At 39.7% G+C, this 67166-nt stretch overlaps 10 protein-coding genes and 2 pseudogenes across 11 annotated transcripts in view; 5 read left to right on the plus strand and 7 right to left on the minus strand.

Moving 5' to 3' along the window:
* The first annotated feature begins 790 nt into the window (after positions 1–790).
* LOC116737451 (extracellular calcium-sensing receptor-like) lies at positions 791–4648 on the plus strand. Its single transcript, XM_032590596.1, has 6 exons — positions 791–982; positions 1096–1381; positions 1482–2300; positions 2391–2612; positions 2709–2832; positions 3023–4648. The coding sequence occupies exons 1-6, from the start codon at positions 819–821 to the stop codon at positions 3919–3921; spliced, it is 2514 nt and encodes an 837-aa protein (XP_032446487.1). The 5' UTR covers positions 791–818; the 3' UTR covers positions 3922–4648.
* Positions 4649–6169: 1521 nt separating this feature from the next.
* On the plus strand, positions 6170–9620 carry LOC116737439 (extracellular calcium-sensing receptor-like). Its single transcript, XM_032590584.1, has 6 exons — positions 6170–6370; positions 6465–6750; positions 6838–7656; positions 7747–7968; positions 8069–8192; positions 8338–9620. The coding sequence occupies exons 1-6, from the start codon at positions 6171–6173 to the stop codon at positions 9306–9308; spliced, it is 2622 nt and encodes an 873-aa protein (XP_032446475.1). The 5' UTR covers position 6170; the 3' UTR covers positions 9309–9620.
* Positions 9621–10875: 1255 nt separating this feature from the next.
* On the minus strand, positions 10876–16810 carry LOC116737437 (extracellular calcium-sensing receptor-like). The gene is made up of 8 exons (XM_032590581.1): positions 16552–16810; positions 16130–16454; positions 15663–15950; positions 14848–15399; positions 14547–14768; positions 13802–13925; positions 12127–12599; positions 10876–12039 (listed from the first exon to the last, which is right to left on the minus strand). The coding sequence occupies exons 1-8, from the start codon at positions 16773–16775 to the stop codon at positions 11617–11619; spliced, it is 2631 nt and encodes an 876-aa protein (XP_032446472.1). The 5' UTR covers positions 16776–16810; the 3' UTR covers positions 10876–11616.
* A 1288-nt stretch (positions 16811–18098) lies between these two features.
* On the plus strand, positions 18099–23177 carry LOC116737253 (extracellular calcium-sensing receptor-like). The gene is made up of 9 exons (XM_032590300.1): positions 18099–18434; positions 18961–19249; positions 19318–19404; positions 19603–19794; positions 20607–21140; positions 21233–21457; positions 21791–21793; positions 21828–21951; positions 22040–23177. The coding sequence occupies exons 1-9, from the start codon at positions 18175–18177 to the stop codon at positions 22939–22941; spliced, it is 2616 nt and encodes an 871-aa protein (XP_032446191.1). The 5' UTR covers positions 18099–18174; the 3' UTR covers positions 22942–23177.
* Positions 23178–23596: 419 nt separating this feature from the next.
* On the minus strand, positions 23597–29576 carry olfcu1 (olfactory receptor C family, u1). The gene is made up of 11 exons (XM_032590397.1): positions 29192–29576; positions 28744–29119; positions 28499–28651; positions 28215–28415; positions 27525–28070; positions 27302–27432; positions 26876–26972; positions 26656–26779; positions 24839–25311; positions 24645–24725; positions 23597–24531 (listed from the first exon to the last, which is right to left on the minus strand). Exons 1-11 carry the CDS (start codon positions 29545–29547, stop codon positions 24178–24180), a joined length of 2892 nt encoding a protein of 963 aa, XP_032446288.1. The 5' UTR covers positions 29548–29576; the 3' UTR covers positions 23597–24177.
* Positions 29577–30285: 709 nt separating this feature from the next.
* Positions 30286–34263, minus strand: LOC116708127 (extracellular calcium-sensing receptor-like). The gene is made up of 8 exons (XM_032545916.1): positions 34020–34263; positions 33366–33660; positions 32970–33259; positions 32528–32823; positions 31965–32164; positions 31624–31845; positions 31391–31514; positions 30286–31310 (listed from the first exon to the last, which is right to left on the minus strand). The coding sequence occupies exons 1-8, from the start codon at positions 34256–34258 to the stop codon at positions 30412–30414; spliced, it is 2565 nt and encodes an 854-aa protein (XP_032401807.1). The 5' UTR covers positions 34259–34263; the 3' UTR covers positions 30286–30411.
* LOC116708123 (extracellular calcium-sensing receptor-like) lies at positions 30286–39496 on the minus strand. The gene is made up of 9 exons (XM_032545914.1): positions 39112–39496; positions 38431–38725; positions 38038–38327; positions 37593–37888; positions 37108–37307; positions 36789–37010; positions 36580–36703; positions 35623–36501; positions 30286–30431 (listed from the first exon to the last, which is right to left on the minus strand). Exons 1-9 carry the CDS (start codon positions 39411–39413, stop codon positions 30412–30414), a joined length of 2628 nt encoding a protein of 875 aa, XP_032401805.1. The 5' UTR covers positions 39414–39496; the 3' UTR covers positions 30286–30411.
* Positions 39497–44076: 4580 nt separating this feature from the next.
* LOC116708124 (extracellular calcium-sensing receptor-like) lies at positions 44077–48117 on the minus strand. Of its 2 annotated transcripts, none has more exons than XM_032545915.1 (8): positions 47801–48114; positions 47125–47419; positions 46731–47020; positions 46288–46583; positions 45851–46050; positions 45533–45754; positions 45324–45447; positions 44077–45244 (listed from the first exon to the last, which is right to left on the minus strand). In XM_032545915.1, exons 1-8 carry the CDS (start codon positions 48100–48102, stop codon positions 44346–44348), a joined length of 2628 nt encoding a protein of 875 aa, XP_032401806.1. In that variant the 5' UTR covers positions 48103–48114; the 3' UTR covers positions 44077–44345. The 2 variants fall into 2 exon arrangements, 1 of the variants encoding a protein (XP_032401806.1); XR_004336609.1 differs by having other exon boundaries at positions 45128–45244; positions 45544–45754; positions 47801–48117.
* A 757-nt stretch (positions 48118–48874) lies between these two features.
* On the minus strand, positions 48875–52928 carry LOC116708125 (extracellular calcium-sensing receptor-like; annotated as a pseudogene).
* A 2729-nt stretch (positions 52929–55657) lies between these two features.
* On the minus strand, positions 55658–59577 carry LOC116708128 (extracellular calcium-sensing receptor-like). Its single transcript, XM_032545917.1, has 8 exons — positions 59513–59577; positions 58766–59060; positions 58377–58666; positions 57922–58217; positions 57249–57454; positions 56874–57095; positions 56653–56776; positions 55658–56556 (listed from the first exon to the last, which is right to left on the minus strand). The coding sequence occupies exons 1-8, from the start codon at positions 59560–59562 to the stop codon at positions 55658–55660; spliced, it is 2382 nt and encodes a 793-aa protein (XP_032401808.1). The 5' UTR covers positions 59563–59577.
* A 2636-nt stretch (positions 59578–62213) lies between these two features.
* On the plus strand, positions 62214–65703 carry LOC116707993 (extracellular calcium-sensing receptor-like; annotated as a pseudogene).
* Positions 65704–66651: 948 nt separating this feature from the next.
* Positions 66652–67166, plus strand: part of LOC116707994 (extracellular calcium-sensing receptor-like) — a 4202-nt gene continuing 3687 nt past the window's right edge. The window contains exons 1-2 of the mRNA XM_032545730.1: positions 66652–66663; positions 66965–67166. The exon at positions 66965–67166 is cut by the window's right edge and continues 158 nt beyond it. Coding sequence (XP_032401621.1) covers positions 66652–66663; positions 66965–67166 — 214 coding nt within the window. The remainder of the gene's footprint in view (positions 66664–66964) is intronic.

Raw genomic sequence — 67166 nt, forward strand, 5'->3', positions numbered from 1 at the left:
GGCTTCGGGCCTACTACTCGGTCCCTGAAAAGAAAGGGATCATATGATATAAGGACAATTTAAATTATTCCAAAAAAAATAAATGATTTATGTCATGTTTATGAGAGAGTCAGTCTCATGCACACCCTGTCAAATAAAGCGTTACCGTCCATTTGAACCAACCCACATTATCGGTCCGACATGCGTTGCACATTTTTTTTAAAAATGCCTACCTCAGTTGGTGAAAAATATGAAAATATATCAAATTTCTTAAGTGAATTTTAGTTATCAAACATAACAACTTATAGAATAATAGCAAATTTACAACATACTCAGGACAACATGTTCAACTAACATTTTCTCTGACTGCATATTGCATTTGAAGAGTGCATTGAATGAATTTAAAAAATAGCATAACAGATCTACTGGGACATATTTTATTTAAGAGAGTGAGCTATTTATAACATGAATGCTATTAAACTAAAGTCTGACTATGCACCTTTTCTGTTTCTCGTTTTCTTAAACTCCTTGATTATTAGCAGATTATGATTTTTGTTTAAATTACAGACCTATGACATTGCTTAATCAAACATGAGGGATGTTCCTGTCAGGAAAGCTTGATTTCAGAGATGATCGTCCAACTATCGGTTCAGAAATCGCCTCCCTGTTCTGCTACCCACCAATCTGTGACTGCTTTGCCTTGTGGGACACAAATTAACCCTCAATGACGACACATTTTCCTACATCCATCAGACCTTAAGAACTACGCGTCGATCCAAGCCTGACAATGCAGCACAAACATGCAAAAAAGGGCTCTTGTGTATCTATGTGTTCTCTGCATGAACACAGGGTTTGGCTGTGAGCTCTTAGGTAATTTTGACATGCCAAGTTTGTTTAAAGAAGGTGAGATAATGATAGGGGGAATTTTCCCAGTTTTCAACAAGGATGTCAGCAACATTGCTACATTTGACGGGGAACCTCCTCCTCCTGTGATGTGTGCTCTGTAAGTCTGACTATTTCTGTTTGTTCATTCCTACATTATGAGATGATGACTGTCTTTGCAGTAGCATCCCATCCTTTTTGTAGCGTGTAAAAAATGGCCAAATATCTTTGCAGGTTTGACCTTCGGGCTTTTCGATGGGCACAAATGATGATATTTGCAATAGAAGAGATCAACACAGATCCTGCTCTCCTGCCTAACATCTCTCTGGGTTATAGGATTCTCAATTCCTGTTCGTCTCCTACAAATACTTTACGAGCTGCACTAACGCTGGCAAGTAGTCAAAATGAAAAAGAAACAGCTTCTGGCTGTTCCCCAGCTGTATCTGCGGTAATAGCGGAGGCAGGATCTTCCCAGTCCCTGGCGGTCGCTGGAATTATTGGACCTTTTCAAGTCCCAGTCGTAAGAGATAAAACAGTTTCTGATTCTGTCCTCTATCGATGGAAATCACATTGGCTTTCTAATACTGCACTAAAACTTATGTTTTGGGTCCTTTTCCTAGGTGAGTTACTTCTCAACATGTGCCTGTCTCAGTAACAGAGCTAAATATCCAACTTTCTTCCGAACAATTCCCAGCGACTACTTCCAGGCCAAAGCCTTGGCAGCTCTGGTCAAGCACTTTGGTTGGGAGTGGATTGGCGCCATACAGTCAGACAACGACTATGGACGAAACGGGGTTCTGGCTTTTAAAGAGGAAGTGAAAAAGTTTGGGATTTGCATTGCTTTTGTTGGGACAGTTCTGCGAACGTACCCTCAGGAAAAGATCCTGAAAGTTGTAGAAATGGTCAAACAATCAACTGTCAAAGTCATCCTGGCTTTTACGCCTGAGGGTGACTTTTCTCCTTTGATGAGAGAGATAGTGAAGCACAATATCACTGGAATACAGTGGCTTGCCAGTGAAGCATGGATAACAGCACCTCAACCTTCAACCCCTGAAATGTACCGAGCTTTCGGCGGAGCGTTGGGATTTGTCGTTCAGAAGATGAGCATCCCAAATCTATATCCATTTCTTATGAATATTAACCCTTACAGAGATCCAAGTGAGCCTTTTGTGAAGGAGTTTTGGGAGACAATGGTTGGCTGTAAACCTTCTTTAAATGTATCGGACACTGGTGCAGCTAAAATATGCACAGGCAATGAGACGTTGATGGATCACACCCAGGATATGTTCTTCAATGTCTCACAGCTCAGAGTGACCTACAATGTGTACAAAGCTGTTTATGCTATTGCACATGCTCTTCACCAGCTGGTGTTCTGCCGACCAGCAGGAGAAAAAAATGTGAAGCCATGTTTGAATGCATCTGAAATTCATCCAAAAGAGGTGAGCAATTCTGCAAAAGAACTCCAGCAGGGCTTCCTGTTGCTAGAAAATAATTAAAAGTTTTAACATGACATTTTTTCTTCTACTAAGGTTACCCATCACCTGCAAAGAGTAAACTTCAGGAACCAGTTTGGAGACGATGTGTTTTTTGACCAGAACGGCAATCCGCCTGCTTCGTACGACGTCATTAACTGGCAGCTCAGAAACGGGCAGGTTGAGCATGTGACCCTGGGTCACTTTACATCCACTAAAAACGGAGAGTACAGACTAAGCATAGAGGAAGATAAAATAGTGTGGAGGGCAGGACAGATGGTAAAAAAATAAATAAAATGAAATTATAAATGCTTTTCACCGTTGAATAAATTGAAGAAAAAACATGTCTGAGATGATATTTTTTCCCCCCTTCAGGTCCCAACATCAGTGTGCTCAAACGCTTGTCCAGCAGGAACCAGGAAGGCTCAGATTAAGGGGCAACCAGTGTGTTGTTTTGATTGCATCCCATGTGCAGAAGGATCTATCGCCAACTCAACAGGTAGACAGACATGATTTAAGTTTATATCTACTGGTAAAGCCAAAAAATACAGCTGAGTATTGTGTGTTTTGTGCTAAACTATCTAATTTATTCCTTTTCTGAGAAATAATGAACACAATAATATTGACTTTCCCCCTCATTTTAAAAGCCTGTGAAATATCACAAAATCTTTTTTTTTTTTCATTTACAGGTGCAACAGAGTGCACAACCTGTCCACAGGAATACTGGTCCAATGAGAGAAAAGATGGATGCATTCCAAAGACGGTCGAGTTTCTGGCGTATCATGAGCCCATGGGAGTGGCGCTCACAGTCGTGGCCTTGCTAGGCGCCTCCCTGTCTCTGCTCACGATGATCGTTTTTATCCACTACAGAGAAACTCCTGTAATAAAAGCCAGCAACTCCGAGCTGAGCTTCTTCTTGCTGCTTTCTCTCTTCCTGTGCTTTCTCTGCCCTCTCACCTTCATCGGTAGGCCCACAGTCTGGACCTGCATGCTGCGCCACACCGCTTTCGGAGTGACATTTGCACTTTGCATTTCCTGCATTCTGGGAAAAACCATTGTGGTTGTAACTGCCTTTAAAGCCACACATCCCAGTAATAAAGTTGCAGTAAAGTTCGGTCCCACACAGCAAAGGATCATCGTTTGCTCCTGCACTTTAATCCAAGTAGCGATTTGCATATTGTGGCTGAAGTTAAATCCCCCCTTGCCAGATCGGGTTTTTAAATACAGCAACAAGAAGATCGTGTTGGAATGCAACACGGGGTCAGAGGTCGCTTTCTATGTGGTTTTGGGTTACATAGGCTTTCTAGCAGTGGTGTGTTTGGTTCTTGCATTTTTAGCGAGAAAACTGCCCGATAATTTTAACGAAGCCAAGTTTATCACATTCAGCATGCTGATATTCTGCGCCGTCTGGATCACTTTTATCCCAGCGTATGTCAGCTCTCCTGGAAAGTTCACAGTAGCTGTGGAGATATTTGCAATCCTGTCATCGGCATTTGGTTTATTAATAAGTATTTTTGCACCTAAATGTTACATAATCTTAATAAAGCCAGAGAAAAACACAAGGAAACATGTCATGGGGAAAAGATAATCAACTTTTAAGATTAAATTAGTTATTTTGAAAACATAACGTACACTGGCTCTATAGAGTCTAAAATAGCAGAATAAATAATGTTCATAGTGTATAAAAACATAATGATAAATGCTTACGTGAGTGGTTAATTGTGACACACTCTTTTGTAAATTAAATCAGATTGTTAATTATGTGTTAAAATTGACTAAACCCAATTTTACCTTTATGTAAAATCATATTGTCTGTATCTTCTTCCTGTAAGGTAACATTGCTTCTAACTGCACCACTGATGCAGAAACATAAATGTGACACTGTTTCTTTTTTAAAACAGCTAAATAAGACTTACTTTTTTCTATCTAACTCACTTTAACTTAAAACACATGATAAATTACAACTGATTTTAAAAAAAATATTACTTTACAAAATCTTGCTAAGTATAAACAAACTATTTCTCCACCAGAAAGAAAGATTTGTTGGATTTCTCATCCGTGTTGGTTATCTATTGGTGTGTTGCTTTGGGACGTTGAATACAGAAGTGATGTCAAAATGCCTCAAAATCAAGAATTTGTGTTCATCTCTTGCAAATACAGACTTTAATTCCGTAGTTATCGTCCCCAAAACACTTATTTTTTGTTTGTCACACGGTGGTTCTGTGAGGTTCCTCAATGACTGTTAAGATGTTAATTAAAAAATAAAATAAAAATCTTATCAACTCTTTGTTATAGTGATCACCGTGTAAAGTGTCTGAAAGTGAAAATAAAAATTTGCGTGATGTAAGATGATGATGTGTCTTTGTTCTGACTCAAAGCTAAAATAACCTCATTGTGTGAATTCTCCACTTTAATGAAAAAAGTATCTTCTCAGTGCATCATTTGACACATTAGACAAAGTAATGTAGTAGTACTTTTAGGAGGAAAATTTTTTTACTTGTTTTCTACGGTGGCCGACAGGTGCAAATGCGCAGCAAAAGAGAAACATGCAAACAAAAAAAAAAACACGCGCACAAATTAAATGCGGCAAGCAAAAAGAGAGACGCAAACACCCCCGAATGAAATGCAGCAAACAAAAAGTGTTGAAAACGGAAGTGCTCCAGACCACTAGGGGGAGTCAAAGAAAATAGTATTCATTTCTATGGGACCAGATGCAAGATTCAGAGAAAGAAATTTGAAAGAAAGTAAAGGTATCTCTCTGAATCTTGCATCTGGAAAGTGTGATTATTGTGAGAAGTCTGAAACAATAGAGCATGTTATTTTAGAGTGTTGTAAGTATGAAGAAGAGAGAAGATGCATGCTGAGAGAGTGTGTAGGTATTAAAGAAAGGTTTAATTTAATAGAATTTTTGAGGAGAGATTTCGGGAGTAGACATATTCAAATAATTATTCGGTATCTTAAAAAAACAAAGCTATTTCATAGGATATGAGTAGAGCAAGTTGGGTGTGAGTGTGTAAAGAATATCAAAGAGGGGTATATAAAGCTATAAGCAAGTTGGATAATATAAGCAGGTGTGTATGTGTGGGGGTATGTTTAATCAGGAGTTAATGGAGGGAAAAGGTAGAAAGTGAAAGTTTATAGACCATCTCGAACCACACTCCATACTGGTAAGTGGCGGTAATGCTACTGTAAGTTTGTTGCCAACCGCCAATAAATACCAAGAAGAAGAAGAAGAATCTTGCATCTGGTCCCATAGAAATGAATACTATTTTCTTTGACTCCCCCTAGTGGTCTGGAGCACTTCCGTTTTCAACACTTTTTGTTTGCTGCATTTCATTCGGGGGTGTTTGCGTCTCTCTTTTTGTTTGCTGCATTTCATTCGGGGGTGTTTGCGTCTCTCTTTTTGCTTGCCGCATTTAATTTGTGCGCGTGTTTTTTTTTTTGTTTGCATGTTTCTCTTTTGCTGCGCATTTGCACCTGTCGGCCACCGTAGTTTTCAGTTGTTTTTACAGCGGATTATGGTCACATTGTCACTGATTATAGATTAACATAAATATTTAAAGACTACCTGGATAAACAGGAATTATGGATTTTGATGTCTTGCTTTCTAAGAGTAGAGCATTTAGTCATTAAAACAACGACCAAAGTCCTAATTAATAATATTTTATGTGACTAAGTTTGAACACAGGTGGACTGATGTGTGGTTTAAGTCCTCTGGTTGCTTCTTCCTGTGCAGACTTTGCTCGACTAAAAACGTCCTAAGGGATTTCTTCTCATATCCAACTCAGCAGTTATAAGAGCTCAGCCCTCGTCTCCGTTTGCCAATGCAGCACAAACATGCAGAAAGCGACTCTTGTCATTTTGTGTGCTTTCTGCATCGGACAAGTTTATGACTGTGAGGTGACGGGAAAGTTCGACATGCCATACATGTTTAAGCGAGGTGACATAATGATCGGGGGGATTTTTCCAGTTTTCAACAAAGAAATAACAAACACCGATTCATTTAAGATGGAGCCTCTTGACGTAATGTGTGAAGGGTAACAGTTATTTGCTTCTCCATGTTAACTTTACACATGTTGTGTGCTTTAATCTTGTCCTGGACCCTTCCTGATTTTTTTTTTGTTTGTCTAGATTTGATCTGCGTGCTTTTCGATGGACACAAGTGATGATATTTGCAATTGACGAGATCAACAAAGATCCTGCTCTCCTTCCAAACATTTCTCTTGGCTACCGGATCCTTGACTCGTGTGCCTCTCCTACTAACACCGTGCGTGCTGCTTTAACACTGGGAAGTGAACCAGACGGCATGGAGGCGACTTCCCCTTGTCCTCCAGCAATATCTGCCCTTATCGCAGAGTCAGGATCATCTCAGTCCTTAGCTGTTGCTGAAACTCTTGGACCATTTCAAGTGCCAGTGGTATGAGATAAAACAACACAGTTTATTATCTGATTTGTGAAATTTTTTGTGTGATTGAAAATAAGGTTGTTTTTGTTGTTGTTGTAGGTGAGTTACTTCTCAACATGTGCCTGTCTCAGTAACAGAGCTAAATATCCAACTTTCTTCCGAACAATTCCCAGCGACTACTTCCAGGCCAAAGCCTTGGCAGCTCTGGTCAAGCACTTTGGTTGGGAGTGGATTGGCGCCATACAGTCAGACAACGACTATGGACGAAACGGGGTTCTTGCGTTCGCCGAGGAGGTTAAAAAACTAAAGATTTGCATCGCCTTCATCGGTACGGTTCTTCGAACTTATCCGCTGGATAAAATTCTGAAAGTTGTAGAAATGATCAAACAGTCAACCGTCAAAGTCATTCTGGCTTTTGTTCCTGAGGGTGACTTTTACCCTTTGATGAGAGAGATAGTGAAGCAGAACATCACAGGAATTCAGTGGATTGCCAGTGAAGCATGGATAACAGCTGCACGGCCCTCCACGCCGGAAATGTACCGAGCTTTCGGCGGAGCGTTGGGATTTGTCGTTCAGAAGATGAACATCCCAAATCTATATCCATTTCTTATGAATATTAACCCTTACAGAGATCCAAGTGAGCCTTTTGTGAAGGATTTTTGGGAGATAATGGTTGGCTGTAAACCTTCTTCAAATGTATCGGACACTGGTGCAGCTAAAATATGCGCAGGCAATGAGACGTTGATAGATCACACCCAGGATATGTTCTTCAATGTCTCACAGCTCAGAGTGACCTACAATGTGTACAAAGCTGTTTATGCTATTGCACATGCTCTTCACCAGCTGGTGTTCTGCCGACCAGCAGGAGAAAAAAATGTGAAGCCATGTTTGAATGTATCTGAAATTCATCCAAAAGAGGTGAGCAATTCTGCAAAAGAACTCCAGCAGGGCTTCCTGTTGCTAGGAAATAATTAAAAGTTTTAACATGACATTTTTTCTTCTACTAAGGTTACCCATCACCTGCAAAGAGTAAACTTCAGGAACCAGTTTGGAGACGATGTGTTTTTTGACAAGAACGGCAATCCGCCTGCTTCCTACGACGTCATTAACTGGCAGCTCAGAAACGGGCAGGTTGAGCATGTGACCCTGGGTCACTTTACATCCACTAAAAACGGAGAGTACAGACTAAGCATAGAGGAAGACAAAATAGTGTGGAGGGCAGGAAGAAGTGTAACTTTTTTTTTTTTTAGCATAAGTCTCTCAGAAATGATTTATACCAGATTTATTATATGTTGTTACATGATTTTTCTTTTTTTTTTTCCCACTTCAGGTTCCCACATCACTGTGCTCTAATGTTTGTCCAACAGGGACGAGGAGAGCTCAAATCAGAGGGAAACCAGTCTGTTGCTTTGATTGCGTTCCATGTGCAGAAGGAACAATAGCCAACTTTACAGGTAGACGTGAGTTAAAAGAAACACATTTACTTACATAGTACTTCATAGGTACAAAGTCTAATATGTGTTTTTGGTTTATTTTGCTTGCTAAAAATGTATTCCATTATATCTGAAACTTGTGTTTCTTTTTTTCCCCCCTTAACAGGTGCACTGGACTGCACAGCCTGTCCACAGGAATACTGGTCCAATGATAAACGAAACGAGTGCATTCCAAAGACGGTCGAGTTTCTGGCGTATCATGAGCCCATGGGAGTGGCGCTCACAGTCGTGGCCTTGCTAGGCGCCTCCCTGTCTCTGCTCACGATGATCGTTTTTATCCACTACAGAGAAACTCCTGTAATAAAAGCCAGCAACTCCGAGTTGAGCTTCTTCTTGCTGCTTTCTCTCTTCCTGTGCTTTCTCTGCCCTCTCACCTTCATCGGTAGGCCCACAGTCTGGACCTGCATGCTGCGCCACACCGCTTTCGGAGTGACATTCGCACTTTGCATTTCCTGTGTCCTAGGGAAGACCATCGTTGTCGTGACGGCGTTCAAAGTCACACACCCCAACAACAAGCCAGCAGTAGGGCAGTTTGGTCCGATCCAGCAAAGAATTATTGTTTGTTCCTGCACTTTGATTCAAGTAATTATCTGCACATTGTGGCTGAAGCTAAATCCACCGTTTCCTGACAGGATTTTCAAATACAGCAATAAGAAGATCGTGCTGGAATGCAACACGGGGTCAGAGGTCGCTTTCTATGCAGTACTGGGATACATCGGGATTCTTTCAGTGATATGTCTAATCCTTGCATTTCTAGCAAGAAAACTGCCCGATAACTTTAACGAAGCCAAATGTATCACATTCAGCATGCTGATATTCTGCGCCGTCTGGATCACTTTTATCCCAGCGTATGTCAGCTCTCCTGGAAAGTTCACAGTAGCTGTGGAGATATTTGCAATCCTGTCATCGGCATTTGGTTTATTAGTAAGCAATTTTGCACCGAAATGTTACATAATCTTGGTGAAGCCAGAGAAAAACACAAAAAAGTATGTTATGAGATTAAATGCTAGTAGAAAATATAGTTTGGAAAGAAAATATCAAATTCACAATGTGTTCACAATTCCAGTGTATGAGTAAGGCGTTCCAAAGTGTTTTGGATGAAGACTGAACATTAATACACATGGAGGCACTTGCTGTAAATAAATCGCTGCATAGTGACTATAGTGCATAGTTATTATGGTGTCAAAAATATACAAATGTTCTATATTGAGTAGCAATGTGTACAGTACAGTCGTACAAACGTATAAAAACAGCTAATTTTCACGTGTTTAATATTTTATTGTTTATTGTAAAAAAAAAATCTATTTTTCATCATATCTCACTGCTCTGATAATAATGTATAATTTATTAACTGTCAATGATTTATTTCACAATAAAGATAAAATATCACATGATGTGTCTTAATGTTTTTAAAAAAAACTAAATTCACTTGGTAATAAAAAAAGGAAATAAAAATTTTTAAATTTAGAAACAGAATCAACTTGTTTTCCAAGTTTGTGAACAAAAATAAGACATTTGACTTTTGTACCAGTCTTGCTCTCAATGAGGATATTTTCCCTACAAATATAAATATAAAGAATTATTTGGAAATAACAATGTACTTTTTTTTTAAAATATGTGCATGCACAGTGTTTTTACAAAAGAGCATAATGTTTAACTGCTGACTTTTAGAATATTTCTACTATGAGGTGAAAGAGACCTTGTCAATAATTTAATGGTTACCTCTTTCATACTTTCTGGTTGTCCCACTATTTTACAACACGAATATGAACCTTGAACTGAATACTCCAAACCTGAAAGAAAAGGTCATTTTTGTAGATCTTTGTCAGGCAGCGCTGTAACTTTTAAATAATCTGTTTCATATTCAATTACATCAGAATCTCGGCAAAACTCAGGAGAAGGCAGCAATTTAATATTTAGCCCGTCTGAAATCTATTTACTTGTTCATGGTGTTTCTTCCTCATTGAGTGTAGAATTAAACAGTTTAGCCTCCTTAACAAAGAAGGTAATTATTTATACATAAAGGCTTCCTGGTTTAAGTCAGAGCTCTGTACTTCAAAGCAGAAAAACAAGGAAGTTTGAGAGAACATGTTACTCTACACACCTAGACGAGTCCATAACGTGGAAAAGTAGTCTACTTCCGTCTAAAAAGACCCTTCACCAAACTGGAACATCATATTTTTCATCAATTAGAGATGAATAATGTGTCTTTTTTTATATTTTTTAAAACTGTCACTATGTCATGACAATAGGAGGCAGGTAATCTGTGAAAAAATTGACCTCCTTGATTGAGCCGCCTACTTGTGGTTCTAATATGACATATGCCACTCCTGGTCCGAAACAACCAATCAGAGCCAGGAGGGTTTTAACACTGTCAATCACCCTCTTGTGTGCGCTGCTCACATCCTCTCCCTTTCTCTTTGCTGCGCTACAGCTAGTTTTCCACTCCTAGTCTGCCATGAAGGTTCAGGCTAGTTAGCTTATCCACATACGAGAGTGGATTAACAGCTTTCCTGAAACGGTAAGTTGTTTCTCTGCCGTTCGCACATTTAGGGGCTTGTGCAACTTATGTGAATTACTGAAGAAGAAAAAAACACAAGTCAGATATTTAATTATATGTTGTTTAATAAATGAAGGTGAAAAAATCCACATAGTCTTTCGCTCATATGTCTATTTAAAAATAAAAATCCTCTGGATATGACGCTGAGGCTCAATCTCTCCTTGTCAGGGCTTGTTCTGAGTGGAACAGCTTCATAGTCTCGGGCTCAGTTTCAGGGTGCTGCCAGTCTTCTTATAGTCCGTGTTTTCTGCCTTAACACACCTGATTTCAATTGATGGCTGATTAACAGTCTTTATTTTTATTTTATTAACTGCAGTTACATGGATTAGGTTTGTTAAAGCTGGAAATCATTTAAAACACATGGGGCAGTGTTCCCCGAGGATCAGAACTGGGGGCCACTGGTCCAGTATCAATACTTCCATGAAAAAACATAATAAAATATTTAAAAAAGATTGTCAAGGATGCACTCACTTTTGTGAGATACTGTAGAACAGTGATTTATAGTTCATGTCCAAATTTTAATTTTAGAAGTTAGACATAAATGAGCTGTACTTTTAGTAACAAAATTACCCAAAGTCACATGACTAAGTAAAAAATAAATGTGAAAATTCTGCAACAGGAATTTGTCCATAAGTTGAAAGTTCTCCATGGAAAACTTGTTCTTGGTCTGATCTTGTTTCTTTCCTGGAATGTTCCATCTTCGACTGGATAAAGATTGTTTGATGACAGTCATGCCATTTGCAGATTTTGCGATTCTTCAGACAAATGTTTTGTAGAGTCTAAAAATGACGATACATTTTTGAAATGTGTTGCAGTTGTTTCGTTCTACCTTTGCATTAGAAATTTTTTACTGTTCTTTTCAGGTTTAAGCAAAATTATGTAGCACTTTGGGGCAAAAATGCAAAGGAGAAGTCCAGAGGCTGAAGCTAAAATAGCAAAAACATGGACAGCTACAATGTATTTTCCACCAGTGCTCATGTAAACTGGGATAAAAGTAACCCAAACAGCAAAGAAAATGAGGATGCTGAAGGTGATGAACTTCGCCTCATTAAAATTATCAGGCAGCTTTCTTGCCATAAAGGCCAACACGAGGCACATGCAAGCCAGGACTCCAATGTATCCAAGAACAAGCCAGAAGCCAACTTCTGAACCAGTCACACATTCGACGACGATTGTAGAGCTATGGTAGTCCTTATTGTGATTGGCATGAGGCGGACTGGTAAGCAACCAAATAAAACAGACAATAACCTTAAAAAAATGATAGAAAGACATAAAGGTAGTAGTTTTTGCAGACTAAGATGAAAAATGATTGCTCTATTAGAAATGTTTTAGTACCTGGACAGTGGTTCCCAAGAGCACACTGGCTCTCTGTTGTTTGGTTCCAAACCATTTCATGACAGGACTTCCTGGTAATCTCGACCTAAACGCCATTAGAACCACCACTGTCTTGGCTAGAAGGCATGAAAGGCAGAGTGCAAAACTGATCCCAAAGGCTGGATACCTGATCCGACATAGCCACTCTGAAGGCTTACCGAGGAACAGCAGGCCGACAAGGAAGCATATGGTGAGAAACACCAAAAGGAGGAAGCTCAACTCCATGTTATTTGCTCGAACGAGTGCTGTGTCCTTATATGTGTAGAATATGGCAATGATCACCAGGGAAACGCCAGCTCCCAGAACAGAGGCAGCGCACAGCAGCACCCCCATGAACTCATGGTAAGACAGATACTCCACTCTTTTAGGGATGCAGAGATCTCTGGCTTTGTTGGGCCATGTGTCCCCAGAGCAACGCGAGCAATCTAAAGAATCTGAATATGGAGAGAGAAGAGAAACCTTACACAAGGTGACCCTGAGAATAACTGTGCTTTTGCTCCCATTACTCTATTGCACATCTGCCTGTCGCTTCATAGAAATTCACATTACCTTGGAAAATAATCTGGCATCGCCGTACTATGCATTTGCCATGTATGCACAATTAATTCACCAATAAACCATGCTGCCACTGATTGTTTTTTCTTTTTTTTTTGATAGACTGAAAGCTGCCATCACATAAGCCCTGATGTTCTGGATTGTACATTTGTACCACTACTCAAGAATTAACACTAATGCAACTCAAATACCGCACCAATCAATCATTTCTGTATGCCACATCATACTAGTCCGGCTACACCGTCTAAGATTCAGTCACCTCAGCATGACAATTGCTCGAAATGTCCAGCATTTGAGGTTGAGCTACTTTCTAATTATTTGTGGCTAATAATTATCTGACCACTTCAGGATATTACTCGTCCTTTGACATTTTATTTTCAGTCAGTTGATCCCTGAAGATTAAAAAAAAAAAACTGAGGGGTTGATGCTAAAAAATACCTACACATTAATTAATTAGAACTCATTCTTGAAAGATGACAGGATTTTATTTAACAACATCGGCTTAATTTCTTCACGCTTATCGCTGTGTAATACGTGTTTTTGTAATAAGAAAAAATAATAATAAAGGAAAAATCTGACAGGGAGCTTCAATTTGAAAATCTGAATGAAGTTTCCTTCCCCTTCTTTCTCTGCTCTGTCTCCAAACATCACCCTATTCCACTAACAACAATATATCAATAACATTGGAGATTGGGCTTGTTTAACTTTAGGCAAATTGAATTAGCTGCTATTACTAGTTGCTTTTGTATGAAAAAGGCTATTATTGTCAAGTAACAGTTACAGCGTTTACAAAATCCATTCATATTCTTTCATCCTTTTAGCACACTTTATCATTGCAGGTATGCAGCAGGGTAAGTTCCTGACTCTATAGGGGATGACAGCCAAGAAGTGGGCTACACAGAAAACAGTAATGGGACAATTAGGGATGACTAGATGACATCCATAGATGCTAACTCCACCCTCAGCCTTATTTTAGTTTGATACCCAAGTAAATTAACTAATGTAACCAAATTTAAGGATAGTCAAGTAAGTTTATGATTAAACAAAGTGGTGAAAAAGTGTAGCAAAAGACAGGACATACCGGTTGTATTACTAAATTCTCCTTCGGCACAGGGCACACAGTCATAACAGCAGATAGGTTCCCCTTTTCTCCTGGCAATACGAGAACCTGGAGGACAGCTGCTGCTGCACACAGACCGGAGAGCCTGAGAGGCAAAGTTCAGGCACTCAGAAAGATGACTAAACAGGCAGCTTTCTTCTCTAATGTACACATATTTGATCAAAAATATAGAAAGCGTTTATAAAATGTAAGCAACATATTTGTAAAAACTGAATACACAACTATATCTTTGAAAAGTACTGAGATTTGACATGGATTCAAGTAGTTAAACCTACATATTCATAACAAATTAATGTCAAGATTTTTTTTTCCCAGATTTTTATTCATTATTAAACATTCACACATTCTTCAGTGCAATATTTATTTAATTAAAAGTGTTTTATAAAGGTAATTGATTGCTCCAGTTTTCAACAAAAAAGTAAAAAAAAACAAACAAAACAAAAAAACCATTAAAAATCTTGGCTTTTAAATACTTACATTTTATAATAATAATATCAATATCATTTCAGAATATTTGAAGGATGGCAATTTTCTAACAAACCACAACTGGTCATTTTCCAATAGACGTTTAAAAGTAGACTGTAAGAATAATTTAGCAAAGCATGCCGCACATAAATAACAGTAATTTAAATGATGTGTCAATCAGCAGGGCACAGAAGAGTCTGAGCGGTGAACACGGCCTCAGGCCTGTTTGTGGAGAACGCACCTGCTTTCCAACCGGCCACATGATCACTGAGTCGTTTATGACCAAGCTGCTTCCGGCGGGAAATGAGGCGTCATAAAAACCAACTTTTACCAAATGTAGAGAGCCGTCAGGCCCCGTCTGCCAGTTCATCAGATCATAATAAGCAATCGGGTCACCATTCTTATCAAAGTTGACTTCCTCCCCCAGTGTGGAAAAATTTGCAAGCTTCATGTAGTGAAGGAGCTAAGGGAATAAAAGCATAGGGTGTCAAACTTCTGTGTGTGAAATATTACTACAAATGACAAATTGTAACCATTCTCACCTGCCAGGGTTTAAAATTTTTTGGATCTGCACAAGTGTTTTTGACGAACGGCCCCTCTCCAGCTTTGCAATTACTCATATCTTGCAAGGCGTAGGCTACGAGATACACGGCTTTGTAGACGTTGTATGAAACCCGGAGTTGTGTCACATCAGAATACGGAGAGTAAACGTCACGTAAGCCTTCAGTCCCCTTGCATGGCATTCTGCTGTGTTGGCTTCCCAACCCGTGATTGTGAGCGTTCGCGGATCCGTTCAGCCGGCAGTTGAACGTTTCCTCCCAAAATTCTGCCAAGAAAGCGATTCGATGAATAGCTGACGGTGTGAGAGCCGCAAGATGTTGCTGCAGCCCAGGAATCACAGCAGCTCTCTGTATGGCAAATCCTAGAGTTCCCTTCAGAAGATTGGCTGAGTTTTCCCACAGCGACTTGGAGGTCGCCCAGGCCTCACTGGCGATCCACTGGAAGCCGGTCAGGTTTCGACGTTGCATCTCTCTGAGGATGTCCTGCATCTCTGCCTCACCAGAAAAATTAATGATGACTTTTGAAGAAGTCATCTGGTGATGGGAAAGTTGGAGGTAGTATTTAATTAAAATTCACTAAATTAGGATGAGGTATACATGAAATTACTTCCTTAATGATACCAAACTCTACTTGTGTAGTGTAACATAACTTTGTCTAACGAGAAAGGAGAAGCAAATCACTTATCTTGTAGCTAACATTAAACAGCATATTTTAGCATTAAATAAAAAACAGAAACCTGTCACTGTTTGGACCTTTTAGCAGGTAAAATGCAGTAGTTGCAGCACACATAACACACCTGAACAACATTCAGAAGCTTTTTAATGGCCTGGTGGCTTAGGCCTACGGGGTAGAAATGTGTGTAGGCAGCACACACACCGTAGCGCACCGATTCCTGGAGGAAAAGCTGGATGGCGAAGCGAGCATAATCGGATTCCACACCGATTACTCCCACCCAAGTCCAGCCAAAGTAGCGGACCAGCTGGGCCAGGGCTTTTATCTGGAAGGCGTCACTGGGCATTGTCCTCATGAATGTGGGGAATTCCCTCTGATTACTCAGGCAGCTGCAGGAAGCAAAATAGCTCACCTAGAATTACAGCAAACAATGGTTGACCTTTGTTGCTTGTGGAGAAAGCATCAAATAACAATGTAGGCAGAGACCTAAACTTAAAACTGAAGGTTTAGAAGATTGTGGTTACTCATTGAACGGATTGTAATGGAGCAGCAAGTAAATTATATAACAAAAGGAAACTCAAACAGTCGCACCAGTGGAATATGGAAAGAACCCAGACTTCGTAGCAGAGCCATGGAGACACCAGAGCCAGCGTCTCCTATGATAACTGAGGACACCGTTCTGTTGACAGCCTCGCACCCTAAACCAGTGGCTTCATCCTGACCCGCATTTCCCTTCAAGCCCTCTGGCTGTCCGTTCGCCAACAGCAAGGAGGCTTTCAGGGAAACGGGTATATCATCGCAGCTGTCACGGATGTGGAAACCCAGCTTGAGTCGCGGCAGGAGATCCGTGCGTTCGTTTATCTCTTTGATCGCAAAAGTCATCGTCTGCATCCAGCGCAGGGCACGAGCGCTGAAGCTGTAGACAAAGATAATCACAGGCTTCTTACAAAAAGTGGCACAACAAAATCAAACAGGCACATTTTTAACAGTTCGAGTCACTGCATTGAACTTACTAGTTATAAGTACTAGGTATAGGCTTTACGTTATATGTGAGAGGAGATGACACAGGACTGTAATGTAAAGGGAATAGACCCCCGATAACTACATCACCATCCTCATAAAGACTTTTTCTCTCTTCTTCTCCCAGGAAAGCACAACCATCAAGAGGAGCAGATGAGCCATGATTTCCTCTGAATAGAGACAGAAAGAGAAGGAGAATTGCATCTATCAGTCGCATGTTTGCCTCAGGGAAAATTAAAAATCCTGCCCCAGTTTTCACACACGGAGAAGATTACAATATAGTTGGGCACGCCTGATTTTTATACTGTAAATGGCACAAAAATAATCTGAGGGTGCCGCCCATCAACTATGTCGATGGTTGTAATATAGTTGGTGGTGACACAATTTTTTTTTCCATTGAATAATGCTGACAAAATTACTATTCGTATTCAAACTTTTTATGTTGTTGTTGTTGAAACTGATTACGTTTTCTTAATTTTTAAGCTTTTAAGCTTGTTAGAGCTGAACAGTCCAAAGGTGTGTGTTTAGCAAGACTAATTTATATCTATAAATACTTTTATGGTGAATTTTTTTTTTTTTTTTTTTTGTACACTGGTGGAGGTTGCTGCTACTTCACATTCAAAAATGTATCTGTTCAGATTTCAGCTGGAGTGCTTCTAGGAGGATTTTTCACAATTTTCCTGTCAAATCAAGACAGTTCCTTCAGATTAGCAGCAGCATTTAGCAAACATTGTTGTGCTGATATACTGAAGGTGGCGTCTCAGAAAGAGCTTCTTAAAGAGACAGAGGCCCAATTTTAAGGCACCACACTAGTTGTCATGTTTGATGTACTGTATACGGTAACGTAAAAAGGCACTGTGTGCCTGGAAAATATAAAAGTATTAAACCATATTGATCATATTTACATCTATAAGAAAAGTGGCAAGCTACACACCCCATTCCAGTTATTAAGTATTGTGGTGGTAACATTTTGTAGTGGTTTTTTTTTTCCAAAAGAGAGTTGTTTACTTCACAAAATGGGTGGCATTATGAAGAAAGAATCTTGTGTGGAAATATTGGAGCAATATGTCGAGGCCAAAGAATTAGGGTTTGGGTACAAATATGTCCTCCAAATGGACAATAACACTGTCCAATTACCAGTTTTAAGTCAATGTCTTTAATCAGCTTAGGAAATCCATTCCACACATGTACATAAAAACTGAGTTAAAAAAATAAATCTTATGTTTTTCATCAATAACTCTGTTTTGTTGTCAGCAGTACTAGATGAAAACCCATCAGAAAACATATGATGGTCTACTGACGTGTGTCATCAGGGGTTGAGTCAAGTTAAAACAAAAACAATAATTGCCCAGAATTAACACATACCAGCCACAAAGAAAAAAAAAATAAACATGTGTCACAAAGAACCGTAAATACATGTGTTTTCTAATTTAAAAAAAAACCTCAACTGGCTTATTTCGATATTTCTCACATGAAATTATTCCATTTGCTCCCATCACTTTCAGTAAACTATGCAAGGCTACTAAATATCCAATTACATCACACTGTGTCAACAGATAACAAGGTTGCTTTCTGTATATAAGCTGCCTAATTCCAAGCTCTCTGGAGTTTTGACCATGACTATCAGCATGCCTCTACTCGCTTTATTTTCTTTGATTTTCTATGTCAGTGTCTTGTCTTTCACACCCCTCCCTGTTTCTAGATACACGTCCACAGCTCCAACTGCAGCTGAAGACTGCGTTCTCCGAAACAGCTTTCAGCCGGCCTTTGTTGCAGAAGGCGACTTTATAATCGGAGGGATTTTTCCTCTTCATTATAACCAGGAAATGCCTGATCAGAACTACACCTACACACCACCACCAGTGAAGTGCAACGGGTGAGCGTCATGGAGAAATGTTGTTTTTTTTTCCTGCTAAAAACGGGGGGATTTTGTTCTCCATTGTTTAGAATCACTTTGGATCTAAATACACCTGCTGGTGGTTAAACCAGTCGAACTGCTGAGATTACATTTCTGTCTTAGGAGGTAAAGAATGTTTGCTTTATGGCGCACAAACATTTTTTTAGGTTCTTTTTGTGTCTGATTAATTGCCATGTTAATCTTACTACTATATTACTCAATGCTTGTTTGGTTCTTTGATTCACTGAATGGTGTAATTGTCTGAGATTGTGGAAATTAAGCAATTTATGTATTATAGAACATGACTGTAAATATGATAAGATGTTTTCTCAGACTTAAACCAGACATTATGGACAAAGAAAACTATTTAGTTCTTTAAAAGTAAAAAATTAAAATACAGTTTCTTCTGTCCCAGCAACATTTCTGTCTCTAACTACGTTGTTCAATATGCGGGCGTGTGTGTGGGCGTGTGTGTGTGTGTGTTTGCATCTTTGCTGAGCCACAGGTTTGATCCCAGGGCTTTCCGCTGGGTCCAGACCATGAGGCCGGCAGTGGAGGAGATAAACGAGAGCACACAGCTGCTGCCAAATCACACCCTGGGTTACAAAATTTTTGATTCTTGTGCATACCCGCTGACTGGTCAGAGGGCCGCTCTGGCTGTGCTGAACGGGCTGAGTGAGGCCGACTCTCCCATGTGCTCTGGAGCCTCTCCGATGCTGGCTGTGATCGGGGAATCAGGATCTGCTCAGTCCATCGTGGTTTCCAGACTCCTGCGGCCATTCAGGATCCCTATGGTAACAGCATTTCCTTTTTTTTTGCACTCACTTCAACATCTTGAGCTAACCCTAACCTTTACCCTCAGATCAGCTACTTCTCATCGTGCGCCTGCTTCACCGACAGAAGACAGTATCCCACATTTTTCAGAGTAATTCCTAATGATGACTACCAGGTATGACTGTATGTTACCTCTTGTGGAATGTAAAAGAGGAAGTCATGAATTTTACATCTTAAAAGTTTACAAATGCAATCACTTGCTGTAGTCATACTTTGTGAAGACATTTGATGTGGATTTTGATATCTTTAAAATGTAATTTTCAAACATTATTGGAAAATTACCTCGCCTTTCTTTTCTTTCTTGCTGAAAAAGGTGAAGGCCATTGCTCAACTTCTGCAGCACTTCAACTGGACTTGGGTCGGGCTCATTCGAGGAGACCATGAATACGGGCGTTTTGCGGTGCAAGGTTTACTGAGGGAGTTACAGGGCAGCAGTGTGTGTGTAGCTTACCAAGAAATGATCCCCCTACTGTACAACACACAGCGGGCACTGGAGATTATGCAGGTACATTTTTAAAGAAGCACCTATTTAGTTATTATGCAAAACAACTCCAAAGTGATTTAAAACGGTTTATTCTTAAATATGAGGGCAGCCGTGTTTAAAAATAGTTAGTCATAGCAAAATAAAAATCCAACTAAATCTCTCTTTAGGTGGTTTCTAGTTCCTTTATGCTTTTGAACATAAAAATGTGAATTAATTTTAGAAATTAAGGATTATTAGTTTTTCTGTTGTCTAGAGTAAAAATAAATCATAATTTTATAGATTTTTCTTTAATGAATGATAATGAAAGTGTACTTAACTATGACTTTTAAAGCCAAATATTTACACAGCCATTATTTGTGTGTACCATTGCAATCTTACAGCACAAGTGACAAATTTGACCCTATATATCTGCAGTTATGTCCTGGCTGTAGCAAGCCTATCTAAAGAGTTTCTTTTCTGAACATCTAGAACGTTAAGGTATTTTTTTAAGAGAAAGAGACACATTTGCAATTGAATTTTGAAAACATGTGGATTTACTACATGGCTACATGCAACCAATTAAAAGACATAATTAAAGTATTCAAGTTATTCTACAATAATTTGGCTTCGGTGAAGAATAACTGTGATACATATACACAGATTTTAATATAGTCCAAATATTTAAGGTAAAATTAATAGCAGTGATCCAAACATGCAAGGAGTAACAAGTTGTTCTTTACAAATGTTATGATTTACTTGCACAAGTGAAATGTTGAAATGTTAACAGATTGCATTGTGTTTTTGTTTTGACTTCTTGACCTTTTTCCATTTTGAAAAAATAAATAAATAAAAAGGTCATGCGGCGCTCTTTGGCAAAAGTAGTGGTGGTATTCTCAGCCGAAGGGGAAATGACGCCGTTCCTCAGGGACTACATGAAGCAGAACATCACCGGAATCCAGTGGGTGGCGAGTGAAGCCTGGGTCACGGCGTCTGTCTTTACAGGAAGGGAGTTTTACCCCTACCTGGGGGGCACCATTGGCTTTGGCGTCAGAAAAGGTCACATTGCTCAACTCAGTGACTACCTGCAGACAGTCAACCCTCAGCGATATCCCAACAATGTTCTGGTGGGCGAGCTGTGGGAGGCTCTGTATGGCTGCAGCCCTTTTCCGTCCTATGCCAACCCTTTCCCAGTTTGTTCAGGGCAAGAGGTGCTGCTGAAGCAGCACTCAGCCTACATGAACACATCCAGCCCCAGGGTGGCCTACAATGTCTACAAAGCTGTGTACGCAGTCGCTCATTCACTGCACAACCTCCTTCTTTGTCAACCCGGCAACGGGCCTTTTGAAAACGATTCATGTGCTCAAAGCAACAAGATACTCCCCTGGCAGGTATGACGATGAAGCATTTGTTGTTTGAGGAGTAAATAAAGCCCATTGCTTTTGTTTGTTCTGTTATAAATCTCTCCCCGCACCCCCATTAGCTTCAGTACTACCTGCAAGAAGTGAAGTTCGACATGGCTGGGGAGGAGGTAAACTTCGACCTGAAGGGCGACTCGGTGCCGTACTATGACATTATCAACTGGCAGAGAGGCACGACTGGAAGTATTGAGTTTGTCAACGTGGGGTTGTTCGACGGGACTAAGCCTGGTGGAGAGGAGCTGGTGATCCAGGAGGAAAGAATAATGTGGGCAGGTCATCAGAGTGAGGCAAGCTGCTCACACTGTGTTTTTACCTTCATCAGATGCCAACTGTTGAAGTTCTGTAGGTTAAGATGGAGGTAAGTAGGGCAAATAGGACGGATTGGATCTGATTTGACCCCATTATTGTCCATTACATAGTCCGTTAGGCAGTAAAGACGGTATTTTAGCGATGGTCTTCAACATGCCCATAGAGTGTGATTTATTTTTTTCAATAGCCCCTTTCAGATCATCTTTTCTTTTGTGATAGTTCTCAATTTCAACTGAAAGGTCCCATCATGGAATAGAGGATTGAAGTCTCATTTTATTTCTATCATGACTGTAGTTTGATTGTTAAAAAAGCAGGTTTGCTAATAGAACCCGTATTGTCCCTGTAAAGGTGCCAGGGTCTGTGTGCAGTCCCAGCTGCCCTCCAGGCTCCAGGAAAGCTGTCCGTCGTGGGGAGCCTGTATGCTGCTTTGACTGTGTACCATGTGACAGCGGCAAAATTAGCAATCAGACAAGTGAGACTGAAAATCAATGCAACTTAAGTACTGATCATAGTACGGTCACATTTATCTTTCTTTTTCTTTGCTATTCTCTTTTCACTAGACTCAGTAGAATGCATATTTTGTCCTGAGGACTTCTGGTCCAACCAAGACAGAACAAGCTGCATCCCCAAGAAGGTGGAGTTTTTGGCCTATGATGCCTTGGGCATACCCCTGACAGTCATTTCAGTAGTGGGCGCCTCTCTCACTATCGGTGTTTTTGTCGTGTTTTTCTACCACAGAAGCACGGCAGTCGTGCGAGTGAACAACTCGGAACTCAGCTTTTTCATCCTGTTGGCTCTAACGCTTTGCTTCCTGTGTTCTCTTGTTTTTATCGGAGAGCCCACCGTTTGGTCCTGCATGCTCCGTCACACAGCCTTTAGCATCACGTTTTCGCTCTGCATCTCCTGCATCCTGGGAAAGACTCTGGTCGTTTTGGCTGCATTCACGGCCACCAGGCCGGGGGACAACATCATGAAGTGGTTCGGGCCCAAGCAGCAGCGAGCCATTATTTTCAGCTGCACTCTCGTCCAGGTGGTGATCTGTGCCGCCTGGCTCATTGACGCCCCACCTTATCCAATTCGAAACACCAAATACGAACGCTCAAAGATCATACTGGAGTGCAGCGTTGGGTCGAGTCTTGCATTCTGGTGCGTTTTAGGATACATTGGCCTCCAGGCGTGTCTCTGCTTTGTGCTGGCATTCCTGGCTCGAAAGTTGCCCGGAAACTTCAACGAGGCCAAGTACATCACCTTTAGTATGCTGATCTTCTCCGCTGTGTGGCTCGCTTTCGTCCCTGCTTACATAAGCGCCCCCGGAAACTATGCAGGTGCAGTTGAGTCCTTCGCCATTTTGGCCTCCAGCTTTGGGTTATTGTTTTGCCTGTTTGCCCCAAAATGTTACATTATTTTGCTAAAGCCAGAGAAAAATACAAAGCAGCACCTCATGGGTAAAGAAAAACGGTAACTCTTTTTTTTTTTTTAATAAATTGCTCACATTTCTAGTAGCTTAATATTTGTTTTGTATTTTATTGAATTCATTTTCTTCTGTTTTTTTTCTACTGGTTTTTATTCAATGTTGCAATGCATGTTTCTGCTTTTGTAAGGTAGTGCGAATTCCTGTGAGCGAGAACTTAAATAACAAAGACACGTCAATTTTGTGTATCTTATAACATGTCAGAATAAAAAAAGTCTTCTCCTTTGTTTTGAGATTTTTTTTTTTTGTTCTCACATTTTTTATGGTAAGTAAAGGTATTTTATTTATATAGCACATTTTCAGCAACAAGGCAGATCAAAGTGAATTAGAAGGAGATGCAACAAAACAACAAACTAAAGGAAAGAGCAAAAAAAAAAAAGAAAAAACAACAAACCATAAAACAACATATGGGTTCCCCATGTTTAATAAGATGAAATATTCAATAATTTATAAACCAGTAGGGGTTTCTCTGTATTCTTGTTCTGATAAAAATAAGTGGTACTTTCTAAGTTTGTTCTAGATACTTAAACTAATAGGAGTTTCTCTAGATCTTACTCCGGTATTAAAAGTTTAACGTTGATAAATGTTGATCTAAATAATGAGTAGTTTCTCTAGTCAAATAAATAGGAGTTTCTCTGGATTTTGAGTTTGTTCTAATTTAAGACTAAATTGTGTGTAACAATTCAGCTCAGAAATGTACAAGGATAGGTTTTGATTAGTGGCGGAGTTTTTTAATCACAACTAATCACAATTTAATCAAAGACTAAAAGTAAGCATCATTTTGAATTCAAAGACACTTTTTGCTGCTAAAATCAGCGAGTAAACAGATAATGAGCTCAGCAACAAATATATTTATTGTTTTTAATCTGTTGTTTTGATCATTCAACCGTCAGATTGATGCTAAGTACTATTACATCCATTCAGACCTCGAGGGCCAACGTCCTGCAATTTTCAGCCGTGTCTCCGAACACGCCTGAGTCAAATAATGAGACCAATAGCAGAAATTAATACAACATGCATTCTCATAACGAGTGAGGAACCCTTCCTGAGGAAAAAAAAAATGTAAACAAATTGTTGAAACATATGTCTTATTTTTATTCTGATCCAAGGACAATTTGCATACATTTCCTTACTTTAAAAGGGCATTTTAATAGGGGTAACAACAAAGAAAAAAGAAATTGTGTTTACTTGATTTTAAAAAAAGAAAAGAAAAAGGCATATAGATTTTTATCTATATTTTCCAGTCATACCTTTTCTAATGTTCCTTTCAGGGTGGAGAAGAATTATGTAACATTTGGGTACAAAGATGCACAACAAAAGACCAAAACTGGAAGCTAATATTGCAAATATCTCCACGGCTACCGAGAACTTTCCGGGTGAGCTGACGTAAGCTGGGATGAAACAGATCCACACCGCCCAGAAAATCAGCATACTGAAGGTGATGAGCTTGGCTTCGTTGAAGGTGTCTGGCAGCTTCCGTCCGAGGAACGCCAGCAGGAGGCACACAAACGCGAGCAGGCCGATGTAGCTTAGCAGCAGGTAAAACCCAAGCGGCCATGGCTCCTTACACTCCAAAACGATCTGATTGGGACGAGGAATACAATGTCGTAACCTTGTTTTTTGTGTGTGTGTGTGTGTGTAACAATGTCGTGATTGAATTTGACAGGATGAGCTTCAAGACTCGCTTTTCTTACTTTTCCATATGAAGCTTGATATGTGGGGTTCCTGACAGGGAATGGAGGTGCGCCCAAGAGCCAGCCAACACACAGACAAATCTGAGAACAAAGAACAATAAAACAACACTTGCAATATTGTAATAGTAAATGGCAATAACAATAATAATAATAGAAAACTGTGTAGGGTTGGCACCGCAGCAGGTTTTTTCCACCTGAGGAGTCGTTGTGCAGAAGATCATAGTCCTCTGTTGGGTTGGACCAAACAGTTTCAGACCCCCGGAGCTCGGTACATTAGCCCGAAAAGCCAAAAGAACCACAACAGTCTTAACCAGGAGACAGGACAGGCAGATGACAAAGCTAATCCCAAACGCCGCCTGGCGCAGCATGCACGTCCACACCGAGGGTTGGCCAATGAACACCAGGGAACAGAGGAAGCAAAGCTTCAGCGACAGAAGAAGCAAGAAACTTATTTCGGAGTTGTTGGCCTTAACAATGGGCGTGGTGCGAAAACGATGGAAGATGGCCGTAATGATGGCTGTCAGGACGACGCCGAGCAAGGTCAGCAGAACGAGGACGATGCCCATGGTCTCGCTGAAAGACAGGAACTCTTCAACCCCTGCGACGCATTTCACCTTGTCTTTGTCGGACCAGTAGGAGTCCGGGCATTTAATGCACTCGGTGGAGCCTGTGGGGACACAGAAAACGTTAAATGGAAATTTAAAAAAATTCTAGTAAAAATCCAGTAAAATTTGTGGAAAATTTTACTGTTCCACAGAATTTTTGTATCATTAGTGATGAACAACAAAGCGATGATAAAAAGAATAAAATTATTTATACCCTCAGCTGACTAGGCTTTAAAGTAATCTTTTAATTTCAGCAAAATATCTACGGACTGAGAGTGGAAATACCCCACCAGAGTTCCAATTTAAGTCTCATAGAGAATCTGAGGACGGAGTTAAAGATTAGGGTGATGGAAAGAAGTCCTTCCAACCTCAAAGACTTGAAGCTCTTTTGAATAAGAGTAGAAATTTTCAAAAAGCAGGCTAGTAGAAAGGGAACGACAATTGAATTAATCGGATCAATTGTGATTAATTGATACTTGAAGGAATCGTTGACTGATTTAGCAATCAATTAATTGCTAACTGGAGTATAAAGACTCTAAAATATGCCATTGGCTGAAAGAACAACATACTCAAAGGAGTAATTAACTCAGAACGTTACCAAAAAATAAATACATTTTGCATTTAAGATAAGAAAAAAGCCTTCTTTGTCTGTAAATATGTCCCTCCAAAAACCCTATAAGTGATTTAGTTTCACCTTGTTCAAAGTCTGTAAAAAATGTATAATTTCCTATTAAGCACCTTTTACTACCCTATTATTAATCGGTTTATATATATGTATATAAAAAGTCAGTAGATCAGCTCTACACTGTTCTGATGTCAAGAGAAGCAGAAACACTGAGCTTTTCACATATTGATGTTAGAAAAATATTTTTAGCTGTAGATGAATCCTTTGCTAGAAATGGTCAAGCATCAAAGCCCTGTTATCGGACTCAAGGCAATAAAATGTCTGTTTATTTATTTAAAAAGGGAAGTGAATTATTTGTTTATTTACATTTTCATCTATTTTTCATCCAACAGTGTACGAAATAACCTTAAATGACTACTAAAAATATGCAGAATGCGCCCACTTTTTCATCTGACTAATCGATTAATCAGAACGATTTATAGAACAATAAATTATTAGACTAATCATTAATTGCAGCTCTAATGACACTACATATTTTTCCACTGGCCACTTAGAAGGTGCAATACTTTGTAAATTTTCGTTTTGAATAAAATTGCATTAAAAACTTTTTAATGGTCCATATTTGTAACTGATTTTGAGTTGACATCTTTTGAGATTTACTTTTTCAAATCCCAACCAAACGTCTTGGTTGAATGGGAAATAGCTTAAAATCTGGCAAGGGTCCAAATAATGTGGCTTTAGCTTTGCAAATTAAGAGGGGATAAAAAGAAGAATTGGTTACCTGTCTGGTTGCTGATCTCTCCATCTGCACAAGGCAGGCAATCAAAGCAACACTGAGGTTTTCCTGGACGTCTGGCCTGTCGGCTGCCGGGGCGACATGGAGCGCTGCACTGAGAAACAGGCACCTAAAGGTTGACCAGAAAAGCACCACAGAACTTAAACACAGCTGGTTTATTGACTAAAAAGGCTGAAATTTAATTTAGACATCACATTTTCTGCACCTGTGACTGGCCTCCTGTCCATACAATAGCGCTGCCATTTATCTTCAGCTGTTGCCCCAGTGGAGCTGAACCATCATAGCCTCCTACTTTAACAAATCTGTTGATGAGATGAAAAAACTAAATAAGATCAAGCTGGGGTTCAGGAACGTGCATCAGGTATAAGATAAGATAAGATAAGATAAGATAAGATAAGATAAGATAAGATAAGATAAGATAAGATAAGATAAGATAAGATAATTTATTAGTCTCCCATAGGATAAATTTGTCTAGCAGGGGCAGGCTGTAATACAACAATAAGAACAATACATTAAAATAGACGCAGGGATAAGAATAATAAACAAGGAAGTGACATAAAAGTAATGGCCAAATATTGAAGTCAGAGCTTGCAAAGAGCATTTCTGCTGCAAAACAAGTATTATATTTGACCTGATTTCCCCCTTGTTGTCCTTCTGCCAGTTAATGATGTCATATAAAGGGACCGGCTCTCCGTTAGCGTCAAAGTAAACTCTCTCCTGAAACTGATTTGTGAAATTTCCTCTCTTCAGATGGTACAGGAGCTGTTTGAAAAGAAGGCAAAAACTCATTTTTTAAAGAAAAAAAACTTTAAAAAATGAGCAGTGATTTGGTTTTCAGTAGCTGTTTCACAAACCTGTCCTGCAGTGAATTCTCTGTTTTTGTCACACATACCCTCATTTATTCCTGCAGAGCCACAGTTTAGTAAGTTGTGGAGAGCGTGGGCGATGGCAAACACAGCCTTATACACATTGTAGGATATTCTGACCCGAGATACGTCAGTGTAGCTGCTTGTTGTGAGACTCAGGTCTTCCGAGCCTGTACATACAGGCTTTGGATCAGCATTTATCCGTTCATTGGTCACAACAGACACATTTTGAGAGTCCAGATTGAATCTGTGATCCAGTGTGTCCGCCTCGTTTTCATTAGTGACATTTAGATCGAACCGGAGCTGACATCCAAACTGCTCCTCCCAGAACATGTTGATGTACTCCATTCCCGGTTCGGGAGACGGACGGACATTAAGGAGGAACTCTTTCAACCCAGGGATATTGACTCCGGGGAAAGAGAAGCCGAGCGTTCCCTCTAAAAGGTCGTGGAAGTTCGGAAACGTCAGAAGGCCGGCCGTCACCCAGGCTTCACTAGCCACCCACTGGATCCCTGTTACATTTCTACGGGAAAGCTGGTTATGTACGGAAACAGAAACATACCGGTTAGCACAAAAAAAAAAGTCCTCTTTATGATCTGAACTTTGACAATATATTAACATAATGCATCCTGAATGCTGCACATCTTCTCTATTCCGCATATAAACAGAGAAGCTCACTTCCAGGAACAAATCCCAAAGTTGCCCCTCGACCGCAAAAACCACCACCACGTTTGCGGTGGAAATCTGCAGCATGTCGGCCATGTCCTGAGTCTCAGCCGCCGTCGGTGATTTCGGAATAGTCAGGTGAAAAGCCACACAGCCGCCGTTGCGTCTGAAGTGATTGGAGAACTCCTGTATGCCGTACTGACTGTAGTCATCCTGGAATGAGCATTGAATGGGGGTCAGTAAAATAAAATAAAGACTTGATTTGTTGAGTAAGAAACAAATAAGCCTGATCTTACTGTCGTCCCTATGGTGCCCACCCATTGCCATCCTAAGAATGTGACCAGCTGTACGAGACCTCCGACTTGAAAAAGGTCGCTCGGCACAGTCCGCAAAAATGACGGATACACTTGCTTGTCGTTGAGGCAGGTGCAAGTGGCAAAATAACTCACCTAAGATGAGACAGAGATTTTTTGTTTTGTTTTTCACAGCAAAACATTTAAAAACATCTTTGCACAAACTGCCGTCTTCTTGCTTTTCTTACCAGTGGGATGTCGAAAGGGCCAAGAACTTGAGCTACAGCCCTTGTAGGGGAAGACGATGCGAGACCAATGACAGCGGGGATGGGAGAGCCAGACAGACAGCGGGGAGTTTCATCATCCTGTGTTGTTAATAATGTTTGCTCCTTTTCGCTTGTCAGGTCTATCGTGTTTCTCATTCCCAACATTTGCTCATCACCAGCCGCAGACTCTGAGAAAGTAAGTAAAGAGAAAAGGGCCCGCAGACTGCTGTGGACGTTGTCACAGCTGTCCAAGAGGCGATAGCCGAGCTTGACACCAGGTAGGAGGCTGGACTTGTTGTTTATTTCCTCCACAGTAAACGCCATCGTCATCATCCAGCGGAAGGCTCTGTGATCAAATCTGTGCAAAATACAGTTTGAAGGTTTGTCGAAATACATTCAACCCGCACACATCTGACATCGTCATATTTACCCGCTGCAAGGTGGGACCTGGGGTTTGCTTTGGTAGCTGTGCTGAAGCTCAGAGGCCAGGTAGTGCAAAGGGAAAAATCCCCCTATGAGAACATCCCCGTCCATCTGCAGGGCGAGACGCTCATTGTCTCCTACTCTCACGCACTGAGTTGAAGCAGATTCAATAGCACTCAGTTCCTCCACCTGCAGATCATTCATTTTCTCTATCAAAACGCCATCTCTTTTCTCTGCTCTTTCTTCTGTACTCAAAATGTTTCGTTTTTCCACAGAATGGCTAAAACCTGACAATGCAATGAAAGGAATGCTAAATAAAACCCAAAGATGCAGTGCCTGAGTAACGTTTAATGGACCCCCCATGCCGACCCCATAAAGACTCTGATCACCTAACAAAGACCCACAGACGACTGGGTCAGGATAAATTGCAAAGTGTTATTATGCGAGCTGCAGTTCATTAGCAAGTCATGAAAGTTAGTCATCGCCAGTTCAACCAATCACGGTGAAAAGAAACAGCACGGAAAAAAAGTAAATGACCTTTTGTCATGTAGATACCAAGCGTCGAAGAAAAAAAACATATATTAAGATTGAAATGAAAAAAAAAAACTGTTTTGAAACTGATGTTTTCAATTTGAATTTAAACAGTTTTAACTATAACAACAAATAAAATGAACACTGAAAACACAAGAAATGACTATATTTTGGAAGGGAAATGAAGGGATTTACTCAATTTTACAAAAAAATAAGAAGCATTTGCAAAAAAAACTAGAGCTGAAAACCTTCTACTCTACGTGATGTGATCAGTGGGTGAGTGTCCTTGCTTTTCAGTCTGATTTTTAATGTTTTTTTATGATAGCAGATATTTGTATATTGTTTTTTTTATTTTCTTTTTAGACATGTTGATCATCTCCTCAAATGCTTATTTTTATTTCTGCATTTTAGGGGCTTTTTAATGCAAATGATAAATCATTATTTTGACCAAGATCAATGAACCAAATTTGAAAATCATTTTCCTTATTGTATGGAAAATTTTCTTGTTAAAGAAGTTTTACTATTATGAAATTCATAAAATTACACGAAGAAATGACTGAGCCAAACCCCTTTGGTTTCAATATTTATTGAAGAGCAACCAGAAAGGAAGAAATAAGTGTAGTACACCCAGTTGTCTACTAACAAACATGGATAACATATGGTCATCTCTATGTTGTGTGAAGAAATATGATACAATTAGTTTTTATTCATTAAATGTTTTTTGGTGTTCTTTTCTGGCTGAAACAAAATAATGAAACACTTTGGAGCAAATATACACAGTATCAGTCCAAAACTGGAGGCCAGAATAGCAAATATCTCCACAGCCACAGTAAATTTTCCAGGAGAGCTGACATAAGCTGGGATGAAGGTGATCCAGACCGCACAGAATATCAACATGCTGAAGGTTATCATCTTGGCTTCATTGAAATTATCAGGTAGTTTCCGAGCTAGAACAGCTAACACAAAGCAAAACACAGCCAGCAGGCCGATGTAGCCGAGCACAGCCCAGAAACCAACAGCAGAGCCTAACGCACATTCCAGGATGATCTTCTCCTTGTAGGTGGTCAGATTTTTCACTGGGAAGGGAGGACTCACAACCAACCAAATGATACATATTATAACTTGAATAAATGTAAAAGACACTACAGTCATTCTTTGTTGAAGAGGACCGAACCATTTCATGACATTGTTACCAGGAAGTGTAGCTTTAAAGGCCATTAGAACCACTATAGTTTTCCCAAGAACACAGGAGATACAGAGAACAAATGTGATGCCAAACGCTGTGTGCCGCAGCATGCAGGACCACTCAGAGGGGGCTCCAATGAAAGTTAATGAACATAAGAAACACAGAGTCAGAGAGAAGAGCAGCAGGAAGCTCAGCTCTGAGTTGTTGGCTCTGACAATCGGAGTTGTTCTGTGATGGAAGAAAATCACTGTTGTAATGATGGCCAGAAAGGCTCCACTGATGGAGAATACAGCCAGGATGATTGACAGGACTTCATCGAAGGAAAGAAACTCCACAGGTTTGGGGAAACAAGCATCTTTTTCGGCATTTGGCCAGAACTCTCTGGGACATGGGAAGCAATCAGGAGAATCTAAAAGACATGTATAAAATTGGTTTACTACTAAAATATTTTCAGTTGATGCAGTTTTTCATTAAACCAATTTATCTTACCTGTCATATTACTGATCTCTCCTTCAGGACATGGTATACAGTCATAGCAGCAGATTGGTTTTCCTTTCTGCAACACTTTACGAGTTCCTGGAGGACAACTCTCTGAGCAAACTGACACTGGAACCTGAAACAGAGATACAAACAAAATTGAAGTTTAAAAACAAAATATTTCTGTAATGCATCTTAAGTTAAACAGCTAGACAACATTTAAATAGCTAAACTTTTGTCATTACCTCTAAGCTACCTTCCACCCAGGTTATGTTTCTGTTGATATTGAACTTCTGGCCTTCTGGCAGCGATGCGTCATAAAACCCCACTGTCACCGGCTCAATGGCTCCTCTCTCATTCTTCTGCCAGTTCACCAGTTCGTAAAAAGCCACTGGATCCCCATTCGCATCAAATGACACATGATAGCCATTTTGGGAAAAGTTGACTTTCTTCAGCTCAGTTAAAACCTGTGAGTGTGATTCAACGTGATAAAGATGGATAGAAGTAGAGGTAAATGTATTACGCCAATTATGATATTTCAGTTCAGAAAAGCTAAATCACCGGTAAACACTGAAAATTCCCCAACCTCTTCAGACTCCAGCCTGATGGATTTGTCAGCAGTGAAATTAGTTTTTTGAGACCGTGCGGCTTGAATAGCATGAGCTATTGCATAAACAGCCTTGTACACCATGTTAGTAATTCTCAACTGTGACGTTTCAGTGTACGGGCTCTTAAGTGTGTTTAAATCCTCTTGTCCATTGCACATTCTCTTTTGTGTATCTCCACCTAAAGGTAGAAAAAAAGGGAGGCAAATGCTGAAGCTCATTTTCATCAGTGTCCTTTTACTCTTGTTCTTATATCTTTATAAACTAATCATATTCTGTTCATCTGTTTAGCCATCATGGAGAATGATAGTTATGATCTATGACTAAGACAACAATAAATACTGTTAGTCAGTTGAAAAAAAACATTTTAACTCAAGTCAAAATACCAGATTATGTTTGAATATTTTCCATAAAGGTACTTTATGCTAGTAGCAATGTGAATTCTCCAACATTTAACCAACACCTTACAAGCATACAGTAATCACAAAAGTCTGAAATGAGGATTTAGGTGTATTAAATTAGCAATTAACCTGAAAAATCTCACTTTTTCTTAGCGTGCAATTGAACGCATCCTCCCAGAACTCAGAGAGTACAGGGGAAGCAGCCACTTCAGAGGGAGAGAGATCCAGAAGGAAATTTCTAAACCCAGGAATGACAGATTGCTGAATAGCCACTCCAATGGCCCCAGCACAGGAAGTGAAACGTAACATATCCATGTCAGTGAACCAGGCCTCGCTTCCGATCCACTGACGAGGCGGCGAAGGATCTCGTGACAGTTCTTCCAACAGGATCTTCATCTCTCCGATAGCTGCAAATGCCACCACAACTGTTGCTGTGGACCTGGAGGGACATTAAATGCATCATCTTTAACTAACACGGCACACCTTTTATTAGAAAATAATATAGACCACTTGTATTTGGAAGAACATTTATAAGGGTTGCCAATGAACATCAATGCAAGGCACATATGTAGGACACACAGAAACCTTCTGATAATATCAGCAACTCTTTGGATTTTACTGCGCGGGTTGGTCCGATAAAAGGCTTCAGAGTACTCCACGCAGATCCCCTCTCTGAGTGCGACGTCTAGAAAAGCCGCCATGCCGTTATTTCCATAATCTGAGTCCGACCGGACGGCTCCAATCCAAGTCCAGCCAAAGTGCTTCACCAGCTTGGCCAGAGCGTCAGCTTGAAACTGATCACTGGGAATGGTTCTGAAAAAAGTTGGATACTGTTTCTTATCCGATAGGCAGGCACACGTGGCGTAGTGGCTCACCTAAAGCAAAACAAACAAAACAAAAGAAAAAGTCGTCCAAACTCTGAAATGTAACAAATAAAGCAGCACAAGCTCCTTGCATGTGTCCGAAATACAAACAGTTTACCTGTGGAATGTTAAAAGACCCAATAATACGTGATATGCTGATGGATGGCGTGGACCCGGACTCAGCCACCACAGCCATCACCACTCCAGACTGAGAGCAATTGTCACCCCCATAAAACACAGGATCTTGGCCGTTTGACAGCTGAAATGCTGCATGCACAGCCACAGGCACCGAGGCGCACGAGTCGTGGATCTGATACCCAAGACTGACGTCGGCGAGAAGCTCTGTGCTGTTATTTATTTCCTCGGTGGCGAAGATCATTGCGCGAGCAAAGCGCACTTCACGGGGGTCTATTCTGCACAGAAAAACAATGTTCAACATGTCTCCACATGACTACAAAACCTAGGCAAAACACACAGGAAAAGACTGTCTGACCAATTGAATTTACAGTCCCTCCACACACTTTACACAATGCAAACAAAAAAAAACATTCATCAGTTACTTCTAATGCCTAGTTTTAGAAGTTACTGTTGATAAGCAGTGCTTTAAATATACATACAACAGTTAAATCTTATTTGATTCTGATGTAAAAGTCAATATCTAAAAAAAAAGTGGGAGGATTTATTTCACATCTCTTAAAAGCAATGAAACATTTTCAGCATTGTAGTTCGCCAAGAACTGAACTTCAGAATCCACTTGGTCTCAAACACTAACCTCCCTGAGCAGCTGGGAGACTCGGGTGCTGTGGTGTAGTTGTTCTCCACCGTGTGCATGCTGTTGTGGATGGAGAAAACACCGCCGATCACGTAGTCCCCGTCCATGGAGAACGCAGGTAAACGAGCAGCACCCTGCAGGCTACATGTATCTGGACGACCAGCTGAATTTCTCTGAGCCAATACTGACTTCGCCTCCAACAGACCCAGACCCAGAACAATAAACAATAACATCTCCATCCCTCAAGTGCAGGAAGGTGTGTTCTGTCTTTTTTTTATATACCTTATTTCCTGAGAAAGGACGCCGTCACACAGCGGCGCCACAACAAGTCTTTTAATTGGGCGTCCTTCATGTGTTTACGTCCCCATTCACATCTGTATCCTGCTTATTTTGTCTCTTTGTAACGTTTCCCTTGAAACCACTGGAAATAATTTAGAATGTATATTTTGCCACTGGAAGTACTTTACCCTGTTCAAAATATATGCTGCCTCCTACAAGTTTTAGTTTATGGTGGAAGAAATTGATTTGGGGAAAAAAAGATTGTTTTGCAATTATGTTATTTCTATAAATTATTTTCATTTCATTCTTTAAAAAACAAACATTTTTAAGTAACTTTATACTTTTGTCCTTCTGCTGACATCATTTTTAAATATTAAATGACTGATGTTTCAATCAGTTACTCAGTACTTGAGTATCCCTTTTACCAAACACTTTATTTTTGTGTATGTTCTTAGACATCTATTTTTACTTTTACTTTACAAGATGTACTAAGCTTGGTTCTCTACTCACCTTTTGTCCTTTGTCTCTCTACATCTGAAGATCTACGACCTCTATTTACACAAATATTACTAACCTGCGTGAAGTTTTAATGAAGTGACTCAACAGAGAAAAGTTTAATTAGTTTTAAATGTGTGGTTTTTATTTATCTTTTCTTTGCTTCACACAAACATATCCAATAAAAGCCCAGGCCCTGACAATGATAACATTTTAAACTACTTACAAATAAAGATAAATATGATAACTGACAATATCTGGTCTAACATATTTGACTCTATTAAGACTTAATGTGTTCAGCCCTGTGAAAAAGTATTTCTCCCCTTACATATTTCTTGACACTTGGTTTTGTTTTCACACTTCAGTGTTTCATAACAATGCTTTTCAAACTGAAACTCTTTCATGGAGACCATTTTTGGCCAAATATTTTTTTTTTATAGCTCAATTACAAATCCATAATTTAAATAAGGCAACTTAGACTTGGAAGCTTTTAAATGTTGTTCTGTGTCCTTTTGTGACCTCCTGGGTGAATTATCACAGTTTTTATCACATATGTTGGATTAGATAGTATAATTTATAGCTAAACTAAATTAGAACTGACGATTGCATTTTGTCAATGATAGTTTCAAACAAACTGTAATTATGTTTGTTTGAAGCTATCATTATTATTTTTGATCATCTGAAACATTTTAGTGTGAAAAAGCAATAACAACAAAGTCCACTATGATAAAAAAAATCAAATTACTGTAATATTATTTAGAAAAAGAAATGTTAATAGTTAAAACCATTTTTTGTGTGCCAAGTTACTGTTGGTTTCTATTCATTAAATATTTCTTGGTGTTTTTTTCTGGCTGAATCAAAATAATGAAACACTTTGGAGCAAATATACACAGTATCAGTCCAAAACTGGAGGCCAGAATAGCAAATATCTCCACAGCCACAGTAAATTTTCCAGGAGAGCTGACATAAGCTGGGATGAAGGTGATCCAGACTGCACAGAATATCAACATGCTGAAGGTTATCATCTTGGCTTCGTTAAAATTATCAGGTAGCTTCCGAGCTAGAACAGCTAACACAAAGCAAAACACAGCCAGCAGGCCGATGTAGCCGAGCACAGCCCAGAAACCAACAGCAGAGCCTAACGCACATTCCAGGATGATCTTCTCCTTGTAGGTGGTCAGATTTTTCACTGGGAAGGGAGGACTCACAACCAACCAAATGATACATATTATAACTTGAATAAATGTAAACGACACTACAGTCATTCTTTGTTGTACAGGACCAAACCATTTCATTGTATTACTACCAGGAAGTGTAGCTTTAAAGGCCATTAGAACCACTATAGTTTTCCCAAGAACACAGGAGATACAGAGAACAAATGTGATGCCAAACGCTGTGTGCCGCAGCATGCAGGACCACTCAGAGGGGGCTCCAATGAAAGTTAGTGAACATAAGAAACACAGAGTCAGAGAGAAGAGCAGCAGGAAGCTCAGCTCAGAGTTGTTGGCTCTGACAATTGGAGTTGTTCTGTGATGGAAGAAAATCACTGCTGTAATGATGGCCAGACAGGCTCCACTGATGGAAACTGTAGCCAGGATGATTGACAGGACTTCATCGAAGGAAAGAAACTCCACAGGTTTGGGGAAACAAGCATCTCTCTTTGCATTTGGCCAGAACTCTCTGGGACATGGGAAGCAATCAGGAGAATCTAAAAAGCACATTTTAATATATTGATAGTATTTAAGTATAGCATGGTTAAAATTTGAATTATAAAAATAGATTCTACCTGTCATATTACTGATCTCTCCTTCAGGACATGGTATACAGTCATAGCAGCAGATTGGTTTTCCTTTCTGCAACACTTTACGAGTTCCTGGAGGACAACTCTCTGAGCAAACTGACACTGGAACCTGAAGCAGAAATATGTGGGAATTTGAGCAAAATAATTTCAGAAGGAGCCCAACACATTTGTATTTCTTGAACATTTATAATTACTTGAGTGCCACCTTCGACCCAGGTTATTTTCCTGTTGATACGAAACTTCTGGCCTTCTGGCAACGATGCGTCATAAAACCCCACAGTCACCGGCTCAATGGCTCCTCTCTCATTCTTCTGCCAGTTCACCAGTTCATAAAAAGCCACTGGATCCCCATTCGCATCAAATGACACATGGTAACCATTTTGGGAAAAGTTAACTTGCTTAAGCTCAGTAAAAACCTGTTGAGTTGCAAAGCAATAAAGATTAGAAGATTTAAAGTAAAGCATTTTTCATTAGAATTATATTTCAATTCAACATAGTGTTTGATTCCCAGACCTCTTTTGACTCCAGCCTTTGGGTTTGAAGAAGGGTGAAATTTACTTTTTGAAACAATGCATTATGAATAGCATGTGCTATTGCATAAACAGCCTTGTACATCATGTTTGATATCCTCAGCTGAGATGTATCAGTGTACGGACTCTGGAGTGTCGTCAAGTCCTCTTGTCCATTACACATTCTTTTGGATGTACGGTTACCTAAAAATACAGAAAAAGATCCAGACATATAGATTTACATTCTTACTCTGCAGAGTCCTTCATCATCTCACAAAGTGCTTGAAGTCTACATGAACCAAGGTTCACGCAGGTTAAAACTTTTGCATTGGCATGACTCATTCTTATACTACATTTATGTTATTCTATGTTTTTCCAAAACAGATGATCCAAAATTAAAAAAAAAATTAAACAAGCAACATATGGACCTTTTGGGGTTTCAAATATGTTCATTTACAACAAACAGCAACAACAAAAACAACAACTCACTTTCTGTCAGGCTGCAGTTGAACGCATCCTCCCAGAATTCAGTCAGCACTGAAGAGCCACGCACTTCTGATGGAGAGAGATCCAGGAGGAAGTCTCTAAAGCCAGGCATGACAGATTGCTGGATGGCGACTCCGATGGCGCCCGCACAGAAAGTGTAGCTCAGCAGTTGTGGTTCGGTTATCCAGGCCTCACTTCCAACCCACTGGCGAGGCGGAGGAGGCTCCTGAGCCAGCTCCTCTAACAGGATCTTCATGTCTCCAATTGCTGTAAAAGCCACCACAACTTTTGATGTTGACCTGGAGAGACATAAAATGCATTAATGCAAACTAACATATAACTTATTTTTAACAAATCATAATAAAATAAATAATTTGGTTTAATAGAATATTTATCAGATTTGATGATGCACATCAATGCAAGGCACATATGTAGGACACACAGAAACCTTCTGATAATATCGGCAACTCTTTTGATTTTGCTGCGCGGGTTGGTCCGATAAAAGGCTTCAGAGTACTCCACGCAGATCCCCTCTCGGAGTGCGACGTCTAGAAAAGCTGCCATGCCGTTATTTCCATAATCTGAGTCCGACCGGACGGCTCCAATCCAAGTCCAACCAAAGTGTTTCACCAGCTTGGCCAGAGCATCAGCTTGAAACTGATCACTGGGAATGGTTCTGAAAAAATTTGGATACTGTTTCTTATCTGAAAGGCAGGCACACGTGGAGTAGGGACTCACCTAAAAAAAGAAAATAGAACAAAAAAATAAAGAAAACAATGAAGCCTATAACGATAACCAAAGAAGCAGAATATTTCATTTTGGAAAAATGTTAATTATTTACCAGGGGAATGTTAAATGGTCCCGTAACACGTGATATGCTCATGGACGCCGTGGATCCAAACTCACCAACGACAGCCATCACCACACCAGAGTGAGAACAGTTGTCGCCTGAATTAAACACAGAGTCATTGCCGTTTAGCAGCTGAATTGCTGCATGCATGGCCACGGGGACCGAGGCACACGAGTCGTGGATTTGATATCCGAGTTTGACTCCTGGCAGCAGCTCTGTGCTGTTATTGATCTCCTCAATGGCAAAGATCATTGCTCGAGTGAGGCGCAAACCACGGGGGTCCACACTGCACACACAACAGAATTAAAGAGAACAAGGATAATTAGTATATTGTTACAAAACATCATGATAATATGCATAGAAATATGTTGCCTGGCCAATACATGTTATTGCAAAGTTCAAAACGATGTAGACATTCTAATAATCAATCTTAATGTATCTATTTCTTCATTTAAAATAAATGTTCATAAGCACTTTGTTTTAAAGGAAGAAAAAAAGGCAGCTTTACAAGTGATGATTTCGCTGATAGAACAGCCGTCATATTAAAATAAGAAAATACATGTGATGCATTTTTATACAATATGAAAGAAATGATAGTTGATGCTACAGGGGGGAGCAAAAAAAATAATTCAACCAGAATGTAACATCATTTCCACCTCCTCACTTACTAACCTCCCTATGCAGCTTAGAGTCTGAGGAGCTGTGTTGTAGTTGTTGTCCAGTTTGTGCATGTTGTGGTGGATAGAATAAACACCTCCAATGAGGTAGTCCCCATCCTCAGAGAATGCAGGCGTATGAGCGCCACCCTGCAGGGTGCACACTGAAGACTGCGTAGCCATAAAACCAGCATCGCTGGATGGAAGACCCACTGATTTTTCCAGCCTATTGGCAGATTCAACAAGACCAACAATCATGTCCACATCAAGCAGACTCAGAGCCAATGCCAGGCCAAGACACAAAGCTGAGACTCCCATCCCTGAAGAGCATGAAGGCGTGTTTCAGCTTTTCTATATACGTTTGTTGTTTGTCACGGGAGACTGGAGTGAATGTCGACGCACAATAGGCTGAGATCAAGGCTTTTAATTGGATGACCTTCATGTTTAAGTTTCTTCTACGTACGTCTTTGTTTTGTTGTTGATATTGACACTGATCAAATCCGCAATGTACTGGACCTTAGTTTTATGAACATATTGCTGCTTTGTGAGGTTTAAGATTCTTAGCATGAAACTTCAAGTCTGGCATTGTAAAGGAAATTCTGGTTTTCTGAAAAGTTGTCATGTGCTTTACATTGTTAGTATAAACAACAGTTGGGAATTACTGTATGTACCTACTGCTTTATACGCATTGCTCATTTTCAAACAGTTGAGGGTTTTTTTTGCTTTAGTTTTGATAAACTATCAAGTGCCAAATGTACCTTTTCAGGGGGTAAAATTTGAGATCAATCAATCAATCAATCAATCAATCAATCAATCAAACTTTATTTGTATAGCACATTTCAGCAGCAAGGCATTTCAAAGTGCTTTACATCATTACAAACACAGAAACACAAAGCAACATAGAATCAACAATCAAAACACAGCATTAAGTCAAGTTCCATCAATACATTTGTAATTGATTACATTTCAAATACAATCCTAAACAGGTGTGTTTTTAGTGGAGATTTAAAAGAAGTCAGTATTTCAGCTGTTTTACAGTTTTCTGGAAGTTTATTCCACATTTGTGGTGCATAGATGCTGAAAGCTGCTTCTCCTCATTTGGTTCTGGTTCTGGGGATGCAGAGCAGACCAGAACCGGAAGACGTGAGAGGTCTGGAAGGTTGATACAATAAAAGCAGATCTTTAATGTATTGTGGTGCTAAGCCGTTCAGTGATTTGTAAACTAACAACAGTATTTTAAAGTCTATTCTTTGAGCTGCAGGGAGCCAGTGTAGGGACTTTAAAACTAGTTTTATGTGCTCTATCTTCCTGGTTTTAGTGAGAATGCGAGCAGCAGCATTCTGGATCAGGTGCAGCTGTTTGATTGATTTGTTGGACAGACCTGTGAAGACGCTGTTGCAATAAACAATATGACTGAAGATGAACGCATGGATGAGTTTCTCTAGATCTGGCTGAGACATTAGTCCTTTAATCCTGGAAATGTTCTTCAGGTGATAGAAGGCCGACTTTGTAACTGTCTTTATGTGGCTCTGGACGTTCAGGTCAGAGTCCATCACTACTCCCAGGTTTCGGACTGATCGCTGGTTTTTAGTTGTAATAACTGAAGCTGTGCATTGACTCTAGATCGTTCCTCTTTAGGTCCAAATATAATAACTTCAGTTTTGTTTCTGTTCAGCTGGAGAAAGTTTTGGCACATCCACACATTTATCTGCTCTAAACATCTGTTCAGTGATTGGATGGGCTCTGAGTCACCTGGTGACATCGTAATGTAGAGCTGTGTGTCATCTGCATAGTTATGGTAGCTAATATTATTTCCTGTTATAACCTGTGCTAGTGGGAGCATATAAATATTGAATAAGAGGGGTCCTAGGATTGAACCTTGGGGTACCCCACATGTGACCTTTGACCTCTTTGATGAGAAGTTTCCAATTGAAACAAAAAAATCCCTGTTCTTTACGTAGGATTCAAACCAGTTAAGCACTGGACCAGAGAGTCCGACCCAACTCTCTAGTCGATTGAGTAAAATGTCGTGGTCAACAGTATCAAACGCTGCACTGAGGTCCAACAGAACCAGCACTGTGGTTCTCCCACAGTCCGTATTTATATGGATGTCATTGAACACTTTTACGAGGGCGGTCTCCGTGCTGTGGTGAGCACGAAAACCAGACTGGAAGGAGTCAAAGCGGTTGGTTATAGTTAGGAAGCTAGTTAATTGTTTACACACAGCGTTTTCAATAACTTTGCTGATGAATGGGAGGTTGGAGATCGGCCTGTAATTCTGCAGTAGTGATTTGTCCAGACTGTTCCGTCTTATAAGTGGTTTGATTACTGTTGTTTTCAAATCCTGGGGGAAAACGCCTGACGAGAGCGATGAATTTACTACTTGGATCAAATCAGTAGCAATGACAGGCAGGACTTTCTTAAAGAAATGTGAGGCTAAAACATCCAGACAGCAGGAACTTGAGCTTAGTTGACTTATAATTTCCTGTAGGGTTTTATAATTAAGTAGTTGAAATTGGGTCATTTTTCCTGTATTTGTTTTATTTGGGCACAGCATTGGTACTGGCTTTATAGTGGATGTACAGATTAATCCTCTGATTTTTTGAATTTTCTCTGAAAAGAAGCTGGAAAACTGGTTGCAGGCGGCAATACATTGGAATTCAGGCGGTAACGTCACAGGAGGGTTTGTGATTCTGTCAACTGTTGCAAATAAAGCTCGAGCATTGTTAATGTTTTTGTTTATGACATCTGCAAAGAAAGCCTCTCTTGCATGTTTTAGTGTTAAATGATAGTTACGTAGTCTTTCTTTATAGATGTCACAATGAACGTAAAGTTAAGTTTTACGCCATTTTCGTTCTGCCCTACGGCAGAGTTGTCTTGCAGATCTAACTGTTTGTGTATTTCTCCATGGAGATTTCTTTTTACCAGACACAACCTTCATTTTAATTGGGGCAATGGAATCAATAATATCTGAAACTTTAGACTGAAAATCATCTACCAACTTATCTACGTCATTACAGCTTAAGGGTGAGGAAGAAGATTTGATTTGATTAAATGTTTCTGCTGTGTTTTCAGTGAGAGAACGTTTTGTGATGGTTGCTGTTTGTCCAAGTGGGTTAAAAGATAAAGAACTTTCAAAGATAACAGTGAAGTGATCCGACAGGGCGACATCAGTTACAGAGACATTGGAAATATTCACACCCTTTCTGATAACCAGGTCCAGTGTGTGTCCTTGAGTGTGTGTCGCTTGTTAGACATGTTGTGTTAGACCAAAAGTCTCAAAAATATTAGCAAGCTTTTGTCAACATGAATGTTGAAATCACCGACAATTATTAAACAATCATAATCAATACATATGAGAGATAGAAGCTCATTCAAGTCAGTAAAGAAATTTTCCACAAAAGTTGGAGTTTTGTATAGAGTTACAGTCAAAGTTCGTTTGTGGCCTTTAACCTCAATTCCAAGATACTCAAAAGAGGTGAAGTTACCCAAAGAGATTTTACTACAGTTTATGGTATTCTTAAATATTGAAGCCACGCCTCCTCCTTTTTTATGTTTTCTATTCTCACTGAAGAAATTGTAGTTAGGAGGCGCAGATTCAATTAGTACGATCGGTTCATTATTGTCATTCAACCATGTTTCTGTCAGAAACATAACATCAACATTATGCTCAGTGATGAAATCATTTATTAATAGAGCTTTAGCACAGAGAGATCTTGTATTTAAAAGACCTACTTTAAGAGACTTGGAGGCCAAGAGTTCTTCAGTCTGAGGTTCCTTTAGGCAAGGGAACAGTCTGATGTTTGAATTAAAACAGCTGTATTTTATGTTTCTGTTTTTTGTAAATTTTCTTGTAGTGATCTGGACAGGTAATGTCCTGTTCTGCAGTGCCGGGGTGCCAGACACATTCTGGAGGAAGACGGGTGTAAAGCTAAAATCGGGATCCCGGCCTCAGGCCTCAGAAACACAGAGTGATGGATCCTCTGGGAAATTAGAGTCAGGTGGCTTAAATGAAGTGAGGTCTGCTACGTGAGTGCTAAGTAGAGACATCCCAAGTAAAACCTGTTGATTCATTACATCTGTAAATTTAAGAAACTCCGGTCCAGAAGACATTTCTTCAAAGGTATCTTGTGAATCCTGTGAATGAGTGGGTGAGCAGAGAGTGAGGGGGGGAGGAGGAAGGGAACCAGTCGCTCCGTTTTCAGTCGATGTTGTATCAGCTTGTTTTGGAACTGGTTGCTCCTGATAAGCGGAGGGTTCCATCCTAGTCAGACATCCTTGAGCCTGTTCTTCTGAAGCGATGATCAAGTTGCTGTCCTTGTTGATAAAATGAAAGAGGTTTGCAGTGAGTAGCTTTATCCCATGTTGATTAAGATTGTGTCCACCTCTTCCAAAAGGTGAAAGCGCTGCCAATAGTTCCAGAGGTTATTGATGAAGGTCACTGAGCTGGCAGAGTAGGTTTTCATCAGCCATTTGTTTATCATGTCCAGCCTGGAGTGTTTTTCGTCTCCCCATGTCAAAACGCAAGAGGTTTGACAATTATGACCTGGTTGCATTAAGTTAATCCCCAGATTATTCATAGCCCTGGCAGATTTAGGTTTGTTACTTTTGAAGAAATCAAAATGCTTATTCTTACTGAAAGTTTTGTTAATATTTCAGTCAAGATCCTCTTTTCAGTGTTCCATGGTCAAAGACATACAGGAATATAGAAAAGGAGTCAAAATATTGACGTTGGGCATGCTGAGGTGGCGAAGGTTAGCATTCCCCACGTTTGGAGGCCTTAGTCCTTGTCGTGGGTTTGACTCCCGGTCCCGGCGACCTTTGCCGCATGTCCTGCCCTCTTTCCTGTCTGCCTATTGTCGCAAAAAATACGAGCCACTAGAGCCGCACAAACTCTTTGGAAAAAAAAATTGAAAAAAAAAAAATTGTAAAAATGCTCAACTATTTCAAAAAGTCATGAATTATACAGATTCATTACACATAGTGACAAATTCAAATCTTTATTGTAGTTCTGATGATTATGGCTTAATGTTTTAAGCAAACAACTGACGTTTAGCCTTGGTACATTTTGTACATGAGTGTTGCTTGTTGTTTTTAGTACAAGTCATGGTTAAGAGTAGTAAATTCAGACATATATGGAGAAAAAAACAGTCATTAATAATTACACTGCTTACAAATGTTGATATATAGTTGATATATTACCATGAAACAACTCAACCATATTGTTTCCAAACAATGTAAAAGGGATACTTAACTTTTGTTCATTAAATATTTCTTGGTGTTTTTTTCTGGCTGAAACAAAATAATGAAACACTTTGGAGCAAATATACACAGTATCAGTCCAAAACTGGAGGCCAGAATAGCAAATATCTCCACAGCCACAGTAAATTTCCCAGGAGAGCTGACATAAGCTGGGATGAAGGTGATCCAGACTGCACAGAATATCAACATGCTGAAGGTTATCATCTTGGCTTCGTTAAAATTATCAGGTAGTTTCCGAGCTAGAACAGCTAACACAAAGCAAAACACAGCCAGCAGGCCGATGTAGCCGAGCACAGCCCAGAAACCAACAGCAGAGCCTAACGCACATTCCAGGATGATCTTCTCCTTGTAGGTGGTCAGATTTTTCACTGGGAAGGGAGGACTCACAACCAACCAAATGATACATATTATAACTTGAATAAATGTAAAAGACACTACAGTCATTCTTTGTTGTGTTGGACCAAACCATTTCATAGCATTACTACCAGGAATTGTAGCTTTAAAGGCCATTAGAACCACTATAGTTTTCCCAAGAACACAGGAGATACAGAGAACAAATGTGATGCCAAACGCTGTGTGCCGCAGCATGCAGGACCACTCAGAGGGGGCTCCAATGAAAGTTAATGAACATAAGAAACACAGAGTCAGAGAGAAGAGCAGCAGGAAGCTCAGCTCTGAGTTGTTGGCTCTGACAATTGGAGTTGTTCTGTGATGCAGGAAAATCACTGCTGTAATGATGGCCAGACAGGCTCCACTGATGGAAACTGTAGCCAGGATGATTGACAGGACTTCATCGAAGGAAAGAAACTCCACAGGTTTGTGGAAACAAGCATCTCTCTTTGCATTTGGCCAGAACTCTCTGGGGCATGGGGAGCAATCAGGAGAATCTAAAAAGCACATTATAATATATTGTTAGTATTTAAGTATAGCATGGTTAAAATTTGAATTATAAAAAATAGATTCTACCTGTCATATTACTGATTTCTCCTTCAGGACATGGTATACAGTCATAGCAGCAGATTGGTTTTCCTTTCTGCAACACTTTACGAGTTCCTGGAGGACAACTCTCTGAGCAAACTGACACTGGAACCTGAAGCAGAAAAATGTGCAAATTTGAGCAAAATAATTTCAGAAGGAGCCCAACACATTTGTATTTCTTGAACATTTATAATTACTTGAGTGCCACCTTCAACCCAGGTTATTTTCCTGTTGATACGAAACTTCTGGCCTTCTGGCAACGATGCGTCATAAAACCCCACTGTCACCGGCTCAATGGCTCCTCTCTCATTCTTCTGCCAGTTCACCAGTTCAAAAAAAGCCACTGGATCCCCATTCGCATCAAATGACACATGGTAACCATTTTGGGAAAAGTTGACTTGCTTAAGCTCAGTAAAAACCTGTTGAGTTGCAAAGCAATAAAATTAGAAGATTTAAAGTAAAGCATTTTTCATTAGAATTATATTTCAATTCAATATAATGTTTGATTCCCAGACCTCTTTTGACTCCAGCCTTTGGGTTTGAAGAAGGGTGAAATTTACTTTTTGAAACAATGCATTATGAATAGCATGTGCTATTGCATAAATGGCCTTGTACATCATGTTTGATATCCTCAGCTGAGATGTATCAGTGTACGGACTCTGGAGTGTCGTCAAGTCCTCTTGTCCATTACACATTCTTTTGGATGTACGGTTACCTAAAAATACAGAAAAAGATCCAGAATGGTGACTCTTAAGAAAGAGTGTTTGTCTTTTTATTTTTGTGCATACTTGAATACACTTAAGTATGAAATCGAAATAATTCATATTCATGACACAAAAGTTTTTGACTTCCTTTCCTTTTTAAAAAAAATGAAGCAAGCAACATATGGACCTTTTGGGGACTCAAATACGTTCATTTACAAAAAACAGCAACAACAAAAACAACAACTCACTTTCTGTCAGGCTGCAGTTGAACGCATCCTCCCAGAACTCAGTCAGCACTGAAGAGCCACGCACTTCTGATGGAGAGAGATCCAGGAGGAAGTCTCTAAAGCCAGGGATGACAGATCGCTGGATGGCAACTCCGATGGCGCCCGCACAGAAAGTGTAGCTCGGCAGTTGTGGTTCGGTTATCCAGGCCTCACTTCCAACCCACTGGCGAGGCGGAGGAGGCTCCTGAGCCAGCTCCTCTAACAGGATCTTCAAGTCTCCAATTGCTGTAAAAGCCACCACAACTTTTGATGTTGACCTGGAGAGACATGAAATACATTAATGCAAACTAACATAGCTTATTTTTAATAAATCATAATAAAATCAATAATTTGGTTTAATAGAATATTTATCTGATTTGATGATGCACATCAATGCAAGGCACATATGTAGGACACACAGAAACCTTCTGATAATATCAGCAACTCTTTTGATTTTGCTGCGCGGGTTGGTCCGATAAAAGGCTTCAGAGTACTCCACGCAGATCCCCTCTCGGAGTGCGACGTCTAGAAAAGCTGCCATGCCGTTATTTCCATAATCTGAGTCCGACCGGACGGCTCCAATCCAAGTCCAGCCAAAGTGTTTCACCAGCTTGGCCAGAGCATCAGCTTGAAACTGATCACTGGGAATGGTTCTGAAAAAATTTGGATACTGTTTCTTATCTGAAAGGCAGGCACACGTGGAGTAGGGACTCACCTAAAAAAAAGAAAATAAAACAAAAATATAAAGAAAACAATTAAGCCTATAAAGATAATCATAGAAGCAGAATATTTCATTTTGGAAAAATGTAAATTATTTACCAGGGGAATGTTAAACGGTCCCGTAACACGTGATATGCTCATGGACGCCGTGGATCCAAACTCACCAACCACAGCCATCACCACACCAGAGTGAGAACAGTTGTCGCCTGAATTAAACACAGAGTCATTGCCGTTTAGCAGCTGAATTGCTGCATGCATGGCCACGGGGATGGAGGTACACGGGTCGTAGATTTGATATCCGAGTTTGACTCCTGGCAGCAGCTCTGTGCTGTTATTGATCTCTTCAATGGCAAAGATCATTGCTCGAGTGAGGCGCAAACCACGGGGGTCCACACTGCACACACAACAGAATTAAAGAGAACAAGGATAATTAGTATATTGTTACAAAACATCATGATAATATGCATAGAAATATGTTGCCTGGCCAATACATGTTATTGCAAAGTTCAAAACGATGTAGACATTCTAATAATCAATCTTAATGTATTTATTTCTTCATTTAAAATAAATGTTCATAAGCACTTTTTTTTAACGAAAGAAAAAAAGGTAGATTTACAAGTGATGATTTCTCTCTGATAGAACAGGCGTCTTATTAAAATAAGAAAATACATGAGATGCATTTTATACAATATGAAAGAAATGATAGTTGCTACAGGGGGGAGAAAAAAAAATTTAACCAGAATGTAACATCATTTCCACCTCCTCACTTACTAACCTCCCTATGCAGCTTAGAATCTGAGGCACTGTGTTGTAGTTGTTGTCCACTGTGTGCATGTAGTGGTGGATAGAATAAACACCTCCAATGAGGTAGTCCCCATCCTCAGAGAATGCAGGCGTATGAGCGCCACCCTGCAGGGTGCACACTGAAGACCGCGTAGCCATCAAACCAGCATCGCTGGATGGAAGACCCACTGATTTTTCCAGGCTATTGGCAGATTCAACAAGAACAACAACCATGTTCAAATTAAGCAGACTCAGAGCCAATGCCAGGCCAAGACACAAAGCTGAGACTCCCATCCCTGAAGAGCATGAAGGCGTGTTTCAGCTTTTCTATATACGTTTGTTGTTTGTCGCGGGAGACTAGAATGAATGTCGACGCACAATAGGCTGAGATCAAGGCTTTTAATTGGATGACCTTCATGTTTAAGTTTTTTCTACGTACGTCTTTGTTTTGTTGTTGATATTGACACTGATCAAATCCGCAATGTACTGGACCTTAGTTTTATGAACATATTGCTGCTTTGTGAGGTTTAAGATTCTTAGCATGAAACTTTAAGTCTGGCATTGTAAAGGAAATTCTGGTTTTCTGAAAACTTGTGAGGCTATTCCTTTTATTTTTTTTCATGTGATGCACATTGTTAGTATAAACAACAATCGGGAATTACTGTATGTACCTACTGCTTTATATGCATTGCTCATTTTCAGACAATTGTGGGGTTTTTTGCTTTAATTTTGATAAACTATCAAGTGCAAAATGTACCTTTTCGGGGGTTAAAATTGAGATGTCAAAGAGCAATAGGTTTGACAATTATGGCCGGGTTGCATAAAGTTAATCGCCAGATTATTCATACCCCTGGCAGATTTTGGTTTGGTATTTTTGCAGAAATCAAAAGGTTTATTCTTACTGAAAGTTTTGTTAATATTTCAGACAAGATCCTCTTTATTTAATAATGAAAAATATCCAGTGTACCATGGTCAAAGACATACAGGGAAATAGCAAAAGAGTCACAATATTGTAAAAATGTTCACCTATTTCAAAAAGTCATGAATTATACAGATTCATTACACATAGTGACAAATTCAAGTCTTTATTGTAGCTCTGATGATTATGGCTTAATGTTTTAAGCAAACAACTGACGTTTAGCCTTGGTACATTTTGTACATGAGTGTTGCTTGTTGTTTTTAGTACGAGTCATGGTTAAGAGTAGTAAATTCAGGCATTTAAGGAGAAAAAAACAAAATCTTTAATATTTACACTGCTTACAAATGTTGATGTATAGTTGATATATTGCCATAAAACAACTCAACCATATTGTTTCCAAACAATGTAAAAGGGATACTTAACTTTTGTTCATCAAACTTTTCTTAGTGTTTTTTTCTGGCTGAATCAAAATAATGAAACACTTTGGAGCAAATATACACAGTATCAGTCCAAAACTGGAGGCCAGAATAGCAAATATCTCCACAGCCACAGTAAATTTTCCAGGAGAACTGACATAAGCTGGGATGAAGGTGATCCAGACTGCACAGAATATCAACATGCTGAAGGTTATCATCTTGGCTTCGTTAAAATTATCAGGTAGTTTCCGAGCTAGAACAGCTAACACAAAGCAAAACACAGCCAGCAGGCCGATGTAGCCGAGCACAGCCCAGAAACCAACAGCAGAGCCTAACGCACATTCCAGGATGATCTTCTCCTTGTAGGTGGTCAGATTTTTCATTGGGAAGGGAGGACTCACAACCAACCAAACGATACATATTATAACTTGAATGAATGTAAAAGACACTACAGTCATTCTTTGTTGTAGAGGTCCAAACCATTTCATTGCATTACTACCAGGAAGTGTAGCTTTAAAGGCCATTAGAACCACTATAGTTTTCCCAAGAACACAGGAGATACAGAGAACAAATGTGATGCCAAACGCTGTGTGCCGCAGCATGCAGGACCACTCAGAGGGGGCTCCAATGAAAGTTAGTGAACATAAGAAACACAGAGTCAGAGAGAAGAGCAGCAGGAAGCTCAGCTCTGAGTTGTTGGCTCTGACAATTGGAGTTGTTCTGTAATAGAAGAAGATCACTCCTGTAATGATGGTCAGAAAGGCTCCACTAATTGAGACTACAGCCAAGATTATTGACAGGACTTCATCAAAGGAAAGAAACTCCACAGGTTTAATAAGACAAGCATTTCTGTCTGCATTTGGCCAGAACTCCTTGGGACATGGGAAGCAATCAGGAGAATCTAAAATATAAAGCAAACACATTTGTTAACTCATTGATATTTTTTGCCAAGCTGATGTTTAGAAATGTTTAACATTACCTGTCATATTACTGATCTCTCCTTCAGGACATGGTATACAGTCATAGCAGCAGATTGGTTTTCCTTTCTGCAACACTTTACGAGTTCCTGGAGGACAACTCTCTGAGCAAACTGACACTGGAACCTGCATCACAAAACAAATAATGTTCTCAAGTATCAACAATGAAGCAAAGGTTTAGATGTTTAATAGTTTCTGTATTGTCCCATTACTTGAGTGCTATCCTCCAACCAGGTTATGTTCCAATTGATGTGGAACTGCTGGCCCTTTTGCAGTGATGCATCATAATATCCCACTTTTACCAGTTTAATAACTCCTCTGTCACTCTTCTGCCAGTTTACCAGCTCATAAAAAGCCACCGGATCTCCATTTGCATCAAATGAGACATGATAGCCATTTCTGGAAAAATTTACTTTCTTCAGCTCTGAGAAAACCTGTGAAGCAATACAGTATTAAGGGGAAAGAAACATTACATTTAAATGCCATGTAACAAAAATAATGACGAATGTATTGTCAAAGAAATTGTTTAAAATCACTCTCTATTCTATCAGACCTGGTTTGGGTCCAGTTTAATGTGTTTGTCACAGTGTATGGTTTCATTTGTTTTCAGGCAAACTGCATTGTGAATAGCATGTGCTATTGCATAAACAGCCTTATATGCCATGTTGGTGATTCTTAACTGAGATGTTTCCGTGTACGGGTTAGAGAGTTTTTTAAGGTCTTCCGTTCCGTCACAGGTCCTTTTGTCTAGATCAGAACCTAATGACATGGAAAGATAAGACCAAAACTTATCAAAAATGCAACAAAACTTTCTGAGGGCGTTTTGAAAGATCTCATGATGTTTTATCTGCAATGTTAAAAGGTGGGATTAATCCCTATGCACGTAAAAAAAAAAGTCATTCTGGGTAGTTAAAAACGTTTTGCTGAATTATTGTGGAACAACATTAAACATTTTTGGGGGGTGTTTTTCAATAGAAAAAATAATAAGGTATTGTTTTAAAAGTAATTAGACTATTTTTCTCTCTGAATATGTTCTGGGTTGCATATGCTGAAACAGATAATCACTTTAGGTGCATTTTTTTCCACTTCGTACATTTACTTTTCAGGAAAATGCGAGTAAACGTTCTCACTTTTCAGCTTGCAGTTGAATGAATCCTACCAGAACTCAGACAGCACTGAAGAGGCAGCCACTTGTGGGGGAGAAAGGTTGAGAAGGAAGTCTCTTAGGCCGGGAATGACTGATTGCTGGATGGCAACACCGACTGCCCCCGCACAGAAACTGAAACTCATCAGGTGTGGGTCCGTTACCCAAGCCTCACTTCCTATCCACTGGCGAGGTGGAGGGGGGTCCAGAGCCAGCTCCTCTAAAAGAAATTTCATGTCGCCTGGAGCTGCAAATGCCACAACTACAGTTGATGTTGATCTGAGGAGAAATTGTTAATGTATTATATAACATCTAGCTGGTTTTTTGCAATTATATGAGACAAATCAGTTTCTTTAATTAAATATTTGTCTAATTTTCTGAAACACTTCGATACAAAGTATACATGCAGCAGATACAGAAACCTCCGGATGACGTCAGCGACTCTTTGGATTTTACTGCGTGGATTGGTCCGATAGAAGGATTCAGAGTACTCCACGCAGATCCCCTCTCTGAGCGCCGCCTCAAGAAAAGCTGCCATGCCGTTATTTCCATAATCCGAGTCCGACCGGACGGCCCCTATCCAAGTCCAGCCAAAGTGTTTCACCAGCTTGGCCAGAGCATCAGCTTGGTACTGATCACTGGGGATGGTTCTGAAAAAGGTTGGATAGTGCTTCTTATCCGATAGGCAGGCACAAGTGGCGTAGTGGCTCACCTAGAACAAAAAAATCAAATGAAGCTTATGTGCGTAACAATTACAGCAGGAGAGAGGCGATTTCCTTAGGCAGAGTACGAGCTATTCACCTGAGGAATCTTGAAGGACCCGATAACACGAGACATACTGATGGATGGAGTGGATCCAGATTCCCCAATAACAGCCATTACGGCGCCAGACTGAGAGCATTCATCAGCTGTGTAAAACACAGAGTCATTTCCGTTCGCTAGCTGAAACGCCACATGCACAGTGACAGGCACAGATGCGCAAGAATCGTGGATCTGATATCCCAGCTTCACACCGGGCAGCAGCTCTGTGCTGTTGTTTATTTCCTCAATGGCAAAGATCATCGCACGAGAGAAGCGCAGTTCTCGAGGGTCTATTCTGCACACACAAAGTATGAATGTGTAGCCTACAAAGCAATCCAAAAGAAAATGTCGCTTGACTAATACAGTACACATCAGTTCAAAGTAAAAGATTAGGAACCATCTTTTTCAATAAAACCGAACCCGAGAAAGGTTCTTTTCATTCTTTTAAAGTTATTAAAAACTTTAAAAGTTTTAAAAACAGAATTTTAAAACAGAAAAATTCAACAAATTATCACAGCCTATGTCAACGCTGAAAAAAATCTCAGCTTTTCAGTTCAACATCATTTCCACCCTCTACTCAATTACTAACCTCCCTGTGCACTTCAGAGGCTCGGGAGCTGTGGTGTAGTTGTTATCTACCATGTGCATGTTGGCATGGATTGAGAAAACACCTCCAACGATGTAGTCGCCCTCCATTGAGAAGGCAGGTAAATGAGCAGAACCCTGCAAGGTGCACTTCAAAGATGAACCCCCCTCAATATTAACCCCATCAGTGTTATTGTCAGACCCACCCCAACCAACCACAGTTCTAACCTCAAACAGACACAAGGCCGATGCCAAAGCTGGCATAAACAAAGCTGAGATGCCCATCCCTCATGTGCATGCAATGTGTGTTTTATCCTTCTTATATCATTCTTTTTTTCTGTCAGAGGAGGAGATCTGACTCTTTACCAGCAGCCTGAGATGGACCGTTTTAATTGGATGATCTCTGCGTGTTTACGCTTCGAGGCGTGTCTTCTTCCTGTTTTTTCTCTTTCATTCTTTTTCCCCACTTTATTTCTTATCTTCACTGAAATTATTAGAAATAATAACCCTACTCCCAAGGTTTGAATATGAGTAAAAACACAAGCAAGTCCAGAGACATACTATGAAAGATCTGACCACTTATTCATTAAAAGGGACCATATTATGTAAAATTGACAGGGGGGCGGGGGAGTTAAAAGCTTTACATCATGTTACAGTGTTATTCCTTCATCAAAAACATATCTAGAGTGTTGCCTTGATTCTTTCATGCATTTTTTGGAAATCCTTTAATCTCCCGGGGCAGTCATTCAGCTGTGAAAAACCCTAACCCTAATGGAGAATGGAGAAACCTACGTTTTGGTGTATAATATATGCAGAAAGAGTGAAATATGAGCAAGCTAGAAGAATTTGTTTGGGAACCCTCAGCATTCTAAAAGCTTAATTGCTTAGCAACCAGAGCAACCAGTGTTTATTTATTTATTTATTTATTGGAAGACTGATCATAATGTGAGCAAAAGCTTGAAGACAAATTTTATTAAATCTGTAAAATACGTGAAAAAGCTTAAATAAACATAAATAGTTGAAGAGTATGACTAAATTTTAATTTTAATTTCAGTTTCTAGCTGAGAGTACGTGGAGGTAGTTAGCTGTGAAAGAGCGTAAAGATTTTAGCAGAATTTGTCTTAAATTATGAGATGTTCCATTCATTTCAATGGGGCCCAAGACGATCACAAAAAAACTGATTATTTCATAAACCTCTGAAGATATCAAAATCAAAATACATAGCTGTTGTCCCTTATCATGCTAAATGAATGAATGTTAAAGAGAAAGGAGAATAATTAAAGAAAAATGTTCCAGTCAATGACAATGGGATTCTTTCAACCATTGTGTACTTTTAATGTATTGCTGACATATTTTGCGATATTAATGGTACCTTCTAAAATAAATGAGAACTGCCTAATAGTTTGGAAAATACATCAAGGCCGCACACAGAGAACTGACTGCCACAGTATTTTAAGTTTTTTTTAACGTAGGAAAGTGGGCTCTATGAAAAATACCTTTAATACCTGCATAGAGGTTATTTCAGAAGGTAATTTAATTAAAAATAAGCCCAATTGGACTGTAAATTCTAAAATGACTGTAGCCATCCAGAAATATTGCTTTATATTTTAGAAGAATTGGTATCTCTGACATTTCTAACATAAAAACTAAAGCTTAACTGAAAACTAAAAAATATCTCAAAATTGAGAAGCACTGATCCGTGTATGTGCTGTGCATTTTACATGTTATTCTCTGAAAAATATATGCATTGTACTAGGGTTTTTTTTTTTTCACTGTTTTCTGCATAAAGTTCTGGGGGTGGAAATTAGCACCCGCCACTGGCCAAATGCGGGTAAAAGTATGAAGTGGCAAGTAAATTGGAGCAACGCACCCGCCACTGTGGCGGGTTGACAATTTGAACAGAAAAAAAAAAAAAAACTGCATTCAGTTTGAACTTCTGTCCAGGGGAGGACTGACCGTCTGGACTACAGACTGTTGCATTTACTGTCCATATCTGGCGGCCCTATGCTGTCATAATTTAACAAAGAAAAGTATATTAAATATAATTTTTATCGACTGCGACAGCACATTGGTTGATTTTATTGACGGACATTAGGCTTATCCAATGAAATCCCTCGGTTCTCCTTGGCCCTCCCTCCCCTCTAAGGTTATAAATGGAGTCATTTCAGCTAACGATTGCTGCTAACCGGAGTCCGAGAAAAGTGAGAGGATACGAGACCGGGCGGGTCAGAAAACCTACGACAAAAGCTAAAAAGCGCATAAGCCCATTCAGAAAAATGTGTCAAACTAACCGATATGTTTACCACACAAACTTTGGCCACTGGAGCAGATTCAGTAGCGAAGAATGAGGGAGAATTAGCGATTCAGGGACTTTATCATAGTTGATTATGAGAGAGACCAGAGACAGATTGAGGAAGAGTTCAGATTAGCTGCTGCAGCCCGGTAAAAAGGAGTGAAAATGTTCTTAAAGAAAAAGTTTCATGCAGGCCGGAGGGCAGGTGTGTGTGAGTCCGAGAGGTGGAAACCAACACTAAGCTCCAGGTAGTCAGAAAAACTCTGGAATAAAACGTGAATAATGACGGCTTGTGGAATTAATAATGAACACGTTCTGAAATCTTAGAAAGTGCATGCTGAATAAAAATGCTGAAGAGCTTTAGATATCTAACCTATAAGATCCTCTTAAAACAGGAACAGTCACTACTTCAAACAGTTCTTCCACTCATAATAGCAATTAATGAATGTTTGAAAACAGGAATGGATGAGGGACAAATTCAAAAATATTTTATTTATTTTTTCAAACATCAAGACAGTCTTTTTTTTTCTCACAAAGTAAACATCAAAAATGATCAACAACATCGCATTCAGAACTACATACATGGAGATTTAAAGAGAGTAGGATTTTTTTTTTAAATTCTGGTTTTGATGTGTAAGATCTAATGAGCAACTTTGTAAGATTAAATGTTATCTATTTACCAGGCACTGTCATAATATTAACTCTATGCCAATGTTAGTTTTTGTTCATTAAATGTTTCTTAGTGTTCTTGTCAGGCTGGAACAAAATGATGAAACACTTTGGAGCAAATATACACAGTATCAGTCCAAAACTGGAGGCCAGAATAGCAAATATCTCCACAGCCACAGTAAATTTTCCAGGAGAGCTGACATAAGCTGGGATGAAGGTGATCCAGACTGCACAGAATATCAACATGCTGAAGGTTATCATCTTGGCTTCGTTGAAATTATCAGGTAGTTTCCGAGCTAGAACAGCTAACACAAAGCAAAACACAGCCAACAGGCCGATGTAGCCGAGCACAGCCCAGAAACCAACAGCAGAGCCTAACGCACATTCCAGGGTGATCTTCTCCTTGTAGGTGGTCAGATTTTTCACTGGGAAGGGAGGACTCACAACCAACCAAATGATACATATTATAACCTGAATAAATGTAAAAGATATTACAGTCATTCTTTGCTGTAGAGGACCAAACCATTTCATTGTATTACTACCAGGAAGTGTAGCTTTAAAGGCCATTAGAACCACTATAGTTTTCCCAAGAACACAGGAGATACAGAGAACAAATGTGATGCCAAACGCTGTGTGCCGCAGCATGCAGGACCACTCAGAGGGGGCTCCAATGAAAGTTAATGAACATAAGAAACACAGAGTCAGAGAGAAGAGCAGCAGGAAGCTCAGCTCAGAGTTGTTGGCTCTGACAATTGGAGTTGTTCTGTGATGGAAGAAAATTAATGCCGTAATGATGGCCAGACAGGCTCCACTGATTGAGAATGCAGCCAGGATGATTGACAGGACTTCATCGAAGGAAAGAAACTCAACTGGTTTGGGCAGACAATCATCTTTCTTTGAATTAGGCCAGAACTCTCTTGGACATGGAAAACAGTCAGGGGAATCTAAAAACATTTACCAAAAACAGTTGTTAACAGTTAAAAACAGTTAAAACAGTATTTTCTGTTGCATAACTATGTGAAAAATATATTTGACTTTACCTGTCATATTACTGATCTCTCCTTTAGGACATGGTATACAGTCATAGCAGCAGATTGGTTTTCCTTTCTGCAACACTTTACGAGTTCCTGGAGGACAACTCTCTGAGCAAACTGACACTGGAACCTGTAAGGAAATCATATGACCACAATTTGAAACATTACAGTTGTGAAACACTTCCCAAAGGTTTTATCTGTTCATTATTTTTTCTTTTGCTTATTACTTCAGTGCTACCATCCAACCATGTGATATTCTGGTCAATGTTAAACTGCTGGCCCTTAGGCAGTGATGCATCATAGTACCCCACTTTAGCCAACTTGGTAACTCCATTTTCACTTTTTTGCCAGTTGACCAGTTCATAAAAAGCTACAGGATCACCGTTAGGGTCAAATGACACATGGTAGCCATTTCTGGAAAAGTTGACTTTCTTCAGCTCTGAAAAAACCTAGAAAAGCAGGGCATACTTTAGGCAATCAATGAAATGTAAAATTTTGAAGTTTATTGGAAAAATTACAAGTAACTAAAAATATTCATTATTAAATAAACTGTTCATGTATACTGAGAAAAAAAGTTTGGGATTCACTCTGGTCAAACTGACCTGTTTCGACTCAAGTTTGATGTTTTTTTGACACTTAGTGGTGATGTTTGTTTCATGACAAACGGCATTGTGAATGGCATGTGCTATTGCATAAACAGCCTTGTACACCATGTTAGTGATTCTTAACTGAGATGTTTCGGTGTACGGGCTTGAGAGTTTTTGAATGTCTTCTGTCCCGTCACACTCTTTGTTTTCTTGATCAGAACCTAAAGACATAACAAGAAAAATGCTAAATTTGTGAAAAAACAAAATCTGAAATGATAAATGTTTCATTAAAAGTCCATTGAAAGTGACAACTTCACATTTCTTTACTAAATAGTGACACTTTAATTCAAAGACGGCAATTTTAATTTACTTTTAATGCAACTTTGCATTAAAAATGTCATTCTCTACCAATTGACACTTCATGAAAACATTCATAAACATTCATAAAGACTACTTCATGTTCATGAGAGGTATCATGTCATATTTAAGACAGTGTCATGCCAGTCTTATGCACACCCCTTTAAATAAGGTGTTACCAATCAAACTCATTGGAAGAAATCCCAGACAGGGATGAGAATCAAGCGGAATTGCAAAGAAAAGGCAATGACCAAGTTAAATGCTTAGAGTGTTGTGGTTATAACCCAGGAAATCATCTTACTGCCCTCTCAAGGGAAAAAAAACATCTCACTTTTTGTCAGGCTGCAGTTGAATGCATCCTCCCAGAACTCAGAAAGCAGTGGGGAGGCAGCCGCTTCAGAGGGAGAGAGATCCAGGAGGAAATCTCTCAGTCCTGGGATGACAGATTTCTGAATGGCAACTCCGATGGCTCCCGCACAGAAACTGAAGCTCATCAAATATGGGTCGGTGACCCAGCCCTCACTTCCAATCCACTGGCGAGGAGGAGGAGGGTCCAGAGCCAGCTCTTCCAATAATGCTCTCATATCACCAGAGGCCGTGAATGCCACAACAACAATTGCAGTTGATCTGGAATGATATTTTACTCTGTTGATGTAAACTGGCACACATCACACTTTGCACATGTTTTTGTTGATCATTATTGAGGCAAGCAAATAGGCACAGTACTAATGAATAATGAAGTATGTCTGAAGTGGATTTATTTATCAAAATTATTCATGCACAAACCGACGGATAACGTCTGCAACTCTTAGGATTTTGCTCCGCGGGTCAGTCCGAAAGTAGGACTCAATGTACTCCACGCAGATCCCCTCTCTAAGTGCCGCATCAAGAAAAGATGCCATGCCGTTGATTCCGTAATCTGAGTCTGAATGGATGGCACCGATCCAAGTCCATCCAAAGTGTTTCACCATCTTGGCCAACGCGTCAGCTTGGTAATGGTCACTGGGAATCGTTCTGAAAAAAGTCGGGAACTGTTGTTTGTCTGAAAGGCAGGCACAAGTGGCAAAGTGGCTCACCTATATAAAAAAAGACACAACAAAGCAAAAAAAAATGTTTTTTTATACAATACACATAAGCACAGGTATATTAAATGAAACTTTTTGAAAAAAATTTACCAGTGGAATGTTAAAAGATCCGATGATGCGCAACATCCCCATCGATGGTGTGGATCCAGAGTCTCCAACTGCACCCATTACAACTCCGGATTGTGAGCAGTTGCTCCCTTTATAAAACACAGAGTCCTGTCCATTTGCCAGCTGAAATGCCACGTGCATGGCCATGGGCACAGAACCGCACGAATCAAAGATCTGATATCCAAGTTTGAGTTCGGGCAGCAACTCTGTGCTGTTATTGATCTCCTCAATAGCATAGATCATTGTGCGGGAGAAACGTAGATCCCGGGCGTTAAAACTGCGCAAAATCAAAGAACGTGAACTCTGACGTCAAAACGAAATAGGAAAGTCTCACAAAAGAGGACAATAAGAGAGAAGGGTGTACAGTGACTGAGTGAATGCAGATCGCTTTAAGCCGTTCTTTACATTAGAAGGCTGAAAACTACAATTTAAAACAAAAAAAAAAAGTAAATTACAAAAATTAAATGGATTTGTAAGCATCAACTATGTACACAATGTTAATCATTAGTAGTTTCTGCAAATGTTAAATTTCTCTCAAAAATATATGTCAAAAAACATTGATGAACACAGTAAAATCCTTCAAGTATTTCAGTCTCAGTTTAACTACAGAGTGCCGATCTACAGCTAATATTCTAAGTGACATTATGCAACAAAGTAAAATTTCATAACAAATATGTAGTCCATTTAATTCAGTTTATATTATTTCTTTTCAGTCTGTCTCCCTCTTACCTCCCAGTGCACCTTGGTGGGCCAGGCTTTGTGGTGTAGTCATAAATCATAGTATACAGTTTGTAGTGAAAGGAAAATACACCTCCAATGACAAAGTCCCCATCTTCTGAGAAAGCAGGTGAACTAGAGGTTCCCCACAAGGTGCATTTCACTGATGAGTCCTCAGGATCGACTCTAGCAGCCTCTAGCGGCTCAGTCCTCAGCTTCAGATTATTGGCACAGCCACTCAACTCAACAAGGACCATCAGCTCCAATAAAGTCACAACTAAACTCGGCTTAATAAAGATTTCCCAGATATCCATTCCTCAAGTGTCTTCAGCTGGGTGTGAGCTGCTTTTTATTGGTTTATAAACGTCTGTATTAGGTCACGTGACGGGTTGTCAGAAATGGAAGAGGCTCATTGGTAAGTGTGGTTTGCACACACACTGGGATGGGCAACTTCCTCTGTAACCCACCCAACCTGTCACACAGCCACTCCAAAGTTACCATAAAAATCCTGAAAAACATCTGTGACAATAAAGCACGTCGCAAACCCTTCAGGAGGTGCAGTCAATGCATTGAGGACGGACATTGCTATAAGTATCTTGCAACAATACTGTCAGCTCTTGTTGCTTGATAACTATTAAAATTGATCCACAGACGGTGGTATCCATTATTACCTAATACTGTAAGCAGCGTGTGGTTGTGCAATGTCCACATTCTTCTGAATACGTGTGTCGCTTTGGGGCATGAACAGCTCCCAGTCCGGTGTGGTGATGGCTGCTGTTGGAGACGCGGGATCCTCTCCCTCCATCATCAGCATCTCACGTGTGATTGGATCAAACAACATTCCTCTGGTAAGAGGAATACAGTCTAAGATGAAATTCAAAAACGTCTCCTCATGGACATTGGATTTTATTTTCTACACTTTGCACTTCTCTTGCTATAGGTGAGCCACTTCGCCACTTGTGCTTGCCTATCGGATAAGCAACAGTTCCCAACTTTTTCGGAACAATTCCCAGTGACCAATTACCAAGCTGATGCTCTGGCCAAACTGGTGAAACACTTTGGTTAGATTTGGATAGGAGCAAGCCATTCTGACTCAGATTATGGATATAAAGGGATGGCGTCTTTTCTGAAAGCAGCTCTGAAAGAGGGGATCTGTGTGGAGTACATTGAATCCTTCTTTAGATCTCACCCACAGATGAAGATCAAAAGAGTTGCAGACGTTATCCGTAGGTTCGTATGTTTAGTGTTACTGTTTTTGAAAGAGAATCTATAAATTAAAGAAATTGCTTTGGCATGTTTGCTATGTTTTTACTGAAACCTCTTTTCTGATACGTTGTATAATTGTAAACTCTTTGAAATATGTGGCTAACGCTCAGAAGTGCTGCATAAAAGCAACATGTTCCAATGTCTTTTCAGATCAACAGCAAAGGTTGTTCTTGCATTTACAGCTGTTAGCGATATGAAAGCCCTTCTGGAGGTGCTGGCGTTGGATCCTCCTCCACCTCGTCAGTGGATGGCGAGCAAAGCCGCGATCCACTGACAGGGGCATCTCCGTAGCTGACTGAGTTCTGGGAGGACGAGTTCAACTGCAGCCTGACAAAAAGTGAGAATCTATATCTTTTCTGTCATGAGAAAGGAAAAAAGAATATAGCCTGAATACAAACAGATTTGTTAGAACAATTATTTCATGCAATTTTATTTGTAGTAAAGCTTTTTATTTATTTAAATATTTTAGTCCAAATTAACCTTATTCCTCTCTAGCATCTTACCAAAGTCGAGATTTTCACATGTGTGTGAAAATGACAGTAGATCAGCAGTTTCTGAAATACTCAAACCAGCCTGTCTGGCACCACCAACCATGCCACAAAATAGTCAGTTAGATCACCATTGTTGAATGTTTTCCTTGACTACACTTTCAACAGCCTTTATAACCTTTTAGAAGTTCACTGGATCATGGGAAGTTTGGTATGCATTCTTTCTTTTGGTATTCGCCAGGATCGGTTTTCTACGCTTTTTATTCATGAGATGTTCCCCTGAGGCCCACAAAGGTCTACACATCCACAACAATTAAAAAACAATAATCTCATGGGCGTCGCTGCCTCTTCGTTCGTTTTGTATGGAACTTGAGCGATGAGGCGAAAATCACTTGCCCTCCTCCAGCCAAGCGACCGGCGAAAGTCAAGCATGTGGAATTTTGAGCTCGTACACGTAGATGTGGACACCTGGGTTAATGACGCAACACAAGGAAGTGGAAAATGTTTCAACTGTTGTCACTCCTGTCGATGTCACTTTGCGATGGGTTCATCCTAAGTGATGGAAAACATTTGACCTTTAGCCCTTGTTGATCATTTCTAGTGTTGTCTCACTATTACGACCCAAAATACCACACAGACATGGCTCTGTTTTCATAAAATATCAAAAAATAAAAAGGTTTCTTAAGAACAAGACTATTTTCAAAGGTAATAAAATGTAGGGAGGAAATATACAGAACTAAATTCCATGTCGACAGTGTCCTATGTGGGATGAACAAAGATGTGACGTATAATGAGGGAGGTTTATAAAGCCAGGAAAAACAGAGTCACTCTCAAAAAGAGAACTTTGAGGGATGGAGATTTGGACAGTTTTTATTATCTTGAGATTAGGATTGAATTTATTGGAGCTGAGTTCAGTGGTTGGCCGTAGCAGGTCTGTGAATGGCTTAAGTCAGAAGTTTGACCCTGTAGGGGTTGACGTCTCGACTGAGGCTTCATCTTTGAAATGTTCACTCCAGGGTGCCACTCGCTCACCTGAATTCTCACAGGATGGAGACTTTCTTATTGGAGGTGTTTTCTCAATTCATTACCAGCATAACACGATGATTTATAATTACACCTTCAAACCCAAACCTCCGAGGTGCACTGGCAGGTTAGTAGGAGCGAGAGACTGAAAACATTATACTGTATGTATCATGCATTATTGCTGCGATGGTGGGTGAAAGAAATCTTAGATTTTTATTTCTTTGCAAATTCTGTCTCATATTAGACATAAACATTTCAATTTAAATATTTTCAATTCTTCAGATTACTTACAATTTGAAATACGACAGAGACCATTTTGATTCATTGACCCAATTGTATACAACTGTTTGTTACATAATCAGTGTCGTTTGAATTTATGAGACTTTTTTTCAGTTTAATGTAAACATCAACAATTTCCTGCTTCATTTTGTTCAGCTTGAGTGTCAGGAGTTTGCGCTTTTCTCGTGCTATGGTCTTTGCCATTGAGGAGATTAACAACAGCACAGAGCTGCTGCCCGGCATCAAACTTGGATATCAGATCTACGATTCCTGTGTCTCGGTGCCTGTGGCAGTGCACATCGCATTTCAACTAACAAACCGCCAGGACCCTGTGTTTTACAAAGGAGAAAACTGTTCTCAGTCTGGAGTGGTGATGGCTGCTATTGGAGACTCTGCATCCACTCCATCCATCAGCATATCCAGCATTGTTGGGTCCTTCAACATCCCTCTGGTGAGCTCTCTGAATTTATTGAAAACTGCAATTCTGAAATGTTCTTGTATTGATAATTGATTTTTACTGTAGGTGAGCTACTTTGCCACCTGTGCCTGCCTTTCAGACAAACAGAAATTCCCAACTTTTTTCAGAACAATTCCCAGTGACCATTACCAAGCTGACGCTCTGGCAAAGCTGGTGAAACATTTTGGTTGGACTTGGATAGGTGTTGTACACTCAGACTCAGATTATGGAAATAATGGCATGGCCTCCTTTCTTGAGGCAGCTCTGAGAGAGGGGATCTGTGTGGAGTACATTGAGTCCTTCTTCAGAACCGACCCGCAGAGCAAGATCCAAAGAGTTGCAGATGTTATCCGTAGGTTTGTACATGGATTTTTTTTCCTGTAAATTTTGTCATTTGAATATAATGTTAAAGATTACCTCAGTCTGAGCACTAAACACTTTGTCTTTTCAGTTCAACAGCAGTGGTTGTTGTAGCGTTTACAGCTGTTGGAGAAATGAAAGTCTTGCTGGAGGAACTGGCCCGGGATCCTCCTCCACCTCGTCAGTGGATCGCGAGCGAAGCCTGGATAACCGACTCAAACCTGATGAGATTCAGTTTCTGTGCGGGAGCCATCGGTGTTGCTATTCAGAAATCTGTCATCCCAGGTCTGAGAGATTTCCTCCTGGATCTCTCTCCCTCTAAGGTGGCTGCCTCCCCACTGCTGACTGAGTTCTGGGAAGAAGCATTCAACTGCAGCTTGACAGAAAGTGAGATTCTTTTTAATTTGGTATTTTAAAAAATACTTTGTTCAAAATGCAAAAGTATTTTAAAACTTTCCCGGTATTTGAAAACAATATGACTCCAAATAGCATGTTTTGAAACAAATTTATTTCTTTGCAATTCTTAATGTTTCTGTATTTGAATGTTGCCTAATAAATACAACATATTAATATATTTTTTAGCTTCCTTAGACAAGATAGCATGTGATGGAACTGCAGATCTAAAAACCCTAAAAAGCCCGTACACAGAAACGTCTCAGTTAAGAATCACTAACATGGTGTACAAGGCTGTTTATGCTGTGGCTCATGCCATCCAGAATGCAGTGTGTAACGAAACAAATGGATTGTTGCATTGTGACAAACATGTCAGATTGGAACCCGAACAGGTCAGAATATTGCACATTTACAAGTTTTCATAAACCATGAGAGAATGGTCATTTATTTTCAGTTTCTGTCTCTTTTCTTAACTTAAAGGTTCTTAAAGAATTAAAGGAAGTAAACTTCTCCAAGAACGGTTACCATGTCTCATTTGATGCTAATGGGGATCCTGTGGCTTTCTATGAATTAATAAACTGGCAGAAAAGTGAGAGTGGAGTTATTGAAATGGAAACAGTGGGATATTATGATGCATCACTGCCAAAGGGCCAGGAGTTTCGTATCAACAGAAACTTAACCTGGTTGGACGGTGGGACACAAGTAATAAGCCTAAACACTTCACAGAACAAATGGTTTGTCAAAGCTGCTTGCAGACCTCGAGATTTTGTTTCTGTTTCAGGTTCCAGTGTCAGTTTGCTCAGAGAGTTGTCCTCCAGGAACTCGTAAAGTGTTGCAGAAAGGAAAACCAATCTGCTGCTATGACTGTATACCATGTCCTGAAGGAGAGATCAGTAATATGACAGGTAGAATCTAATGTGTTTAACATACAAATCCCTTGATATTCACATTTTATATTCAGAACTTTTTCTTTAATTTTGTGTCTAGATTCTCCTGATTGCTTCCCATGCCCCAGAGAGTTCTGGCCAAATGTAAACAAAGATGCTTGTTTCCACAAACCTGTGGAGTTTCTTTCCTTCGATGAAGTCCTATCAATCATCCTGGCTGTATTCTCTGTTAGTGGAGCCTGTCTGGCCATCATTACAGCAGTGATTTTCTTCTACTACAGGGCCACTCCAATTGTCAGAGCCAACAACTCTGAGCTGAGCTTCCTGCTGCTCTTCTCTCTGATTCTGTGTTTCTTATGTTCATTAACTTTCATTGGAGCCCCCTCTGAGTGGTCCTGCATGCTGCGGCACACAGCGTTTGGCATCACATTTGTTCTCTGTATCTCCTGTGTTCTTGGGAAAACTATAGTGGTTCTAATGGCCTTTAAAGCTACACTTCCTGGTAGTAATGCAATGAAATGGTTTGGTCCTCAACAACAAAGAATGACTGTAGTGGTTCTCACTTTAATTCAAGTTATAATATGTATCATTTGGTTGGTTGTGAGTCCTCCCTTCCCAGTGAAAAATCTGACCACCTACAAGGAGAAGATCATCCTGGAATGTGCGTTAGGCTCTGCTGTTGGTTTCTGGGCTGTGCTCGGCTACATCGGCCTGCTGGCTGTGTTTTGCTTTGTGTTAGCTGTTCTAGCTCGGAAACTACCTGATAATTTTAACGAAGCCAAGATGATAACCTTCAGCATGTTGATATTCTGTGCAGTCTGGATCACCTTCATCCCAGCTTATGTCAGCTCTCCTGGAAAATTTACTGTGGCTGTGGAGATATTTGCTATTCTGGCCTCCAGTTTTGGACTCATACTGTGTATATTTGCTCCAAAGTGTTTCATTATTTTGTTTCAGCCAGAGAAAAACACTAAGAAATATTTAATGAACAAAAAGTAAAAAAAACAAAAAAGCTTTCATTGGAAAAAAGATGCTATAAATGTGACATGACAGAAATCAAAGTCTTTTCAACCTACTTACATTCATCCGATAGAAGAATATTGAATGAATTCATTCCTATTTGTCTAACGGTTGTTAAATTCACTACTTTTGTACAATGCTCTGTTATATTTTGACTAAAAATGTTTCAATTTAAATTGGAATTGCTTTTTATTTTATATAAAATATCTGACAGTGTGTAAAAAAAGACTCATGTTTATGCAGAAGATATATATATATATATATTTATATATAAGTTGTACCACCTCCCGACCCCACTATGGACAATGGTGTTAGAAAATGGATGGATGGATATACTGTATATGTTGTATTTGAACAGACATTTCAGATTAACATAGAAGTTAGTAAACAGACCTTCCTCTATTGTTCACATACTTATGAAATACACAAAAACTATTTTTGGATAGATCATGTAAAATATCACCTATGTTCTGTCCCATATTTGTTATGACATTAAATGGTGAACCCGCACTAGTAAAAACATTGTAATAAACATAAAGTGGAAATTATATCCGTGTATATTTCATAAACAAACACAAAGGGAGGACACTTTCTTTTAGAAAGATCATCTGACGTATAAGAGGAGGGGATTTATAAATTGGCAAGAGGATAGTGAGATCCAAGTAGAGACACTTGACAAATGGGGATAAGGGCCATTTTTATTGCTTTGAGATTGGCACTGAGTTTGTTGGAGTTGACGTTACTGGTTAGATTGCCTGGCCATATAAATGGCTTAAAACAACAATTTCCTTCCAAACAAACGTCAAACACCTCTGGTGTCACTGCTGAGGCCTCATCTGTGAAATGCACTCTGCAGGGTAAATCTCGTTTACCTGCATTCTCAAGAGATGGGGACTTTGTTATTGGAGGTGTTTCCACCATTCATTCCCAACATTATGCAATGGTTTATAATTACACCACCCAGCCCGAGTCTCCGAGATGCACAGGGAGGTCAGTAAGAAAGAGAGGTGGAAAAATGACCTTGTATGTGTTTGCTGCAAAGTTTGCTGTGATGCTGGAGACAAATAATTGAGTTGCTTTAAACATTTTCTATCACAATAAGCTAAATTGCGTATTTTTGTTGTTACAGTGAAAATATGATTAAGTTGGAGCTGAAGTAAAAAAATGTTTTTTTTGATCTAGATTGTTTTTTGGATGCATTTTCTGTTTTGAAATCCTGATATTGCCTTGACAGGAAGCACTTGAATATTTTGACGTACAGATGAATTGTTTATAACTACTTAATGCCCAGAAGAAGATTTGTTTGCTCTTTTTATCCTCCCCAATTTCATCTAAGCATCAGCATGTTTTGTTCAGCCTTACTGGCAGGGGTCTGCGTATCTCTCGCACTATTATCTTTGCCATTGAGGAGATAAACAACAACACTGACCTGCTGCCCGGCATCAAACTTGGATATCGTCTCTATGATTCCTGCGTCTCAGTGCCAGTTTCAG

This window comes from Xiphophorus hellerii, chromosome 18 (genome assembly GCF_003331165.1).
Source record: "Xiphophorus hellerii strain 12219 chromosome 18, Xiphophorus_hellerii-4.1, whole genome shotgun sequence".
NCBI classification, from domain to species: domain Eukaryota; kingdom Metazoa; phylum Chordata; class Actinopteri; order Cyprinodontiformes; family Poeciliidae; genus Xiphophorus; species Xiphophorus hellerii.

Excerpts from the sequence above, each read along its gene's own strand:
- LOC116708127 (XM_032545916.1), bottom strand. The coding sequence starts at position 34,258 with ATGGAGATGTTATTGTTTATTGTTCTGGGTCTGGGTCTGTTGGAGGCG. Across the intron at positions 33,260-33,365 it reads GGTCTTTTAACATTCCACAG|GTGAGCCACTACGCCACGTG; the intron begins GTAAACTGTTTG and ends GTTTTGCTTTAG. Across the intron at positions 31,846-31,964 it reads TCAGGCTGGAGTCTGAAGAG|GTTTTAACTGAGCTGAAGAA; the intron begins GTTGGGGAATTT and ends TCACACTCACAG.
- LOC116708124 (XM_032545915.1), bottom strand. The coding sequence starts at position 48,102 with ATGGGAGTCTCAGCTTTGTGTCTTGGCCTGGCATTGGCTCTGAGTCTG. Across the intron at positions 45,755-45,850 it reads AAAGGCTGGAGTCAAAAGAG|GTTTTTACTGAGCTTAAGCA; the intron begins GTCTGGGAATCA and ends GCAACTCAACAG. Across the intron at positions 45,245-45,323 it reads AGAAATCAGTAATATGACAG|ATTCTCCTGATTGCTCCCCA; the intron begins GTAGAATCTATT and ends TGTGCTTTTTAG.
- LOC116708123 (XM_032545914.1), bottom strand. The coding sequence starts at position 39,413 with ATGGGAGTCTCAGCTTTGTGTCTTGGCCTGGCATTGGCTCTGAGTCTG. Across the intron at positions 37,308-37,592 it reads CAACTGCAGCCTGACAGAAA|GTAACCGTACATCCAAAAGA; the intron begins GTGAGTTGTTGT and ends CTGTATTTTTAG. Across the intron at positions 37,011-37,107 it reads AAAGGCTGGAGTCAAAAGAG|GTTTTTACTGAGCTTAAGCA; the intron begins GTCTGGGAATCA and ends GCAACTCAACAG.
- olfcu1 (XM_032590397.1), bottom strand. The coding sequence starts at position 29,547 with ATGGGGGGTCCATTAAACGTTACTCAGGCACTGCATCTTTGGGTTTTA. Across the intron at positions 28,652-28,743 it reads GCCCTTTCGACATCCCACTG|GTGAGTTATTTTGCCACTTG; the intron begins GTAAGAAAAGCA and ends GTCTCATCTTAG. Across the intron at positions 27,433-27,524 it reads GAGAATTCACTGCAGGACAG|CTCCTGTACCATCTGAAGAG; the intron begins GTTTGTGAAACA and ends CTTTTCAAACAG.
- LOC116737439 (XM_032590584.1), top strand. The coding sequence starts at position 6,171 with ATGCAGAAAGCGACTCTTGTCATTTTGTGTGCTTTCTGCATCGGACAA. Across the intron at positions 6,371-6,464 it reads CTTGACGTAATGTGTGAAGG|ATTTGATCTGCGTGCTTTTC; the intron begins GTAACAGTTATT and ends TTGTTTGTCTAG. Across the intron at positions 8,193-8,337 it reads AACAATAGCCAACTTTACAG|GTGCACTGGACTGCACAGCC; the intron begins GTAGACGTGAGT and ends CCCCCTTAACAG.
- LOC116737451 (XM_032590596.1), top strand. The coding sequence starts at position 819 with ATGAACACAGGGTTTGGCTGTGAGCTCTTAGGTAATTTTGACATGCCA. Across the intron at positions 1,382-1,481 it reads GACCTTTTCAAGTCCCAGTC|GTGAGTTACTTCTCAACATG; the intron begins GTAAGAGATAAA and ends TCCTTTTCCTAG. Across the intron at positions 2,301-2,390 it reads CTGAAATTCATCCAAAAGAG|GTTACCCATCACCTGCAAAG; the intron begins GTGAGCAATTCT and ends TCTTCTACTAAG.
- LOC116708128 (XM_032545917.1), bottom strand. The coding sequence starts at position 59,562 with ATGATTTATGACTACACCACAAAGCCTGGCCCACCAAGGTGCACTGGG. Across the intron at positions 58,667-58,765 it reads GATCTTTTAACATTCCACTG|GTGAGCCACTTTGCCACTTG; the intron begins GTAAATTTTTTT and ends TTTTTTATATAG. Across the intron at positions 56,777-56,873 it reads GGTTGGATGGTAGCACTGAA|GTTCCAGTGTCAGTTTGCTC; the intron begins GTAATAAGCAAA and ends ATTTCCTTACAG.
- LOC116737437 (XM_032590581.1), bottom strand. The coding sequence starts at position 16,775 with ATGCGACTGATAGATGCAATTCTCCTTCTCTTTCTGTCTCTATTCAGA. Across the intron at positions 15,951-16,129 it reads GTTCTTTCCATATTCCACTG|GTGAGCTATTTTGCTTCCTG; the intron begins GTGCGACTGTTT and ends CTGTAATTCTAG. Across the intron at positions 13,926-14,546 it reads TGTGGCCGGTTGGAAAGCAG|GCTCTCCGGTCTGTGTGCAG; the intron begins GTGCGTTCTCCA and ends TTTGCCTCTCAG.
- LOC116737253 (XM_032590300.1), top strand. The coding sequence starts at position 18,175 with ATGACTATCAGCATGCCTCTACTCGCTTTATTTTCTTTGATTTTCTAT. Across the intron at positions 18,435-18,960 it reads CCACCAGTGAAGTGCAACGG|GTTTGATCCCAGGGCTTTCC; the intron begins GTGAGCGTCATG and ends GCTGAGCCACAG. Across the intron at positions 19,405-19,602 it reads TTCCTAATGATGACTACCAG|GTGAAGGCCATTGCTCAACT; the intron begins GTATGACTGTAT and ends TTGCTGAAAAAG.